Source organism: Sturnira hondurensis, unplaced genomic scaffold (assembly GCF_014824575.4).
Source record: "Sturnira hondurensis isolate 20B ecotype Veracruz unplaced genomic scaffold, ASM1482457v3 Scaffold0002532, whole genome shotgun sequence".
Classification (NCBI taxonomy): Eukaryota; Metazoa; Chordata; class Mammalia; order Chiroptera; family Phyllostomidae; genus Sturnira; species Sturnira hondurensis.
In genome coordinates this window covers 125,658-186,605 of record NW_028075163.1, presented here as the reverse complement: position 1 = coordinate 186,605, position 60,948 = coordinate 125,658, and the positions used below count along the sequence as shown (strand labels likewise).

At 38.4% G+C, this 60,948-nt stretch overlaps 5 protein-coding genes and 1 pseudogene across 5 annotated transcripts; 2 read left to right on the top strand and 4 right to left on the bottom strand.

Annotated features, from left to right (window-relative positions):
• Positions 1-2,301: 2,301 nt before the first annotated feature.
• On the bottom strand, positions 2,302-3,833 carry LOC118982884 (hemoglobin subunit epsilon). The gene is made up of 3 exons (XM_037040037.1): positions 3,700-3,833; positions 3,359-3,581; positions 2,302-2,503 (listed from the first exon to the last, which is right to left on the bottom strand). The coding sequence occupies exons 1-3, from the start codon at positions 3,789-3,791 to the stop codon at positions 2,375-2,377; spliced, it is 444 nt and encodes a 147-aa protein (XP_036895932.1). The 5' UTR covers positions 3,792-3,833; the 3' UTR covers positions 2,302-2,374.
• Positions 3,834-6,242: 2,409 nt separating this feature from the next.
• LOC118982900 (nascent polypeptide-associated complex subunit alpha-like) lies at positions 6,243-7,116 on the top strand (annotated as a pseudogene).
• Positions 7,117-23,147: 16,031 nt separating this feature from the next.
• Positions 23,148-24,086, bottom strand: LOC118982899 (olfactory receptor 51B2). The gene has a single exon (XM_037040049.1). The coding sequence runs from the start codon at positions 24,084-24,086 to the stop codon at positions 23,148-23,150; it is 939 nt and encodes a 312-aa protein (XP_036895944.1).
• Positions 24,087-29,926: 5,840 nt separating this feature from the next.
• On the bottom strand, positions 29,927-31,582 carry LOC118982898 (olfactory receptor 51B2-like). Its single transcript, XM_037040048.1, has one exon. The coding sequence runs from the start codon at positions 31,580-31,582 to the stop codon at positions 30,644-30,646; it is 939 nt and encodes a 312-aa protein (XP_036895943.1). The 3' UTR covers positions 29,927-30,643.
• Positions 31,583-41,879: 10,297 nt separating this feature from the next.
• LOC118982897 (olfactory receptor 51B5-like) lies at positions 41,880-42,828 on the bottom strand. The gene has a single exon (XM_037040047.1). It carries the CDS (start codon positions 42,826-42,828, stop codon positions 41,890-41,892), a length of 939 nt encoding a protein of 312 aa, XP_036895942.1. The 3' UTR covers positions 41,880-41,889.
• Positions 42,829-59,402: 16,574 nt separating this feature from the next.
• On the top strand, positions 59,403-60,341 carry LOC118982896 (olfactory receptor 51B6). Its single transcript, XM_037040046.1, has one exon. It carries the CDS (start codon positions 59,403-59,405, stop codon positions 60,339-60,341), a length of 939 nt encoding a protein of 312 aa, XP_036895941.1.
• Positions 60,342-60,948: the final 607 nt, after the last annotated feature.

Sequence of the window (60,948 nt, the reverse complement as noted above, 5' to 3'; positions counted from 1 at the left end):
TGGAACAGTGAATCCAAAACTCTGAGGAAAGTAAACCTATGGTATGCTAGAGATACAAATAATGGGTAAATATGATTGATGTGTATGTAGTATAGGTGAGAATGGCAGGATATATTGATGCAGAGAAAGCACAGACCTAATAACTTAGAACTTGTCTTCAGTGGTAGAGAGCTATTATGGAATTTTAATCCTGGTAATGATATAATCTGAAAACCTTGTATACTCTTAGATAGATTAATATTCTTAGACTAATATCTGTTCATTGCAAATAATATTTTTCTCAAGTGTCTTTCATTGCTTACCAACAAAAATAATCTTTTCATATATTAAAGATGTGAGTCATCCAGCCCTTCGTGTGTATGTGTGTATGTCAATTACAAAGCTATTTCCAATTAAGTTGTCTTAAACTGACAAAATGAAGATCTAAATCTAGGTCCCTAAGGAATAAAGAATGTATGTTCTGCCCACCATTCACTCCATCATCACCCTGACCCCTTGACATTCAGATTCAATATAAAAGATGAGGGATAAGAAAGAGGAGAAAAGGTTGATTAATTTAAAATGCATGTAGCTTTCATTTGGTGACTGGGTAAAATGGTTCAGTGCTGTAGATATCCTGCTTACTAAGTTTAGAAGCATAATGAGAAGCTGTAGAATTTATGAAGACCAGTGCTGTTGACAACCTACAACTACAATAGTCATTGGTCTCTCATCCTCATTGTAAAGACATAAGGTAAAAGTAGAAAGTGATTCACAGAACAAATTCTGATCACTGTGTAAGGGCAATAAATGCCTAAATGACTTAAAGTTGTCAAGAAATGGCATTCAAACTTGTAAAGCATAAAGATCTTAAACCTTGAAATGAGAGTTTGACTCAAGACCTGAAGATCAAGACTCCCTGAGCAAGCTAGCAATAAGTCCTCTAAAAGAGATTCAGTTAATGCTACTCCTACATGAAGGTCCACAGGTCAGGGCATGCCCTCTTCTTTATAGATTCACCCAGGCTGAAAACTCCATTATCTCCTACCATTTAATTCCTTCTCATCTACCCCAGTCAATCAGATACCATGACCTCCTCACTCTTTCTTTGTTCATTCTTTACGTTTTACAGACCTCACTGCTCTTCTTGGGTTTAGCACAGTGTGTATTTTCCCCTGAATTAGCAGCCATGTCTAGTCTCTGTAATCTTGAATTTGTTTTTGTGTGCATTAGGCTTCCCCCAATCTAATTATTTAGTCATTTAAAGTTCTAAGAATATTTATTGTTTACTCTTGCCAATAATTAGTAAAAAATAGTTTAAAAGAGGTGGGGGAAATGCAGACAACTGTACTTGAAAAACAATAAAATAATTTTAAAGTAACAACTTTTTAATATATATAGGGCTTTGCATAATCTAGTCTTTACTAATACCCTACCTACATTTTATTCCCTCCTCTCCTTCCAGAAAGATGTTTTCATGCAAGTCACCAAGCCCTAGCTTGCTCATTTGCACTGTGAGCCTTTGATAGTATCTTAACTCCTACATGAAGGCCTGGCCCTTCTTTCGCTTTAAAATTCACATGATATCGTAACTTTAACTTAGTTTTTGTGCATGTTACATTCAATCCGAAGATAATGCACAATGGTTTCATGGGCATCAGCCTTGGCTCCCCAGTGAGACAGTGAAACCCTTCTGGAAAGTGCAGGCTGTTGTTGGTTAATAAAGACTGTTTCTGGAAAGGTCCCAGCCATCCTTCAACTCATCCTTTTATCTCCAATTCTGTCTCACATGACAAATGACAAGTGTGGTTCAAAATGTCCATTAGCACATATTGAAATAGTAACTGAAGCTTACTTAGACCTTGGATCCCTACAATTTTATTTTATTTTCTTATTTTTTTTTGTTGTTAAATTTACTGGGTTGATAGGATAATACAGGTTTCAAGTGCGCAGTTCTATGAGTCACCATCTGTATATTGCATTGTGTGCCCACCACCCAAGGTATGAACTCTGACATGTATTACAAATCTACTTTTTTCCCCCTTAGGCACCGCTTATCACCTTCTTTGCCCTCTACAGTAATACTGTCACATTGCAGTGTAAATCCATGCCCACTTAATTAACTCCCAACTATGGAAAACTTCTCCATCATGCTAACCTCTTAGACCCTCTAGAATCTTTCCATAATGCATACATCTCAAAAGAGCTGTTTCTCCCCATGTTTCTCCTCTAACACAAGAGGAAAAGATGAAAAAGATACAGTGCAATTTATGATTACTGGATAGAATGTACTTTATTAAGCAGAAGAGGTGCTGTCAAGACCAAACCCCAGATCCCATTTTCAGAAGGAAAGCAGTGAGGACACAAGTGGCCACTGGTGAACTGGGAAGAGGATTCAGTGGTACTTGTGGGCCAGAGCATTGGCAACTCCAACCACCAGCTTCTGCCAAGCCGCCTGCACATCAGGGGTGAATTCCTTGCCAAAATGAGAAGCCAGGATGATCACCAGCACGTTGCCCAGGAGCTGTTAGGTGAGAGATAAAATGTTGAGTAAAAGCTTCCGAAATAAGCTGTAGGAAATGCTGGCTTAATACCTATATGTCCTGCCAACTCTGTACCTGAAACTGCTTAAGGGTCGTGCTAACCAATGAACTCAGATAAGCTAGTCCCTAACTTTAATATATTTCCTATGATGTCTTCATTTAGCATTCCGCTTACCTATATCTCCATCTTTGTTTTCATTTCACCATTTTTATTTGCCCTTCTCCCTCCATGTCTCCCTCCCTCTCTCATTTGCCAATTGCCTAATTCCTGTAAGCATTAGATTTCAGGGCTGCATGGACTCCCAGTGAGTTCAGCTAGTCTCCAAACATTGCCAGAAAAAAGATCTACTTGGTCTCTATACTGACATATAATTGAACATATTTTAGAGAAGTTGTATTTTTTGAGACATTCTGTCTAAATTTTTTCCCCAAATCTCTTCCTGAATTTTACTCATTGGGCAACTCATAAAATAATGCATTTCTCCTTCCCTGAGATAGAAGTTTATCTACCAAAAGCCAAATTTTATTCCTCCTTAAACAAGTTTGCAATTCTCTGGTATTATTTTCTAGGGTAAACACATCCAGTTTTGACAAGAGTTTTTGAAAAGCTTTAAGCAAACTCAGGTTTCTTGTCACTTGTTAATGTCACCAAGTAACAAGTTACTGTCACCTTGAATGAGGTGATCTTGGTTTTTTCCCCTTGGCAATCTGCCCTCCTAACCCCATAACTCATAAATTCTGAGATCTTTGTTAGTTTTACCAAAAAAGACTCAACTTCCATTATTACCCCAAAGTAAAGAAGCAAAAAAGAGCACATGAACATTTTCTGAACTCACCTTGAAGTTCTCAGGATCCACATGCAGTTTGTCACAATGCAGCTCACTCAGCTTAGCAAAGGTGCCCTTGAGGTTGTCCATGTTCTTAATGGCATCTCCAAAGGAGGTCAGCACCTTCTTGCCATGAGCTTTGACCTTGGGGTTGCCCATTATGGCAGAGGAAGAAGACAGGTTGCCAAAGTTGTCAAAGAACCTCTGTGTCCAGGGGTAGACGGCCAAAAGCCTATAGAATGGAACCATAGCAGGTGAAAATAATCAGATTCTCAAAAAAATTAAGACTTTCCTGATTTTTAATCTTCATACTGACCGCCCTTGCCCATGCATTGAATCCCTGTTCCTACCTGCCCAGTGCCTCGCCTCCAGCCTCCTCCACATTTATTTTGCTCCACACATTAGTGATAGCAGCCTTCTCCTCACTAGTAAAATGCACCATGATGTCAGATCTGAGAGCCTACGGAGATCACAGAAGTGCCAAAAACAGCTATGTCTGCAGCTGGAAAGGGTAGCCTTTTATTCTTTACTGCTCACCTTCTGGCCCCTTGCTCCCCTTAGTACTTGGAAGTCATTGGTCAAGGCTGAGCTGTGTCCTCTAGGGGTGGAGTCAGGTCAGAAAAGGGTCAGCAGTGAAGATTGTACTCTGGTTTGTGATTGTGTGCCTGGTTCCTGAAACATCCTTCCTCTCTTTGCTCCTTCCTCATGGTCAACACAAGTTTTCATTAATTCACCCTCTTGTCTTCCCATGTCATCCTCCAGGATAACATTTACCTCTCCCATTCTCTTTCTCCAAGTAAGACACACAGGGAGGAGCTAAGCCCAAGATAGGGAAAGAGTTCTAGTCAAAACAGCTTAATATTTGTGTTAACTATGCTGACAGGGGCATGAACAGGGTCAAGAAAAAAAATACAATTGACATGGAATCTCAGCCAGTTCTGTCTCTCTTAAGAAGTTGTCCTTATAGCTAAACCTCTGCTTCTCAGTTTTCCAAGAGAAACAAAACACATACGTTGTTATCTCAGAAAGCTGAACAGTGTAGCAAAGGAGTTACAATAGGATTGAGATCCCAATCCCAAATTACAATACCTCAGGGCGATTTACGAATAACAGAGTGAGTTTACATCCCATGCTCCTGAGGAACCCTGTCTGTGTCCCTTTCTCTGTGACTACAGAGGAAACTGACTACTTCAGGGAGATTGCCCTGAGCTGCCTTCCTGATTTTCTGCCCTACTTACATATCTTCACACAAGTGAGACAATTTAGGAGTCTGAAGTGTTTTGAAACCAGGATTTGTAATCAAACTGAAGAATAGATGAATGAATGTTCATTAGGCTAGGAGTTGTAGTATGTTTGATGTTTGCTATAGCCATAGATGTTAAAGGCTTTAAATTTCTTGTGCCTTTATATTTGGATGCCCCTGTTGTCTTTGGGGTTCCCGAGTATTCATCATGAAACAGAGTCTGTACCTGTAACTTTTTCAGTTTGTCACTACTGTTATTACATTTGAGTTTGCTTGATATTGGTAGTGAGGAATAGAGGAGAAGCATTCTATGTGTGTAAATAAATCTCACTATTTTGTGAACCATCTGTGACCTTCACAAGTGTTTCTTAGTGTTTTTCTCCCTTAAGAAAGTCAGGGTTAGACCATATAGGCAAGCATGACAGGATTCTAGGGCGAGAAAGATATTTAATCACTAAAGTGGAAGAACAATGAATAAACAAGACACAGCTGGCTATTCAGTAAAGAATAATCCCTGGGTTAGTAAAAGTTGTTTGTTTGTTTTTTTTAAATCCATGGAGCTAGGGCTCTAGGTTTCCAAAGCAAATTTCTACAGATCCACAATGTGAGGAAACTGGCCTTTCCTTAGACCTTGAGTGTGGAGATCAGGCAGAGCAGAAGCCCAGGAAATAAAAGCTGGGTCTCCAAAGATCCAGATCTTGGAAAACAAGTCTCTGCCTGAAGCAGATCCGGTGAGTGTATTCCATTCTCCTTCTAATTCAGAGGGTAGACACCAGTCTTCTCTTGGACTCAGAGTGCAAGTGTGGGATCAGTCTGCCTCCTCCACCTTCACACCCTTTGCAAGGCTCATGACTCTTCTAGCGAAGGCCTTTGGGACTAGAGCTACTTGCCTCCAAGGGTCTGCCCCACACTTTGTTCTCTTATTGCTAAAGGTTGTAGCAAAAGATTTTAAAGAAAAATTATCAGGTTGAAAGGCAGCATATCTTTAGCTCACTACAAGGCTCATGAATTCTCATTCTGAAGTCAGGTAAGCTGAGTGCAGTCTCATTATTGCTTAAGTACTTGTTGATTAAAGCTAAATTATCTCAGATGCTCATTTTGAATCATTTTATTTATTTCTTTTATGAAATATCATGATTATTTTCTCCCATTCTTGACTGAAAAACCCAAAATTTAGAGAAATAAGTGAAATAGTTATTCGGGATACATTAGAAAAAGTAATGGTCAGAGAAAAATATAAATAGTCAAAATAGTTATTTATTATTTATCAAATTTAAATTAATAAAATAAAAGACATATATAAAAGTACTTAAAAAGACTTTTTTAAGATTATTTATTTGTTTATTTATTTATTTATTTATTTATTTATTTCTAGAGAGAGGGGAAGGAAAGGAGAAAGAGAAGGGGAGAAATGTCAATGTGTGGTTGCCTCTCACATGCCCCCCACTGAGGACCTGGCCTCAACCCAGGCATGTGCCCTAGACTGGGACTTGAAGCAGCAGCCCTTTAGTTCACAGGCCCATGCTCAATCCACTGAGCTATGCCAGCCAGGGCAGTACTTAAAAAGACTTTTAAATAGAAACTCTGGGTGGGTCATGCTGATGCTTGCCTTTTTTCTGCCTCCATCTTGGTTCCACATTCCCACACAAAATGCCCAGTGAAGCCACAGAAACTGTCCTGCTACAATCCAGCCTGAGACAGAGTCAGAAGCAGATTCTGACAGTGATGAATCAGTACCAGAGCTCGAGGAACAACATTCCACACAGGTAGCCACCCAATGAGTCCAGCAGGTAGCAGCAGCTGAGATCAGTGAGCCAGGCAGTAAACAAAACAGAGCCAGAGTGAAAAGAAGGGATAAGAGGCTATGTCCAAACTGGGTCTTCAACTGGCTACAAAGGTTATAGGGTCACTTTCCAGAAATCTAAGAATATCCTCTTTGTCACCACATAACCAGATGTCTACAAGAGCCCTGCTTCAGATACCTACACAGATTTGGGGGAAACCAAGACCAAGGATGTATCTCAGCAAGCACAGCTAGCAGTTTCTGAGAAATTCAAAGTTTGTGGTGAAGCTGGCTGTCTCAAAAGTTCAAGAAAACATGCAGACTCAAAATGTACAAGAGGAGAGTGAAGAGGAAGAGGTTGATGAAACAAGTGTGGAAGCTGAACTGAAATAGAGAGCAGGCTGACAGTGACCAGAGGGGAGAGGGGAGGGAATTTCAGGGGAAATAGGGGAGGGATTTAGAGGAACATATATAAAGGATACATGGACAACAACAGAAAAGGGTGGAAATGGGAGGGGGGAGCATGGGGGTGGGATGGGATGGGAGTAATAGACAGAAAACTGTACTTGAAAATAATTAAATACAAAATTAGGGAAAAATTAAAAAAAAACAAGTGTGGAAGCTAAGAACATAAAACTGATTATGACACAAACAAATGTGTTGAAAAGCTGAAAAACAGTCTGAACCCTGACGAAGAACAGTAATAATACTGTACATTCTATCATGGAATTAAAAATGTAACCATTAAAAACTGAGGAACTATTTTCGGTGTTTCAAAAAAGTAACTGTGGCTTGGTTTATAATTTGTGCTGTTTCTATCATTAATACAGTTTTGGCTTCTTGTGGAATAAAAAAATATTTTGAAATTTGTTCAAGATTAATCCCTACCTTTCAGGGTATCAAGTAGCATTTATACTTTTATAAGTGCTGCACAGAATTTTAATTAATGGAAAATGGCTTTTTTATCAGGGAAAAAGCAAATATTTTCTTAAATTTTGCTAGCTAATTTATGACATGTATACTAATCCTATGAGGCAAGTATTGTGTTATCCCACTTCTGGGATTATACCCTAAGAATCATGAATCACCAATTCAAAAGAACCTATGCACCCCAATGGTCATAGCAGTGATATTCACAATAGTCAAGTGCTGGAAACTGCTTAAGTGCCTATCAGTAAATGAGCACAGCAAAAAACTGTGGTACATTTAAACAATGGAATACTATGCAGCAGAAAGAAAGAAGGAGTTCCTATCTTTTGTGACAGAATGGATAGGAACTGTAGAATATTATGCTAAGTGAAATAAGCCAGGCAGTGAAAGACAAATACCATATGATCTCTACTTATAAGTGGAGCCTAATAAACAAAACAGAACCAAGGACGTGGAAATAAAGAACAAAGTGACAGTGACCAGAGGGCATGAGGGGATAACAGGGGAAAGAAGGGAAAGGGGCAAATAAAGGAACATGAATAGAGGACTCGTGGGCATGGAAAGTGGGGGCAGATTGACTGTGGGAGTGGGGCAGAGAGTGGGGCAGAGGAGAGCAACAGGGAAAAAGGCAGGACCACTGTAACTGAACAACAGAAAACAGTATTGTCTTTAGGTGCTATTAGTGTATAGAATTATGTAAATTACACTGTTGTTAGATAAAATGGGTCTTTAACCCCACTGCATTTTTATACTATTATCTCAGGAAAATACTTCAAACGTTAATCTTCATCACAAATTAATTATTTCATTTTTAATTTTAAAATTGGAAAATTATAGGCAGGGTTTATTAGTCGCTGAAAGTGCAAAAAACTGCTTAGAATTTTTTGTTGGAGAGGAAAGCAGTTCCTTTGTTTCCATTATGCATCTGAATTTATGTTCTTATGATAGAAAAAAGTGAGACCAAAGGTTCTGTCAGGTGTTGCATGAGGCTGAAATAACTTGGATAAAAGTCTTGCAGTTGCCATGCAGGAGGTAATGAACAATTTTTGGTATGATTGCACAGAATGAGAAAATAGACCACAGCCTGGTGTCAAGCAACACTCCTGCTTTCTGCATCCTCTTTAGAAAGCTTGTATGTGACTCTGAACCAGAGCTGGGGCTCATTCTTGGTGACATCTTTTAGTTGGTGGCTTACAACATGGACATTGATGATTTGACTGATCTCTGTCTGTGCTCATGGTGTAACCATGTTACAGACACATGTTAATGAAGCCAGAGGCATCTTCACTGGGCAATGGAAATGGAAAGCTGGAACAGACCAGTTATTGCACTGTTCTATGTGTTGTGCCTCAAAGTTTAAAGCTTGCATCCAGCAAGTGAGAAAGTTATGCATTTTTTATTTTCTCTTGAAATGTAGTTTTACTTTCTTGATTTTCTTGATGCTTTTTGACCTTAGTAAAATTGCCTTAATTTATTTTTATGACTAAAATTCTGAGAAACCTGTGGTGTTTCTATCTTAAATAGTATTGCTAATGTATTCTATGAACTAATAACAACACAGAAAAAAAGTCTCTGGAAGAGTCAGAAGAAATGACACCATTGTTGGAGTCAGTGCTTTCTAATTTTCCTTTCTCTAAGTTTATTGTACAGTCATAGGCCTTTGGTTCATATGTCATGGCTTTTACCCAAGGACTAAGTGGAAATTCATAAACTTTGTTCAGTTATAGTTCCTATAAATTGTACATAAATACAATATTTCAGTTTCCACTTAGGGTTGATTCAGAAGGACTCTTCTAGATATAGGGCTTGGAATTCTATATTTTAAGAATTTCATTTTTTGGAAGGGATAGGAAACGATTAATTCTATGCTAAGATTCTATCTTACTGTGAAAAGATTGGGAAATTCTTGGTGACTTTTGAATTCTAAAATACATTACTGACATTTTTTTAACTTGGGAATGCTATCTTAGTACTTCGGGCATTCAGTATTGAAGCTGTAGCATAACATGTTTCCGGTGGGGGAGGGAACAAAAAAAAACCTATCTCTTTGGCAAAGGATACATTTGAGGTTTGGTAAATAAGTAGGGTGTAAATGGAAGCAACAGTGAGGAATTGTGAGATATCAGAACCTATGGTTTGTATGACCTAGTGGGAGTGATTAATAATTGCTCCTCCCAAAAACCTCTTGTAACCCTTCCTAATTCTAGCCCTAAAATGGTTCTCTCTGAAACCCAAAACCCGCAACCCCTACTTTATTGAGTCTGAGGCATATGAAAGGGAAAGGAGCACCACTTATGTTTCTAGACCAAGCTACTGTAGCTCCCCTCTGTACAGGCATCTCATTCAGGCCCCGATGTCACCAGTCTTTTCCTGCCTCTGTTTTTTATTTGTTTGTTTGGTTGATTATTCATTTTGTGTCTCCCTCGTCTTCTTATTTATTCATTTTTTTCTGAGGTATTGGAGGCATTCATTTTGTTTTATTTTTCAGTAACAGAGGCAGACAGACCAGTGTTTTTCTCCTAGAGACTTGGGCTGGTGAGAGCTGGGTGGAGTCGAAACCTGTGGGCACAGATAAGGGCTCAGGACTGCACAGAGTTGTGGCAAAGGAGGGGACTAACTAAAGACAGCGAGAGCCAGAGTGTTTTCCTTCTTGCTTTCAAAGACCCCATCCATGGTTCCTCCATGGGTAGATAAATGAAAGTGCTTGATGGTCCTGCATGATCAACTCCTCGGAAATGCCTCATAAATATGATCTGTGTAATTGTGTTTATAAATATATGAATATTGTCCAAAATAAAGGCTACAGTGACTAGTTAACATGCAAGATTCAGAAAGCCAGGATAATAAACAACATTCTTCAAATTTAGTTGAAATTAAATATATATTTAGTGACAAAAAAGAGAGAACCAAAGTCTCCTGAAAGAAGCAGATGACTCCCAAATTAGAAACTTTAACTATAATCTTATCTGATGTTCTGCTATATAAAAAGAGGTGTGTAAATCTTTAGAGAGCTGGCCAACAAAAATATATAGGGGAAGAAAAGTCAAGGACAGTATAAAAATAATAACTCACTCTGTTGGCTTAGAGTCTAGATATGCTTTGAGCCTCACATAATGTTTATGTTCAGGCCAAGGTTATCCTTCTCATGCAGATGGATAAATAAGCCATATCTCACCCATTTGGCCAGATGATTACTTAGTATGACTGCACCAGCTACTTGCCTCCACAGTTTATTTTCTGTACTTTTACCTGATTGATACAAGGAAAGAATTTATTGTTCACATAAATTAGTATTATAGTCGTAAATCTCAATGTAAATTAATGAATGAGTACCCTGATTTTCATTCTGGTCTTGTGTGCTTTTCTTTTAGTCCGAATAAGCCTTCAATAGCCAATCACATCCTGTAAAACAAATTGGTCACCTCCTGGAGCTCAATAATCTGATCAAAGGCCTGCATGTTTTAATCTAACTAGCTCTAGTTGGCCTTACCTCTTCGAACAATACTCCACAGATTTCTTTGTATGTATATAGCAGCGAATGTACATATATATGTATTGGTACTTATAGTTGTTTGTGTTTGGCTATGCACGCATTCATTCAACACTGCAAAAGTACTAAGAATACAAAAGTAAAGTAATGATATCCTTTTTTTTTGTTTCAGGTCTTTCTCTTTCACATCATATCTCAATCCACATCTACAAGATTCTGTGCAAAGTGGTTGTTCAGTTGTAGACTCCTGGAAAAGCGAGAGCTAGAAAAATCCTTTAGCCATCCAGCCCTGCCACATCTTCATATATAAGGAGAAACTAAGGTTCTGCTCTGGGTTAAATGGTACATGAGAAAGGGTCAGGGACCTCACTAGCAAAGATCCTATGCTTCAAATTACCCTGATAGCATTAGATTGGTGACTATATATTTTGTGAACTAAAGATCCATACACATGTACTAATAAGAGATTTTGTTTTACTTCTGGGTGTATGAGACAATCTGCAAGATGGGTATCTGAGGAGTAATGACTGATAATTATATGGACTATATTGGGACAACCAGAAATAACCTTTTAAATCAGAAGAGAATATACTTTAAGACATGTCACATTCTGTTTCAGGGGTCCCTTTCTCTTCATGGTGCTGGTTGGGGTGGAGTTATAGTCCTGCAGTCAACTTCTCCTTTCCTTGCCAGCTGTCCTGCAGGCCTCCTGCTGGGGACCCAGATAGCAGTCATCACTCAAGGTGGAAAACATATGGCCACACACCCTGAGTGTCAACATAACTCAGCATGATTCAGCATGGTTGCCTTGGTGCCAGATCCTTGCCTACAATGACATGCAGATAGTGAATACAGGGAGCATGACACTGACTCAGACTGGGGGCCTGGAAGTAATGTCTAGGCTTGGACTGTGGGAAGGCAACAATGGAGGCTTTAGACAAACGTGGAAAATGAAGCTTATTTCGTCAGAGCTGAGGAGACTAGAGAAGATAGAGAGAGCTGGGCTTACAGAAAGTACAGTCATCTAGGAAATGTTCTTAGAGTATCTTCATTGTTCAGACACTAATTTTAATGCTTAAATAATAAATAGGAATAAGATATGTATCTTGCCTTCCAGGAGTCTTGGTCAAAACAATAGTTAACTATAATCCAGTATTATATTATCTTTCACACTTGGTAAATTTATATGGGAGAAAGAAAATATGATTCTCTAGGTTGTGTTTAGGAAGTAAGGAATGGACCAAAAGATTTCACAGAATTAAAGAGGTTTAAGCTGGTCCTGGAGAGATGGAAATGAATTTTTCATGGTGGAGAATCCCTGTTCTCCACCTCCCTTCTTATGAGTTATATGGAACTGCTAAAATACAGTGGAAAAGAGTGATTTGGTCTAAGAGAGAACATCCACTGGTACATAGTCAGAGGAGAAAACTTCATCACTCATCACAGTCCTCCTGTCCTCCTCTCTTCAACACCAGAGATGTCGTTAGTAAGACTTCTGGGGTCAGGAAAGATCACATAAGGGGGGAGGGTGTCAGATAGGGTGTGCAATGAAGACAAGCCCAATCCTAATAAAATAGGAGAATCAATGCTTTAGCCAAATGTTGCCATGAGACATTGAGAGGGGCCAGTGCACCCCAAACTATCTAGTTCCTAATACAAGCTTGAGTAAGTTGCATAATATCTCCATGTCTCTAAAACATTGAATGAAATTATGACTCAGTTCATATGGTTGTTATGAGGAATAATTTTATTTATTGCATAAAGAAGTAGGTACACAGTATACACTATGATACTTATTGTTATATTATAAATATATACCTATAACTATGAGAGTCACATCTTACTTTCAAAAAATGATTGGAAATACAAATACTTTGAGGCATTTCTTTTCTCTTTTATTTTCCTTTATTTTTAAATAAATAGTATAAATGTTTAAAGTGCACCATATGATGGTATGATATACATATACATAATGAAATGATTCCTACAGTAAAGCTAATTAACATATCTTTCCTCAGAGTTATCATTTTGTGTATGAGATGAGAGCACCTGAGACCTAATCTCTTAGTAAACATTTGATACTGTATCACTAACTGTAGTCATCATGGTGTGCATTAGATCTCCAGACTTATCATCCTACATAACTGCAACTTTGCTCCCTGCGACCCACACCTCCCTATTTCCCACCCTTCTACCTTCTTCTTCTATGTTTTTGACTAACTTATATTCTATATACAAGTAAGATTATGCAATTTTTCCTCTTCTTTGTGCCTGGAACTTTTTTAACTTTAAATATTGACACTAGATTCCGTTTATTTTGGAACACTATTCAGTGTTCCCTAAACAATTCTATGAGAGATACTTAGATAATAGGCCATGATGTTGCAGCTTCTGGTCTACCTTCTCTCTCTCTCTCACCCTCACATTTGCCTCTTCCCTTACTCTCTGTCCTTGTCCTAGTCTTTCTTTGACCAGTGAATGTCTCCTGAGGCAGTGTAAGACCTTACAATGTGGTATAGAAGGGAAAATATCCATGGCAGATTTTTGAAAGTGAGTAAGTACGTCAACTCAGCCCAATACAGATGACTAAGAACGTCCATAAAATTGATCCTGAATTTCTTTCTTTTTAAATTAAAAGTTGATGCTGAGTTCCATTTGTTTGCAGATGAAAAAGAGCATGTGAAGTCCACACATTGAGAAGTCTTACACTGGTGACATTTGGGAAGACTCTTGTTCTCAGGCTCTGCAGAGGGGGGGTGCAGGGAACTTGCAGTGCTTTATTTTTTGTATTTCTAACTTATCACACAGCACTGCTCCTAGCATGGGTTAGTGTCCTCAGTGCTCAGCCTTCGTTAGAATGTCACACAGATTTAGATAAATGGATGTGCACCTGTTTGGAGGTCACTGAGTTTCTAAGTTACTGCAGGGTAAACCGAGAAGCACTGGGTTAGGACTGAGTTGTAACAGAAGAATCTAATATATAAGCATTCTCTTCCTTAACCAACTTCGCAGCTTGGCCAAGAGGTCATTTGGACAGGTATAATTCTCCAGTGGTATCAGGGATCTACCTATGTAACCTATAATTTAGCAATCTTTGTCATCAAAGATAGAGCCTCTTTCTATTCTTAATTTGTTTCCAATTGTTTTTTCTTCTTTTTCCTTCAAACTTGCCTAAGGAGATGTAGCCATGTTGAGAAAGTGTGTCTGTAACTGTGGCTTGAACTCTGATGATCTCCAATCTCTAAACTGTGAAAATGAGCAGTGGGGGGCAAGGATACCTGCTTCTGTTTCTTGGGTCCACGGTGGATGTCTGTGCTGGCGTTAGGTTTTGTAAAAAGCACAGTCTCAGCAGCAGCAGCAGCACTAGGCCTCCATCCAAGCCTCGCTGCTTATTAGCTCAGTGAGCTTGAACAGGTTATTCCATCCAGACCACCTGGGTTCAAATCATTAACTGGATACTTATTAGTTATATGACTTCAGGAAATGTTCATACATCTCTGTGCCTCAGTTTCCTCATCAGTAAGAAACATTCCTCCACTTCTGAGTATTAGTATGAGAATAAACTAAGGTAATTCATATAATCCGCTTAAATTATATCTTAATACCTAAATACCTATACTTAATATCTAAATATATCAATAATATAAATTTCACAGAGTTACCGTATTTAACAAGATTATTTAAAAACCCTGGAATGGCACCTGATGTATAGAAAGGTTTCAGTCAGTATTAATTCTCACCCCCTTTCATTTCCCTCTGGCCGAAATCTGTCTGTTTCTTCAAGTGTCTATCCTGTGGTCTCGAGTCCCTTAATTACCCTGTTTTCTGCTTAACTTCTGCTCAGATTCTTAGTGGTCCATTAATGCTTCAGAAGCTTGGGTTGTACATGCTTCCAGTAAAGTGAGGTTTTCTTTAAACTCCAAAATTGCCGTTGGCTGTATTCATCTGTGCCCTGTGGCTTTAGGTGCTTTGGCTCTTAAAGCTAAGCTCTGGACTTCGAGCACAGTACCTGGGAAGATGGTCTTACAAGGGGAGAAGAAGGCTTCTGTTGTATAATATCTTAGGCCATGGCCAAATTAAATATTGGACTTTGAGTTTCTCTCTACATTTAAACAGTGGTTGGTGTTATTTTCTAGAACCTATCTGCTGCTTTGAGACCTCTGGTCCTTAGGACACCTCTAGCTCTGGCCTGAATTGCGGTCACTAGTTAAGACAGTGTGTACCTCTGGATCTTCATAGTAACCCCATGAGATAGATTCAATTTTTACCCTTATTTTGTAGATAATGACTGTGCTCAGAGGAGTTAAGGCACTGACCCTAGTTAATGGGAAGCCTCATGGAAGAGTAGAATGTAAATTGCTGCTGTGCTGTGCCTCTCTACCCTTTCCCACGCTCACCTAGAACCGCCCTATCTATCTCCCCTGAGACTCAAGGGATCCACCCAGAGCTGTCAACTGGACCAGGTCACTTATCTGAGCCTATAGACCTATAAACCTTCTGGGTCCTGATAGCTGGCAGTTAGCCCTGGCCCTGCCCTCCCTGCAACCTCTGATAGACACATCTTACATACCACCTCCCAAAGTCCCTGTGGGGGGCCTTGTGTTTGCTGAGTCACAATGTTTCCTAAGTCCAAGCTCTGGGAGACTCCTGCTCTCAGCTATACTTATTAATGTCTCCATTTCCACTTCCTTCATCCACAGCCCAGTTCCCCTGTTTTCCCAGTTCCATCCATCAAGTACTCCTCAGCAGTGCAGCTAAGGGCTATGAGCAGTAAATTCAGTGTCTGACCTGTGTCCAAACACTAGCAATGCCACTTATATGTCTAACCTTAGGCAAATGCTCTGACTCCTCTGTATCCTTAGGTACAAGGATAGTAATTGTACCTATCTTATGAAGTCAGTGTGAAGATAGAAGGAGATACGACACACTAGAAACCAGTAGTTTAATTGATTGGACTTTAGAATATAAAATTTTATCATCCATTAACCCAGTCCCATTTATTTCCACACATCAGTTGATTATTTGATTAGTCCAATCAAAAAACATGGGGAGAGACTTCTTTTATGTGTTTCTATGTGTGTACATGAGAGGAAAGCAGAGAATAAAATGTAATGGCAAAGGTCTTCACAGAGCTATGTGAGTCTTAGGAATTCATCGAGATCAACCTCACTTATGGTACAATTCCCCTCTGAAACACCCATCATATTCATACGATCATGGGTGAAACTTCTGTGGGGAAGAGTTGGTAGCTTTCCACTGAGCCCTTGTCTTTGTGAGACAGTTTAATTTTCACAAAGTGCTTACAAAAATAAAAGCCCTGTAATCCTGTGTCACATGGCATAACTCAAATCTCTGTTTCAGAAGAAAGCCTTTCACAGGAGAACATTCACACATTTGGGTTTTTTTTGCTTTGTTTTTTTAAAGATTTTATTTATTTATTTTTTGAGGGGAAGGGAAAGAGAGAGGGAGAGAAATATCAATGTATGGTTGCCTCTCATGTGTCCCCTGCTGGGAACTGGCCTGCAACTGAGGTATGTGCCCTGACTGGGAATCGAACCATGATACCTTGGATCATAGGCCCGCGCTCAACCACTGAGCTACACCAGCCAGGGCCATTCACACATTTGTTAAACCCACATTGTGTGCATTGTAACAAACACTGCTGACATGTGAAGCAGAGAGCCACAGTCCTTGAACACACCACGACAACCACGCCCCTTCTTCCTGGCCTTAGAGAAATAAATTAAATGGTATAATTTATGCAAAGTGCCTGGCACATAACTTTGGTTATTTTTATTATTACTGTTACAAATGAACTGATGCAAAGTGCAGAATGAAATAATTTGGGGCTGTAGCAAGAATGATTGCAGTTAAACACAATAAAAACAAATATTTCTTGTGTATTTAGCCTATATGTCACTATTTTTAAACTCTTTGGATCTATTAGCTCATTCAATGTCATAATAATCTTATGAGGATGTTGAAATCCCATTTTATAGATAAAAACAGACATAGAGCTAGTAAGAGGTGCTTAGTTGCCTGCCACTCAGGCAATCTGGCTCCAGAGATTATGCTTTTAACCATTGCTCTTTACTGCCTAAGACTTCCCTGAAGCAAAAGGTTTGAATTTCTGAAGTGAATTAGCAAAGATGGCTATGTAAGGAGGATGTCAAGTTCTTTCCTAATGTGTATAAGGACAAGGGTGAAAGGGACATCTCTTCACACATCTAGCACCCAGTGGGCCTGGCAGAAGAAAATAATTTCATAGCTGAATGAGAGGACCAAGAAACATCTGCTTATTCAGGAATATTGGGGTCAATGACAGTCCCAGTTTAAGAGTTGACAGAGCTGATGAATCTAATCAATAGAAATTCTATGTTGGGAGAAGGTGCATAGAGTCCAGTCTACTGCTTAGAGAAGAGGAAGCTGAAGCCCAGAGAAGGGTGGAGACTTTCTCAGCATGACTGAATTCACCATGGAAATGCCCATGAGAGGACTCAAATTTCCTGACATACTGTTCAGGACACTTGCCTATAGCTGCTCATCTTAGAAGAAGGAACAGATGGCATCTAAAATACTTGAGGTCATTTCCAGGCCACAGCTAAGGCTGAGCAGATTTCAGGTTATTTCTTTAGAGGTAAACATATCATATAAATACATAAATAAGCAAACTCTGCTCAGGGGCTGGAAGGGAGAGGCTGCCCCTCCCAGGTCCTGGCCCTGCAGATAGTGCAATCGGAGCCCTGACAGGGCCCCGTCCCAGTGCTGGGCCTTGGAGTGAGTCAGCCTCACACAGGCCCAGCACAGTCCATATCATTCTGACCTGGATGCCAAGTAGGAGAGAAGAAAAAGGGATCCTGGTTATAATCTCAGGCTATAGATACAATCTCCCTAAAAAAAAAAAAGAACAACACTCAGAGGTCTATGTTATCCTGTAATTCCCTTGGTGTGCATGAGCCCCAAAGTGCTCTCTGTCCTAAAGTGATGGCAAGGTCATTGCACCCTGTGCTACCTCATCCAAACCTCCATTCAGGCAATAGGTGCTTCTTTTGTATACTTGTCAAGGATCATTGAGAAACTTACTCTTTCAATTTTTTCCTATGTTTTTGCTTCAGTGGCTCAGTGGGAAAAATGTATGCTTTTCACACACTGACAATAAATTTAATTTCACAACAACATTGTTGAGTTTGTGCAAATTCAAATTGCTAGTGCCTGGAAAAGTTACATTATGGTGAATAAAAACAAAGCCACCATGAATTCAGAAAATCAAAGCTATCAACTCTGGACTTCACCTTTTTATCAATACTATATTATAAAACTACCCAAATTATTATGATAACACATATACAGCACCTTGGCATATGATGGACACATTGTAGAAAATCAAAGAAAAGCTTAATGACAAATTTCTGACACCACCTGAGGGGTAGTAGACAGTAGACAATATATAGTTAATGTTCCAAAAATGTAACTAGGGTGTGGTTAGGATAGAGCTCAGAATTTAATTTCTTATACCCCAAAAGATTTTAAAACAGAAGCAGTGGGGACTAGAGTCCTATGTTCCCTCTTCAGCTGTCCTCAGACAGAAATCTCTCCAAAGAACTAGTAGTCCCAAAAGGCCACTATCTAAAGGTAAATATTGCCTCCAGAATAGAGATGTCATTTTACAAAAAAACAAAAGGCTTGTCCTTATCTTGTTCCTTGAGAAGTATTGGGTTATGTCCTTTAGGTTGACATACTTTTCTCCTTCATCCACCAACTTCGGTTCCCTTGTCTACCTCCAGCACCCATTGCAGAAGGAGTGGGGCTGAACGTGCTGAGGAGCTGGGAGCTCCGACCAGGAGAAATAGGACATAATAGTGTCCATTCCTTATGAAGAGGCTCCTGAGTCTTCTCAGTCCAATCATTTATGAAGGGTGAATTGTGGATCAGGAATTGTTTTCAAATGTTTTGGCTGACTTTGACATCAGCATCTAACCTAGGCACTGATAAATTAACCAAGGCCAAGTATGCCAGATCTGGGGCAGTCATATTTTAAACAGCATAGGGAGACAATCATGAAATTAAGTATTTATTTATTTATTCATCTGTTTATTAATTCATTCATCATTACTTTCATCCATTTATTCATTCATAAACAAAAGGCTTAGAGGGTAGTATAGTGTGTTAATGCTCAGGGCTCTGTGTATGTGGTCCGGTAAGGAAAGGGGTTGGGACGTTGGAGGTGGAACCCAAGTAGAAGTTCAACTTTGCCGCCCCCTTGTGTTCTGCTCACTACCCTGCAAGTCTCTGTCAACTGCTCAGCCTAATTTTGAAACTTTGGGGGAAGTAGACTCTGCCTGCCTCTCTATGTTTCAAAATCCTCATACTCATCAGAAAATAATTTTTATATATTTTATTGATTATGCCATTACTGTTGTTCTAATTCACCCCTTCATTCCCTTCCACCCTGCACACCCTCTCTCCCACCATTCCCCCCTTTCCTTCATGTCCATGTGTCACAAGTTCTTTAGATTCAGTATTTTTCATACTATTCTTGCCCTCTCCTCTGTCTGTTTTCTACTTACCATCTATGCTACTCATTTGCTGTACCTTCTCCCCCCTTCTCCTCCTCCCACTCCCCTGTTGCTAACCCTCCATGTGATCTCCATTTCTATGGTTCTGCTCCTGATCTAGCGGTCCTTTTAGTTTACTTTTGCTTTAGGTGTGGTTGTTAATAACTGTGAGTTTGCTATCCTTTCACTGTTCATATTTTTCATCTTCTTTTTCTTATATAAGTCCCTTTAACATTTCATAGAATAAGGGCTTGGTGATGATGAACTCCTTGAACTTGACCTTATGACTGAGAAACACTTCATTTGCCCTTCCATTCTAAATGAAAGCTTTGCTGGATAGAGAAATCTTGGCTGTAGGTCTTTGGATTTCATGACTTGGAATATTTTCCAGCCCCTTCTTGCTTGTAAGGTCTCTTTTGAGAAATCAGCTGACAGTCTGATGGGTACTCTTTTGTAGGTGACTGTCCCCTTATCTCTTGCTGCTTCTAGGATTCTCTCCTTCATTTTAGTCTTGGCTAATATAATTATGATGTGCCTTGTTGTGTTCCTTCTTGGGTCCAGCTTCTTTGAGACTCTCTGAGCTTCCTGGATTTCCTGGAAGTCTATTTCCTTTGCCAGACTGGGGAAGTTCTCCTTTATTATTTGTTTAAGTAAGTTTTCCATTCATGGCTGTTTCTTTCCCCCTTCTGGTACCCCTATAATTCGGATGTTGGAACGTTTAAAGATGTCCTGGAGGTTCCTAAGCCTCTCCTCATTTTTTTGAATTCTCATTTCTTCATTCCTTTCTGGTGGGATGTTTTGTTCTTCCTTCTGGTCCACCCCCTTGATTTGAGTCCCCGTTTCCATTCCATCACTATTGGTTTCCTGTGCATTTCCCTTCATTTCAATTAGTTTAGCCTTCATTTGTTTCTCTAATTTGTGACTAAAATTGACCAGTTCTGTGAGCATCCTGATCATCAATATTTTGAACTGTGCATCTGATGGGTTGGCTATTTCTTGGTCGCTTAGAGTTATCGGCTCTCGGGCTTTGAGTTCTTCTTGAGCCATATTTTGGTCTGTTCGCACCTGTTATGCATGAGGAGTGGAGCCCTAGGTGTTCACCAGAGTGGGGCAACCCAATCGCTGGGTTTTGACGCTGTATGTGGGGGTGGGGTCAAAGGGGAGCGATGGTGGTTCCCTCTGCTGCTTCCCTCCGCTGGGGCCTGCTAAATCTGTCTCACTGCTTACTCCTTTGCTGGTTTATCTGTGCACAAATGTGTGACCGTGGTCAGCCTGCCGCCTTACGCCCTCACTGGGTCTGCCTGATGCTACCCTGCACCTGGGGTCCGCCCATGGCTACCTGAGTGCCTGGGTTGGGGGATCTTTCCTGCCCGACCCTGCTCCGCTGCTAGCTCCGCCCCTCTTACGGATCCGGTTGAACTGTTCATTGTTGTCAGACTTCCATATATTTCAATTTTCTGTGTTTTGGCTGCTGAAACTTTTTTGACTTTAAACTTGGTTGTGAGAGGAGGCACAGTGTTTCCACCTATGCCTCCATCTTGGCCAGAAAATAATTTTTAAAGTAGAAGAATATTGTCACGTGTATAAGGCAGATATATAAAGTTAAACAAACTGCAATTTGAATGCTGTCTATACAGGACATTAGGCAATTTAATTAACTTAAATGAATCTGAGGTTCTTCAGTGTGGAATTTGCATAATGTTTTTTCTTTCTGCTGTTTAAATTAGACCTTAATTATCTAGTGCATCAGTGATATTAGTTTAGTGCCCAGCATAAAGTAATAACCCTATAAATGTACAATACAAGAATCTATTGTCAAATCACTGCATAAAGAAGCATTATTTATTGTGCTTATTATGATTAAAACCTACATTGTCAAAAGATTAATAGACACCAAAGTATTTGGCTGATTGTAGTCTCTCTTACTTCAAACCATATTTTATTTCAGATCAAATAATTGAGACTTTGAATATGTTTTCTCATTATTATTTCATAATAGAAAAGAGTCTGGGTTGAATTTTCCTTTCTGCTATTTTCAAACTATTTAATCTTGGAACATTACTTAGTGTTTGGGTGCTTCAGTCTGTGAATCTGTACAAAGAGGGTAAAAATAGTACCTGACTCACAGAGTTATTGTGGATGTCAAATGAGTTTCTGTATGAGTAGTGCCTTGTGCATAGTGTCAGCCATAATAAACTATTAGTAGTAGTGCTATTAATACTATATTTGAATCATTCTGCTTTGTATGTTGAGGGTGTGGGGAGTTGGAGCAAGGACATGACACTCACATATGGGAAGAGGCAGGAATGAAAGAATGAGATTATCTCATTGAGAGTTAAACACTGGCCTTCCTCTGACAAGGTTTGGAGAAATTCAGTCCCTCCCAGAGAGCAGTGTGCAAAGGTAACTTAAAAGAAGTCACTCATTCTACATTCACGTGCCGACCAGCAGTGTGCCAAGGAGATCTCTGGCCCCAATTGTGTGTGAGCCATGTGCCAACAGACAGATTCACCTGTGGGTGTAAAATAAACCTCTCTTTTCCCACATATACTAAAATGAAGTTAATCTAGAAGTGATTAAAAGGCTAGGTTGTAGTTTTCATGGATAAGTGCTCTATGTAATATTCATTTCATATATATATATATATACATGATATATATATCATGAATGTATAATGAATGTTATACATATATAACATTCATTTCATATATACATATATGAAATGGGGGTGAAATACATGAAATATATATATATATATATTCCAAAATAAATTTTCTTTTATAAAAACAAAAATTAATGGAAATTTAAGAGTAGAGAATACATTGTTATTATTTATTTTAGGTATGCTTTGGAAAGGAATGCTACTTTATCAGGTAGATAAAAAACAGGAACTATCCTAAGAAAGGCAACAATCTCAATGTTACAACTGGGAAATCTCCAGTAATGTATGCAATTTTTAAAAATATATTTTATTGATTATGCTATTATGGTTGTCCTATTTCCCCCCTTCATTTCCCTCCACCCTGCACACCCTCTCCTATCCATATTCCCCCCTTTAGTTCATGTCCATGTGTCATAAGTTCTTTAGTTTATGAAGAACTTATGCAAGTTCCTTCAGTCCCTTGAGGACTGATTGGCTTCTTTCCAAATGTTAACCTATTATAAATTGGAATGTGTAAAAAGAAATTATGCAAAATATAATAAAATAAATAATTGAATATGACATAAGTAGAAAGACCTTTATCAAATGGCTCCCAAATCTTAATGAAACAAATATAACTAAAACCATTTATACATAACATTTTAAATTATATATATACACACACAAATACAAAAACTGAAAATATTTATAATATTGAAGGCTTACTAGGATTCATTTATCATAATATAGTAGCACAAATAAATTAGGATAGTATGAGCACCCTACTAGAACAATAAGTAGAGAAGTTTAAAGATAGATATGTAAAAGAATACAGCAAACAAAATTAAAATACAAAAAACATAATATCAGATTGTACTTTATCTTCCATAAGTATTAGAAATACTTTACCCTCTACTTAGAATTTAGGGAGAAAAACACAGCCTAATGACAAACAAATCAACCCACAAAATTAACAAATGGAAAATCAAGGAAGTCAAGAGCAGACCCCTAAAGAGCCTCATAAATCTCATCATATCATTTGAAGAGGTAGAGGCTGCCACAGGAGGTTTTGAGACTTTGTGAAATATCTTTGCTCTCAATTCAGCAAAATCTCTGATCCCCACTTTGTTTCCTGGACAATCATTCACATCAGAGTTTAACTTCTAAATCTACGTTTAGCTAAAAGGCGGAGAATGCCATGCTGGATTTGTTTGGTCTTGATGCTATAAATGATAGGATTCATTAAAGGAGGAAAGAGAAAGTAGACATAGCTCATTATAATGTGGACCACTTTTGACACATTTTTCCCAAACCTGTAAATGAATGACAGACCAATCACAGTTACATAGAAGACGAGGACGCAACTGATGTGAGAAATACAGGTACTGAGGGCTTTGGCTCTCTCTTCACCAGAGGCTATGCTCATGACAGTCTTAAGAATTAAGATATAGGAGAAAAGAATAATCAAACAGTCTAAGAAGAATGTTAAATAAACCAGAACTACAGGGTAAATTCTATTGAAAGTTATGTCAGCACAGGCAAGTTTCATGACGTCTTGGTGAAGACAAAAAGCATGAGAGAGAACATGAGAGTGGCAATATGAATATGAAAAAAGACGCACGATTAAAGGTATAATGGATATAAAACCCCTCATAAAAAACCCTATCCCTAACTTTACCACTTGAGTATTGGTAAGAATGAAAGTGTATCTCAAGGGATTGCGAATGGCAATAAAACGGTCATAGGCCATGGCAAGCAAGATACCCGATTCTACGATGGAAAGAGAGTGAATAAAGTAGGCTTGCAGGAAGCAGCCTCCGTGGCTCACCTCCCAATGATTCACCCATAAGACACCCATTACTGTTGGCATCGTGGTTAATGTCACCATTAGATCTGTTCCGGCCAGCATGGCAAGGAAATAGTACATGGGTTCATGGAGACTGTGGTCCTCCTTGATGAGGTAGAGAAGAGTGCCATTGCCAAGAAGCACAGACAAATAGACAGCAAAGAAGGGGATGGAGATCCAGTGATGAGCGGCCTCCAGGCCTGGGAAGCCAGTCAGCAAAAACGGAGCATCACTAATATTGGGCCACATAGTATATCCACAGGTACAGAGGAAGTTTCTAGAAGTCTTCAATCTAGGAACCCAGATATTTCAGTAGTAAAATATCATGGTAGACTCAGTCACAATCTCCATAGTTGAAAATAATTAATTGCTATGATTACTAGAGATTTTCAGGTATTACTTGAGATGAGGATTGTTTTTCTTTTCCTAACTGGAAAAAATGTTAGTTTGGTGATTAATATTTTTTCAAGGTAAAAGAAATACTTTCATTAACTTTTCTTAAAACATTAGCTCTTACTATTGCATGTATCATATGTTTAAAATTTTTTGCAGCAACAGTAATAACAATAACAAACATAAATAAATACAAATGGATAATTGTACCTAGTTGCTTTCTTGCTCTAATTGTTAACTTTTCAGAAACATTTAATTATGATATTGATTCTCTTTTTTTGCAGTTAAAAATGCATACTCTTTTTAGTTAGACACACTTTTTCTTTGTTTTTGAAATTGAATGTCAGTGTTTTATGGAACACAAGCATCACCATCACTTCTAATTGTTTTGTTGCTCCAACAGTTTACCCTTTTCTAGAGACTGGCTAAAGAAGTATGGGTCACAAACCAGCCCCAACTAACAAGTATGGGGACTTGCTAGACATGCAGCTTTGCCTTCCACTTCCAAACCACTGAATCAAAATTTGCATTTTATCACAATTCCCAGGTGACTTGAGTGCACAGTAATATCAAAGAAGCACTGCTCCAAACATGTCCTATCTAGTCCATATTTGGGGATAAATGCTTTTTTATTCCTGCACCTGTTTGATGTCATTATTCCTTCTAAATATTCTCACACAATTATTTTTATTCCTTCTTTGTCATTCATTGGTTCTCTTTCTTCTTCTTGTCCTTTCCCAAATCATTTGACATAATTGTATGTTCAGATTCTTTCTCTATGTTTTCACTTAGCTCTATCTCCTCTTCCTCCGACACTTCATTCCCAAGGAGCTGTTGCTTATGTGACTTCATATTATAATCTTCCTACAGCCTAAAGATGCCCACTATTTTCATTTTCTTGGTTGCCACAACCCAAAATAAAGGAACTACTACCTTTCGGGCTGCAGTTTTATTTCACCAAACATTCAGAAGCATCAAGGCAGGTCTGCATCTTAAGCAAAAGAATGCTTCCCTCCTCCATAACATGTCCTTAATGTCAGAAGTAGATCAGAACCAGGATAAATCACAAAGAGTCTAACTCTTGCTTTACAAAACTCTCTGAAGTTACATCTGCATGAACATGGTGCTCACTGAGATAGAAATACCAATCCTGGAAGATCTTTAAAATTAAAACACATGTAAGTCATATAAGGGTTTAAATTATAATAATTATGCAAATGTTGTTCTTTCCCTGAAAGTGTTTTTAGGCTTAAAAAGGTAGACCTCAAAATAGTGAATTGTAAATTCATCCTACAATCATAAAGTCCAAATAAACAATTGACCAGAGAAGACAATATAATATCTCTTCCTTCTTGTCTGCTCTTTCATCTCTCCTGAATGGGGTGGAGGAGAGTCCCCCCATAGGGGTCTGGGGATGTATCCTGCTGAGTCTCACTGATAACTACCCATGCCTTTTATAAGTAAACACAGTCTGATGTTGGAATCTAATGAAAACATTATACTTTCATCAAGACCAATGAGTGAGTACATAATGTCACATTTCATTTAAGGCATTCACAGTGATCCTAATGCCAATCTAAGGGTCCAGAATACAAAAGCCAACTCTAGCACGATTTGTTTAATACACTTACTGAAAAGAGAAAAAATCTGGGCTATAGTGTTTCCCATATAAGCTGCGATAGCTCTTCTATAGAGGCCTTTGGAAAACCTTTAAAAGTTGCTTTCCTTGGTTGCATCTGCTCTCAGAAGGGAAAACCATCATTTCATATTTCTGTCCCTCACATCCACCCTCTCAGGTCTTGTTGGAACAGGGTCCCACTGCTGCCCTATTTGTAGACTTAGTCCAGATGATTCCCTTGCATAACCTCCTCAAGAGGCCTCATTAATAAGCTATACATGTAGCAATCACCCCCCTCCCCAGAATTTCAGCTTCATAGCCACTCAGGAGACTCCTTGATTTCGCTACCCTCTCTCGTCTCTCTAGGAGAAGCTGGGCCATTCAATGTCCTAGGACTTTCAAGTGTTTTCTAAATTGTTTTCCATAGTACAAAGAAAACCGGGAATTCAAATGCTGGCAGAGGCAGGAATATCAGGACTTGCTAATGTGACACCTTCCCCACACCCAGAATCCTCAACATTGGGATTTAAGAAATCTATGCATGTCCTTTCCATTGTGTCCTTGAAATGCCAAACATATTTTAGTTCATCCCAGGGGTCACTTGTTCCATTCTTGGTCCTAGAACTTATGAATTCCAATTACATTTTTGTTTTTTTCAGCTTCTTTGGGGTAAAGTAAGTTCTGACATAGGAGAACATCAGTAAATTTCTTAATAGCCATGTGCATGACAGTCAATGTTTGTCTTACAATTACATTATATTTAACTCATTGACCAGTTTGTGTCAGGTTTACAATAAAGAACTTTTTTTTTCACAGAACATAACACAAGAGTGCATGGGTACTAGAAAGAAAATATTTACCCTAAGTTTCCAGAGCCCTGTTATTCCTGTACAGGTGGAAACACGTTAAGGAGAGCACATAAAAATGTTTGGGGTTGGGGCGAACTTCTCAGAGAAAACATGGTTTAACCTGAAACTGGAACAGTGAGAATGGTATGAATATGGTAGAACAGAGAGAAAAAATGTGCACAGGCCAAAAGCAAGAATAAATACGACAAATATAAAAATTTGGTATACCTAAAAAAATCATCTGGGAAGACTTGACACAAAATGAATGTATGGAAGCAGAGTCACATCAGATACAAATTGTGTAAGAAATTGGACTTTATCCTAAGAGCAATGAGTATAAAGTAAGGGGGATGGGGTCACCCTCAATCAGTTACAAATTTGCTGTGGCTACAGTATGAGGAACACATTGGAAAGGCTGAAGAGTGAGTGAGGAGAAGTGTACAATACAATCATAATAATTGGGTGAGAAACTGTGTTGGATATGGATGTGATGAGGTGTTCTTAGCAGGGTTAGATAGAATTGGATGAGATTTCTATGATTCAGAAGAGATGTTTGCAATTTGAGGAGAGGTAAAGTGAAAAATGATATCTGCCTTTGTGATTTACCTGAGTGGAGGGCAGTTCCATTTATCCAAATGGAGATGGCAGAGGAAAAAAGACCCTGTTAAGTAATCAAGGGTTATTTGTTGTCACTTTTGCAGTAAACATTTTGCACTCTTGATTTGGAAACAGAATCAAGAGAACACGTTCAATTTAGGGCATTCTGTGTTTGTGAGTAGTTCAGTAGAAAAGTCTCTAGGCAGTTATGCATGTGTGCCTTGAGTTTAGAAAACAGTACACAGGCAGAAGAGATTTGAGAAAGATCAGTAATTAGATCAAATTTGATTAGATTGGAAACTTTGTTTCAAATTACTACAATTGGCTGTTAAGAGCTTGGGCTCTAGACCCAGTCTACCCAAGTGTGAACTCTAACTCTACTTCTTACAGGCCCAGTGTTTTTAAATACTTATTACTTCCGCTTCCTCATCTCTAAAATTGAGATGACAGAAGTTGTTGAAAGCATTATTGCTAGGATTAAATAAATACTACTAAGAATGATGATAAAGATTATATTAATTAATTTATGCAATTGTTGGCACAATGCCTAGAAAATGTTAAGAGCCTTATCTGGGGTAATTTTGCTGCTTTGTTATGTTTTCTCAGAAAAATATGGAAGAAGGAAATGCCTAAGATAGATTTTAAAACAAGCCAAAAAAAAGGATGTTGACATGATAGTTTCTAAAGAACTGAATACTAATATATTACCATTACTTAGTGGTAAATGAAGACAAGAAGGAATCAGAAATAAAAGCTTCAGTGGGCTAGAGTCCCTGGTGTTGTGGGAGAATTCTGTAGTGGGTGTAACTGAGAGAAAAAGCCAGAAGGAATACAATAATTTTCAAAAGCTATTTAAAATTTCTAGTGGTGTTATTCTTTCTTTATTTTTAAATTACAGATTACATTCAATGGTATTTTGTTTTAGTTTAGGTGTACATCATATTATTATTATTATTATTATTATTATTATCAGCTATCTGTTTCATCATATAAAAGGATCATCATATATTTAATAATTTTCTACTGGCTGAATATTCTTCCCTCCTGATTATTGTGACAGTTCAATTTTTTTGAATATTGTTCTTTGCTGATATTTATGGTCATAATATAATATAATTAATAGAACATATGAGTGCCTGTAGTAATATGTATTTCCTCAACTCCTCAGAGAAAGATTCTTACCACATACAGTTTGTTATTCTGGATTGATAGATGAGATAACTGAGGCTCTGAACTTAAATGACTTGTTCGAGATCACAAAAGTGACAGAAGTGTTTTTTTCAAAGGCCACATTCTTTCTGCCACACGATGCCATTTTGTTTTACAATTTTCTTTATTTCCTAAGTACAATTTTACACAAAGAAATTCCCTCTATCCAAATGTATAAAAATTATTACCATTTTTATCCATTTTAAGTGTAATTGGATGCTTTTTTTATATCTAGTATAAATTGTTTCTTCTACCTAGGGATATTTGGGATAAAAAATATACTTGAAAGAATATAATTTTATACAAAGTAATATAGTAATTAGAATTGATTCCATTTCTCAAACTATCTTTTCACATTTCTTAGATGATTTTGTTTACATATTTCTATAATAATAAAATAAAGATCATGACTGTTACATCTTTTTAAAATAGTTTATAAACGTAGAATAACCTTGTCTATTTCATGGTTTGTTTTTTAATACTTTCCAGATATTACTCAACTAGATACAAGTGTTATGTTAGACTTAATCATGTTGCCTGACAAATTTTTAAGTGTACATTTCCTCTTGCTTTTAGGCTCTTCTATACATTTTTCTTTTAATATTTTTCGAAATGACTGAATTACACATGTCAATTGATCTACTCACTGCTCTCTCTCATCAAATCAGTAGGAAACTTAAAATGAGAAAAACAAGCGTGAATTAAGAATGATATCAGACAACAGTGAAAGAGATCCAAATAAATAGTTTTCAAAAATTTTCTTGTAAATAACTATTTTCAATGGAGAAATAAATTTTTACAAGTAATCTTTTGGTTATACAATATAAAAATCACCCCAGGGATCTCAGTACCATATAGGGACATACATTTTCTTAAAATAAAAAAAAGTTATGAGATTATTTTATTTATTTATTTATTTATTTATTTATTTATATCCCCCAAGACTTGTTTTTAGAGAGAGAAGAAGAGAGGAAGGGAAAAAGAGAAACATCGATGTTTCAATGCAAGACAGAAGTATCAATTGGTTGCCTCCCAAATGTGCCCTAATTACAAATCAAACCTGCAACCTTTTGGTTATTGCATGACACTCCTACCAACTGAGCCACACCAGCCAGACTGGACTGATTGTTCATTGAATATATTGACATTTCATTTGTCAACACATTTTCTATAATTTTGCTTAAAGTGAAAAATTTTCCCTAGCCCTTCTTCCCTCTTTATGAACAAATAAAACAGAACTTTTCTTCATGCATGGCTGATGTACAGATGCTGGTCATGTTGACTTTACAAGGAATAAAATGCATGACAGGCTCTAAGTCACCTTTCCTTAAATACCTTATGTATTTCAAAACTATAAAATTATACTATTTCCTGAAGGCAGTTTATTACCAAACTCTCACTCTAGGGGAAAAAGATAAAATGTTGCCTCTGCAAACATATTATTATAATGCTTTATAACTTGCATCACTTTTTTATTAAGCATATGTACAGGTTATGACTTGCAGAACACAAAACAAAATTTCAGGTGTGCAAGACATGAAACTTTATTATAGGTGATTTGGAGTCTTCATCTCATTAGTTGGAAGGCACTAGATATTATCAACTCAAAGTCTTCTCACTAATCTTTGGGGGGCATCTAATCATGCTGGCATCTCATGGCAGCAAGACCTGGCTTTGTCTGAATACCTTACTCTCTTCTATTTCTGGTCCTCTCTAATGCCATGCAGGACCAGGGGTTGTTGTCTAAACACTTCATCACCTCTGATACACTGAAAAGCACAGAGGAAATATTTACACTGTTTTCCACACAGTGCTAGAAACTCTCTCAAGTTATTTCATTCTCATTTCCTTGTATAGACTGTAATAACTGAAAGTATCACTGGTAACCATTAAGTTAAGTGATTCTGCCAGAGTAGAAAATGACAGAAAGAAACAAATCAATCTATCAATCCTTTGCAAAAGAATTAAGGTCAATGTCGTTGGTGATGTGATGAGGCAAGGGACTAAATCAGAGCAACAGTCCTATGTCTTTTAAATAGTGGGAATGCCAGTTCTTTTGATCCTAAGACACATTGGCACCATATAGGTAATTCTACTAAGAAACTCATCTTTCAATGGGGAGAACCTCCTGAGTAAAGAGATCAAGGTAAAGTTCTATGGAAAGAGAGAAGGCGATTGATACCATTTTGGATCTGCTTGGTCTTAATACTATAGATTATTGGGTTCATGAATGGGGGAAAGAGAAAGTAGACATAGCTCATGATAATATGCACTACATGTGGCACGTATTTTCCAAATCGATGAATGAGGGTTAGCCCAGTCACAGTGACATAAAAAACCAGAACACAGCTAATATGGGAAACACAAGTGTTTAGAGCCTTTGCCTGCTCCTTATGGGATGCAATTCCCAGAACAGTCTTAAGGATTAGGATATAAGAGATAAGGATAAGCATGGAGTCCAAGAAGCCAGTTAATGAGACCAGCGCTATAGGATAGAGTCTGTTGAAGGTAACGTCAGCACAGGCTAGTTTCATCACATCTTGGTGCAAACAGAAGGCATGGGAAAGGACATGGGATCTGCAGTAGGGGAATCTAGAGAGGGTGATGATTATGGGCACAATAAGTGTAAATCCTCTCATTAGAACCCCCAGACCTATCTTCACCACCTTAGCATTGGTGAGAATGGAGGTATATCTTAGGGGGTTGCAGATGGCAATGAAACGATCATAGGCCATGATAAGCAAGACTCCAGACTCCACAATTGATAGTGAATGGATTAGATAGGCCTGGAAGTAGCAGGCTCCGTGGCTGATCTCCCTGTGATCCAGCCACAGAACACCAAGCACAGTGGGCATTGTTGTCAAAGTCACACCAAGGTCTGTGGCTCCCAGTAGAGCCAGAAAGTAGTACATAGGCTCATGAAGAGTGTGGTCTTCTCTGATAAGAAAGAGGAGGGTGCCATTGCCAAGGAGTATGGAGATATAGACCACAAAGAAGGCGATGGAAATCCAAGGATGAAATATCTCCAGACCTGGGAAGCCAGTCAGTAGAAAAGGGCCAGCACTGATATTGGACCACATGGCAGACTCCTGTGTTGAAATAAACAAACAAAAATAAGGTCTTTCTAAATTAGACTTGTCCAGTAGAAATACAATTTAAGTCACACATATCATTTCACATGTTCTAGTACATTTAACAAAGGTAAAAAAGAAAGAGTAACAACTAATTTTAATAATGTGTTTTATTTAATCTGCTAATATCCAAAATATCATTTCAAATGCAATTAGTATAGAATCATGAGTGATATACTTTATATTTCATTGGATTAATGTTTCAAAATCCAGTATTTAGTGGATAGAACACCTCTAGACTATAAAATTATTTTTGCCATATCATTTAAAAAATAAGAAATCCCAGGCTTTGTATAGAATTATGCTCAGCTTGTAACCCTCCATAAATTTCTCATCCAAGTTCTCTAACTCCAATATTTCCTAATCACTCATGACCTGGGTCAGAATCCTCTGCTAATGCTTAACCAATTGTCTGACCAGATCTCAAATGAAATTGAAAGTCCTAGTTTTAGCTCTGTCTTCTAGTTTCTTCTCATCTCTATTGTAAACATGTTTCACGTTATAGGAAAGAATTTGGTAATTTGGTACTTTCATTTTGGATTCACCATTCATATTATGTGTTCACTTATTTAAAATAAATAGAAGTTGGTGGTGCCTACAAAAATGAGCATTAAGGGCACACACTTCATGATCTCTGAGGAACAAAAAATAAGTTTTCCCTGGCTTGTGACATCTTTATTTGAATTGAATTTCACATTATGATACTCTCTGTGGATAAAGTATTATGCAAATACAGAGGACTACCACTCAGAGTCACTTCAAGTATTGTCTGACTTCATGAGATTTTTATATTACTAAACTTAATGGAATTTCCAACTTTCTGTTTCAGGGAAGTATTGCATTTGGCTTCAGACTACAGAATTTGGAAACTTGAAAGTGACTTTTTTCATTTTCTTTCAAAGTTGGATTTATAGTGACATGTATAAAGGGCCATAGATGTGGACAATGGGGTAGGGATTGACTGTGAGAGTTGGGGTGGGGCAAGAGAGAGAAGTTTAGGGGGAATTAGGACAACTGAGACTGAACAACAACTAAAAGGAAAAATGAATTTATTAGGGTGACAATTGTTCACAAAACCACACAGGTTTTAAGTGTACAACTCAACAAAATATCATCTGCACACTGCATCGTGTGTGTATGGCCACAAGTAAAATCTCTTTCCATCCCGATTTTCCCCTCCTTTACCCACCACCCTCATCCACCGATTCCCACTGGCTATTACCACTCTATGTCTTTTCGTAATTCCTTTACCTTCTTTTATCTAGTTCCCCAACCCATCCCCTCTGACAAATGTCAGTCTGCTCCTTGTGTCCATACCTTTGTTTCTGTTTTGCTCATCAGTGTATTTTATTCATTGGATTCCACATACAAGTAAGATCATATGGTCCTTGTCTTTCTCTGACTTTCTTATTTCACTTAGCGTAACACACTCCAGGTCTATCCATGCTGTTGCAAAAAGGAAGAGTTCCATTTTTATGGCCAAGTAGTATTCCACTGTGTAAATGTACCATGGCTTTTTTATGCACTCATTGGCACTTGGGCTGTTTCCAGATCTTGACTATTGTTAATAACACTGTAACAAATGACTCTTACTTTTTTCAGTTAATAAAATTTAACTAAAGACAATCAGATTTGCCTCTATTACTCAGTCATCTGTTATTTTTTTCTTACTAAAATTTCATAGTTTTGTGCTAAATACAGAGCATATACTGGTAAAAAAGCAGACATTGACACACTTATTACAAAGGTAAAAAATCCCATATATTGACAGTACCAAATAGAGGTGAAAATGTGGAGCAACAGGAACTCTCATACATTGCTGGCAGGAACACAAAAGGATACAGTCACTTTGGAAGACAGTTTAGCAGCTTCATACAAAAATAAACATTCTCTTACATACAATGTAACAATTGCATTTCTTGGTATTTATAGAAAGGAGTTGAAAATTTACATCTACATGTGTCAAAACCTGGAAGCAAACAAGATGTCCTTCATTAGATGAGCAGATAAATGAACTCTGGTATGTCAGCCCTGGCCAGTGTGGCTCAGTGGTTGAGTGCTAGCCTGTGAATCAAAGGGTTTCTGCTTTAATTCCTGGTCTAGGGCACATGCCTAGGTTGCAGGCCAAGTCTCCAGCAGGGGGTGCACAAAAAGCAACCACAAATTGATGTTTCTCTCCCCCTCTTTCTCTCTCCCTACCTCGTTCTAAAAAATAAATAAGTAAAATCTTTAAACATACAAAAACAGAGAAGTGTTACCCAGCACTACAAAGAAATAAACTATTAAGCCATGAAAAAGCATGAAGTAAACTGATGTGCACCTTACCAAGTGAAAGAAGCCAATGTGAAAAGACTGCATGTGGTATGATTCTAATTTTATCACATTCTAGAAAAGGCAGGGACCTGAGATTTATTGCTACAAGAAACAGTTCTGCCAACAATATGAGTGACTCAGGAAGTGGATTCTTCTCTAGAGCCTTCATATAAGACCCAAGAACAACCATTGCTTTCATTTGGGGCTTAAACAGAGGGCCTAAAAGAAGTACCCAGTCAAGCTGACTAAACTTCTGACTGACAGAGCTGTGCTAATATAAACAAGTGTTGATTTAAAGAGCACAGCTTTTGGTTATTTATTACAGAGTAAAAGAAAACTATGGCAGTAGGGATTTCTATTATTCATATCTAACTACAAATAATACACTGATACTTAGATAGTTTATGTGAGTTAGTTACTATGTCATTAGCTATTGCCACAAAATTTCCACATGGAAAAACCCAATACAGCTTCAATGGCTACAACAATACAAACTGGTTTTTCTTTCACATCCATGGGCCAGCTAATTTGGGGTGACTTTGGCTGGGTACCTCTGATTATTTCTGCCTCTTTTGATCATGCACCTTAGTTTCAGCTGTATGTCATCTCCATCCTTTCATTCTCCTACTCCCTCCTTTGTACACCCATTACACTTTTACTGGATTTATTACAATCTTCTCCTTCACTTTACCTTTGCCCTCCTTAAGTCCCAGATGTATTTCCTGTATCACTCAGGTTTGAACACAGAACTTCACACAAAATGTTTTGTCTTTCATATTTCTATTACCAGTTTCTCAATGAACTCATTCAAATTGAAACATGCATGTTCTCCCATTCCAGCACTAGCATTGTATATCTTCCCAACTGCTGCACTGAACAGTAATTCTCCTGGAAGAAAGGACAGATTTTGACATACTGACCCTTTATGAAATTAAATTGCATTACTATCAATATGCTGATGCACTGCCTGGCTGGTATGCTGGTGGCTAAAATGTTTTATGTGACAGCATTGACCCTGCAAATAATACTAACTGCAATACACAATTGTCTGATATGTAAGCTGTCTGATCCATACACTGTCTTTTCATACAACATCCAGTTAAGAGTCACCAATGACTCACCAAATACCTATGTATGTGCTACCACCAGGCTCTCTAGACTCCAATTTTCCCCATCTGTGGATGTGATTGTTTTAGGGAACAGCAAGTCTTAAGGATAGGCATTGGGATAAGAACATACAAACACAGTTTTGTCCTGTAACTGAGAATTAGTCAAACCACTAAAGGCAACAGGCACAGAAAAGAGGAAAGAGATAGCAGTAATATCACACAGAAAGATACGAGAGAAAGAATACTGAACACGAAGAACAGAACCTAGAGGAAGGAAAAATGAAATGTAGAGTCTTACAGGCATCATGATAACCCCGCCTGCACACTCATTCTCAACATCAGTCTCTCTCTCCTTCCTGCCTCTTTGGAAAACAACTATGTCATAGGAAAAATATTCTGGTAAGTTGTGGGCTAACCAGAAAGTTTGCTAGCAGCCTGGTTCTCTTGATTTTTCAAGTAACCACTCATGACCAATGTCCCCCACAAAACAAACAAACAAAAAAACCCCACTTATCTCTGAGAATCAGTATTTTCTAGGAAGTCAAACTTTTACATTGCTATCTGTTACACTGGACAAAATCCATAGAGACAAATAGCTTTCTTCAGTTTTCTATCTATCTTCTTGCAACATCAGCATGGAGGCAGAGGAGTCCAAGAAGAGCAGTCATCTTTATCTTCCTTTCTATTATCCACATTCTGTTCTAACATGGCAACCAGAGACTTACCTGGGGCACCAGGAATTAAGGGAAGAAACTGCTGGGTCTTGATGTACAACATGGCAGGAATGTTACTTATGAAGACTGATAACATTAATTGGTGAAGTTACCTGTATAGAAAAATGGTTCTCCAGGGTCCCTATGCCTGTAGATAATTAAGCTTCTGGGATTTCTTTTCCTGGCCTCTTTGGGGGAAGGAGGTGAGCCTGCAGAGCTGTGTCCTGTACCCCCACAGTTTCAATGCAGACAGAAAACAGAATTGTAGCTTTAGCTAAGAGATGAAATTTATGCTGCAAATTATCTTTGTCTTTTTGAATTTCCATCTCAAAAAATAAGATATCATCAAAAGTACATTTGACTTTGTTATTCCTGAATCCTGGAGCAAGTAAACTCAGTAAACTTAGATGAAGCTTGATCATTTCCTGACACCTTGCCTTGGTTTCAAATGAGATCATTTGTTACAGTATTTGACATACATATTCTTGAAGAGATTTCTTTACACAAATGAGTGCAATTGCTAATAAATTCAAACTGTGAGCCTTTCATCTGTCTCTTAGTCATTCTCACCCAGAGGTCATAGTTCTTGCTGCTAGACCAATTCAAGTCAAGTAAAAAATCTTTCACTTTAACTATCTTATAGTAAGGTGAAGTCATGGACATTGATTCTTACCATCCTTGCCTTTCTCTGATAATTTGTAATTGAGCAGAAAGGGTATATACACACTCTGGAAGAGACAGATCTCAGGGACTCTATTGACTTGTCTGGGTTTTGTCTCCTAAATTTATCCTGCAGCCTAATCCAACTGTGAGACTTTAAAATGAGAGTATTTGCAATGTGGTCAACCATATAAGTCACACTTTGGCTTTTGACATTTTAGTTTCTTTTAAATTCCTCCCGAACTCCCCTCTGCTCATACATCTTTCTGAAACTCAGTAGGATTTAGAAAGTCAATATTAAGAGATAAGCTCTGGAAATGATTTGAGTCTAAACGTCCTTGTGTGTCTCTGAAAACCCTTTGTACTTAGTACAAATTTAAGGGTGACGATTTACAAGGGCCATATTTTGAACTCAAAATAAGATGGAAATAATAAGCACCTGAGATAATCTACAAATTTTCCAAGATGTCCTCTCATATATCAGAAGGTAGATTTAGCCTCTCACCTACGTAACTCTCCTATTTCTTATGTACACCATTCTTGGCAACACTACTTTCCCTAGAAAAAATGGAAAGTCATGGGCACAATGCCCCAAGGTTAGAGTAACTTCCTAGTGAGGCAAAGGACAAGTCTCTAGAGAACAGGAAAAGCAACAGCTTTTTAATAACAGTCTTTATCGATCAACACTCAAAGCCACCAGGTTTGGGGTCTTTGGAGGAAGTGGGAGAAGCACCAACAGTGTCTATCTTTTCAGGAAGCAGCCATTTACATATGGCTCTGTCATGAACACTTCTCCCAAAACCATATTCATTTCCTTCATATTTCTGGCTGCACTGCCTGTAAAATATGGAATCACTGCCACATTAGTCCTCAGATTTGGAAGGACCTCCCACCTCATGTAATGGAAGCCTTTGATGTAGTGTTTCCTGAGAAGAGTCATCCAGTCAATGCCTATCTCCTTTAGGGCCACAGAGCTCAATCTTAATGAGACTACATGTTTAAAAGATATTCATGTAGTCACATTATTAAAAATATCTTATTTTTTGAGTTTAAATATTTTCTCCAGGATTTACCAATCCTTGGCTCTGGATCTGGATCTGGTGCCACACAGCTGAAGTCCCATTCCTATTTCTTATTACATATGATGAAGATCAAAGTGACAGTCAAGCATCTAAATATCTTCAGTAATGATTCAGGAAAGTCTTTAGCCTAGAGATATTGCTATTTGTTGAGCAAGCCTGCATTGACATTTAACAGGCTCTCTTTTTCTATGGAGTTTGATTTTAGTATGTCAACCTTCAGCATTTCACACTAGTCTGTGAAGACACCACCATTTAAATTTTGCCTCTGGAGGGTTCACCTCATCTTACCTATTTTTATGGTGCTTCCTCACTGTCCATTGCCACTGCTACCTGTCAGGTTGATGACAAGCCCTACTGTCTCAGGACATAAACTCCTAAATATCCTGTAAAAATAAATTTTTGTGTATAAGCTTATTCATAGCAATGATACTGTCTCAGGATTTAAACCACAAACAAAAATTGATTTACATTCTATAATTGCAGAGAGAGACCCCTGGGCCCTTTATACATTTTATTCACTCTGAGAATCTAATTTAATATTTAGTAACTATCATTAAATACCTCACCATTAATTTGCTCTATAAAAGCCTATACTCCTGAGACAGAACCCAGCAATTATCTGCTAATTAACTGAATGAAACTCATTTGCTTTCCACCTAGAATAAATTAATTTTGTATTTGGAGGAGAAATAACCTGCTGATTTATTTGATCATATCATAGTTTTTCAAAGTATCTCTAATATTTGTCATTATTTTTCTGATCTTTTTAAAGATTTTTCTACTCACAGAAAAGCACACTCAACCTTTCATTTCCTAACTCAAACTCAATATCCTTATGGAAATTATCTTTTCAAGCTCATGCTATATAATTATAACATTCTTTGGAAAAGAGAGACTGATAACTTGTAAAGACTTTTTTCTAGTGTAAATTCTTATATACAATAAATTTCCTATAACTATGCTATTTTTTCATATCAATAGCCCATCAGTGAATTTATTTATCACTTTTTCATGCAAGTTCTTTTTGGTTTTCAGTGATTATAAGCTAAATTACATACTTCACCAGATTGTTCTGTATGAAGGAGATTCACTGATGTGTTGGTATGTTGGTCCAGTGGACCGCTCTGAAATCTACCCTACTTATACATACAAAACATGTCTGTTAGTGGTTCTTGGGAAATGCTATCGCAAATAGGTTGATAATAATACCTAGCATTTAACCACAGAAAGGCCTATATTAGATCTACAGGAAACTAAATTTTCTGATGATAGTAGCATGCACCCAAGGAAATCATGTACTTGTGTTGACTGATGAAATGGATTTTGAAGAGAAATAATTGTCTAGGTGGATTTCAGCTATTTCTAGTTGTTCTGTGTAGATAGAGGTTCTCCTCTAATCTCTCCCCAGTTGTTCTGTTTCTGTTTTAACCCTACAGCCTCTTCTCAATGTATTTGTTTCCTCAACTATTCTCAAATAAAAATGGATTTCTCAAACAAGAGCAAATCACTTCATAAATCATTGACCAAATGGTCAGCCAGACTTGTTTTCCTCCCATGCTTTAGTTTTCATATTCTGTATTTTGGGGAAATGGGCAGCTGACTATCTAATAGCTCTTTGCAGTTTTTAAATATTAGTTAGAGCAGATTCACATATCTATCAACTAAGATGGTATACTTATTAGTGGTACTTTGGCTATAAGTGACTAAAACTCAGCTGAAATACTTTAAACAAAATAACAAGGGAGGATTTTATTAGACTATGAAATCAGAGAAAGTTGAATTTCCCTCCTTGCCATTGAGCTTCCCAAAATCATGGAACCAAGGACTTGATAGTCCTTGGAGATGTTTCATTTTATTATTTATAATTTACTCAACATAATTATTATAGCATGAGATCACTCATCTGATGGAAAACATGATTATTAACAATTCTAAAGATTTCATTTTACTTCTTCTACCACAATGAAAGCATTAACTATTTTCATGATTTCATTTTGAAAAATCCTGAAAAAGATTCTGACTGGTTTTACTTGACAGGCAGTAGGGATTTGGAGATATAATAGAAAATATCAACTCCTATGAAGAACAAGATTTCTTTTTTTAAATTTATTTAATTATTTTTCAAGTACAGTTTTCTGTCTATTACTCCCATCCCATTCCACCCCCCCTGCTCCTTTCTATAATAGAAGAAAGACACATTCTGAAAAGAAGGAAGTAGTTACTGCTTCTATAAGCATAGTGAAGTGCAAGGCAGAAAATATAGTCCATTCAAGATAGACTATTTCAGTAGTGTACAATTTATACTGGCCTTGGAATTAGAAAATTAATTTGAATCATAGCTATGCTGTTTATAAGCTTTATGCCCTTGGAAATACTATTTACTGTTTTGTCTCTAGATTTTTCATGTATGAATCGGTAATAATAATGCCTACCTCATGACATTAACATGAATAAAATAAGTTGTGGGTGGAGTAGAAGTTGAAGGACACATGTTGAATTTTTTAATTAATTTATTTAATTGTTGTTCAAGTACAGTTTTCTGTCTTTTACTCCCATCCCAGACCATCCCTCCAGTGCTCCCCACCTCCCTCCCATTTCCACCCCCCTGAGTTTTTGTCCATGTGTCCTTTAGTTTCTGTAACTAGTTTCTGTAAACCCTTCCCCTTTTTATAGACAGTTGAAATCAGGGTATAACTTACCATCGCACTCATATCCATATTCAATATGTAGTATTCAGACTGTTACTTAGATGTCATAGAAGATAAGAAGATAAGAATGGGTAATAGTTACCCATTTTTAATAATAGTTACTATAATAATATAATAATAATAATAAGAGTAATAATAGTTACTCTCTTTATATAACCATTGACTTTTCACAATGAAATTTATTCATAAAATAGAAAAGAAATGAGAGTTGTAAGGTTCTTTTGTTGGACTCCTTATAAGCAAAGCCTGAGACATGAATTCAGATGTATGTAATTTATTCATGAAAATGGCAAGAAATGAGGAAAAGCAGAAAGACAAAGAGGACAAAAGCAAGGAGACAACCTAATCTGGAGTTGAATTTTAGAAGGCAAGATGGTCAGTGCATGGCTACACCCTTCTTTCTTGGGACCAGGGGCCGCAATCTTCATGAGGCAATTCCAATTGGGTTGAGAAGAAATAATTTAAAGAAAGCTACAAATGTGAGCAATGAGCAGCCAATACTCACAGGCACAAGGGGTAGATGTACAGTTCTTTAAAGTGATCTGGACAAGGCACTGATGACATCAATAACATCTACTATATAGTTTTATCTCTTGGCTTACATGGTTCTTTCCCTGCTCTGATTTATATGTAATAGAGACATAGACTTCACTTTTGGGGGGCATTTTAACTTTAGTCACAAGTTCCTTCCTAATTGATGATAAAATTTCAACCAAATAAAATAATATTATTTTATTTCTTGGGACATTCACATTTTATAAAATGAAGTCAGAATACAAATAGAAAGTGACTATTTTTGCCCAAAATATATGAAAGCCTATTTCATCAGTCCCTTAGGCCTCATTCATAGCAGAAGAAAGAAAAGGAGGCTACCTATTCCACTCAGACAGACTAGATAGCTTCTGGTAGATGCTCTGGAGATGGTACCAATCAGAGCTAAAGACTGACATGGTAGGATAGTGAGGAGGACAAAGATGGAAGAAGGTACTGACCGTATCTATTTCTTCTCATTAATTCACAGTTTTGCTAATCACATTTTTTCATCAGTAGGTTTTGCCTTGGGATATAAACAAGCTCATAAGTCTTAAAACAAAGTCATGATTAATTTGATGGAGGGAGAAGGTATCAATGAGAATGTTGAGATGACAAGTACTTACAATGTCATTTAAGGAAGAATTTATTCTTTTTTTCAAGGAAATTTCTGGCCTTCAGTTACCAAACATAGGTCCCCACAGTTTCTATGAATATCTGTGGGGGAATTTGTGGGAGTTAGACATTGCAGTGGGTATGTATATATACCAAACTTTATTTCACCCAAACCAACTCATAACTTTATATAACTCTATTCTTACCTATCACTTTGTTAACTCCAAAGAAATACTCATTAGTTACATTACAGACACACTTATTAACACCTAAAGTATTATTATCTCAAGAATTGAGTGACAGACAGGGAGAGATATTCAGTATACAGAATTTTTTTGTTGTTGTACAAACTACATTAGTTCAAAGACCTAGGCTCAAACAGCTACTTTAGAATAACTTTTAGCTCTACTTTGACAATTATTTTAGCAGAAATATGACCATGGGTGGTTGATATGAAACTTCCTTACTCCCCTCCCACAAACCAGAGTTCTCACATTTTGTGTGAGGGGCTATGATGGTCAGAGTTCAGGCTCTAACTCTATGGGTAGTAAAAAGGCGAAGAATTCCACTCTGAATCTGTTTGGTCTTGGCACTATAGATTATGGGATTCATTAGTGGAGGAAAGAGAAAATACATATAGCTCATAATGAGGTGCACAATGTGTGGAACCCCTTTCCCAAATCGATGAATTAGAGACAATCCAATCACTGTGACATAGAAGACCAAGACACAACAGATGTGGGAGACACAGGTGTTGAGGGCCTTGGCCTGCTCCTCTTTGGAAGCAATGCTCAGGACATTTTTGAGTATCCACACATAGGAGATGAGGATAATCAGAGAATCCAGCACAAATATAAGGACCACAAGCACAACAGGATAAAGTCGATTGAAGCTGATGTCAGCACAGGCCAGTTTGATGACATCCTGATGAAGGCAGAATGCATGGGAAAGGACATGGGAATGGCAATATGGAAAAAAATAGAGAATTGATATTGGGGGGACAACAGATACAAATCCCCTCATCAGAACCCCAAGCCCAATTTTTACCACTCGAGGATTAGTGAGTATAGAGTTATATCTAAGAGGGTTGCAAATGGCAATAAAACGATCATAGGACATAGCAAGCAAAACACCAGACTCTACAAAGGAAAGTGAATGTATAAAGTAGGCTTGAGAAAAACAGGCTGCATTTCCAATTTCCCTGTGGTCCAACAAAAGGACTTCCAGTACCGTGGGCATTGTGGTTAAAGTCAGCCCTAGGTCTGTGGCGGCCAACATGGCCAGGAAATAGTACATAGGCTCATGAAGACTGTGGTCTGCCTTAATGAGAAGGAGGAGAGTGCCATTGCCCAAAATGACACAGATGTAGACAAAAACGAAGGGTGTGGAAATCCAGTGGTGAGTTGCCTCCAAGCCTGGAAAACCAGTCAGCAGAAAGAAGCTGGAGCTGCTGTTGGGCCTCATGTTGGGTTGATCCAGAAGAAATGTTCTTTTTTTCTCAGTTACTACCACAGAAATGTAGTTCTATGTTCAAGGTAGCACTCCAACTATATCGTCTCAGAATTCTTACTTAAAGGTAATAATAACATCAATATAAGGCATTATTTCTCAAAACATATTCTTAGGAGTGTCTATTCTATTTTTAAGAACACATTTTTTGTGTTCTTAATTGTATATTCCAGGGACCACCCCTTACCTACTCAAATTTTTGGAGTTTCATATGGTTATCTACATTTTAATAATCTCCACAGTAAAAAATTTACGCATACTATAACTTAGGAACCGTTTCCATCAACTATGCAGATTTCTCAGAAGAATCTATACATGAGGGATTTCAAGGAACCTACTAACACTTACCTGACTCAAATCTACTGCCCAAAGCTGTAATTGACTTCACAGTAGTGATTCCTAACACAAATTATCCTGCATAAGCACGATTTCTCTGGCTTCTCAGCAACAGATTCAGGAGCCTAGCAGGAAAGTGTGGAAAGAGAAGCTGGGTTACTACAACGATTGCTAAGAAGATAAATATTAAAAAAGACACTTTGCTTGTAAGTTGAATAAATTGGTAATGAGAAAACAAAACAAAAAATGTTTCCATTAAGTGTGTATTAGTTTATTCCTGAACATGGCAGGACTACTTAGTACTCACTACTTTAGCCCAGAATAATTGGAATGTAGGTGATCACAGACAATTGGGATAAAATAAATGCTTAGGCAAGGGACATAGCCCATAATAGTTTCTCCTTCAATTTGAAAAATTTATCATCTGTTATTTCTATGGAGTTTCTTTCTCTTTCCTCATTATTTTTGTACGCCCACTACAGTTACTCCCCAGAACCTGATTTCTTCCTTTTGAATTTTGGTTTGTATTAAGCACCTTCTTTTTCATATCCTCCTTTTTATATCCACCCATAAGTTTCTGAATTTGTCCTATGCAATACTAAATGAGAACTCTGTTGCTACTTACACAGAAAGTTATCTGTTAGTAGAGAGAAGAATTTAAGAAGGTTTTAATATCTCTTCTGCTACTAGATTATGGATTTCTTGCATATAGAAACTACAGTTTATTTGACTTGCTCAACACCTAGCAAAGTACTTAACATGTGATACATACACATATATATATATATACACATACTACATTTATACTTCCATTATGCACTTATACATGTATACATTTGTACATGTACATGCATGTCTATACATGCACATACACACGCATATTCATATAGATATATATTTGTACAATTACGCATATATACATTAATTTACCCAATGTAGTAGGCATAACATTTTAGGCCTGGAATTAACTGATAAAAAAAGTCCCTGGTTTTTTCAGCCATCAGATAAGTTAGAAAATCAATAAGAAAAACTTAGGTAAATATAGTGCAATTTTAAAATAAAACAGCACTATTTAATGGAGATTGATTGGGGTCATATTGAATACAGTTTAGTATAGTAATTTGGGTGATCTGGGACTGCATCTCTGAGAAGTTGACATTTGACCTGAAACCTAAATAACAAAGAAGAACTGGCCAGATGAAGACCTAGGAAAATTTTTTTTCTTTGATAGGGGAAAATTAGCATGTTGGGAGCTCAGGGAGCAGATAGTAGGACAATAAATAATGTCAGAGGCCAGGCAGTGGTCTCATAGGTCTAATAAATAACATGAGGAACTTTGTTTTTACTACAGATGTGATGAGAGGACATGGAAGGATTAAAAAATCACCATAGAGGAGATAGTGATGGCATTGTAAAATGCATTTTTGAATCACCACTTGGGCTGCCATGTAAAGAGGGATAATCTAGCATAATAAAAGAGAGGGAAGTAGTTAGGAAGTTATTGTAATGCTCTCAGTGAGGAGTTATGGTTACGTGACTAGGACGGTAGCAGTGGAAATAAAGAAAATTTAAACAGAAATGGGTAGATTATGAAGTAGTACCAAGGCTTGCTGACACATTGGAAATGGGAATGAAGGAAATAATCCATGAGATTGACTTTAAATTTCTGTTTTGGGCAAATGAGAGAATGGTTAAGTCATTTACTCAAAAGGGAAAGTCTGAGGGAAATGTGTATTTACTTGGGAGGAAATCAGGAGTCATCCGTAAATATGGCTGAATTGAAGCAAATGCATGTCTTACTTTTTTCTTATCACAAACTAGAACAGTTTCTTCTAGTTGTTTCCCCCCTTAAATTAAAGGCTTTCAAAACTTAAAATACAATTTTTTGAAGTTATCCTGCTTCAGTACACATGTGATCCAGCTGCAAGTTTTCAACAGTGTGGAAGTGCCAGACATCCAGGCATGAGGCAATAATTCAGCACTTTTAGCCTCACTCTAAGGGATGGAAAATTGACAGAATCACTTCTAGTTCTCTATACTTTGTTCCCAAGTGTGAAAGACATAAACCAAAGTTTAGTGCTTATTGGAAATATGAGTGATGTTTACTCTTCGGTCAGTAGATGCAAAAATAATCTCACATAGCTCTTCTTCTTTTTATGTTCTCTAAGTACTACTTCATTCTCCTTACCTCTCTGACCTGTCAGCAATGGTCATCAACCTAAACTCTAACGCAATTTTGTGAAGAATTTTTTGTTGTAAAAGAATATGCAGTACAAGTAGTAAATCACTACAGAGAACGCTACCCAAAGTAGAACGAATCAATTCTATATTGCCAAAAACCTTCAACTAAGTTTCCTCTTGCCTATTCCCAAGAATTCCGTCCAAATGTACCTGTACTTCATGCTGTGGGAAATCCACATCTTCAAGTAGGAACTTCTCTTGGTTTGTAAGAAGGACCTTTATGGGGGGAAAAAGGTGAAAAAAGACCACAGGAAATGAAAGAGGTTATGAAGCTTGAGGATGGAGCAAAGAGAAAGAATTCATAGTTAACAATTTCAAACAGTTATAGTTATAACCTCTCTCTGCCTCATTTAAATATCTTATAGAATAGGAGGTGCCTCTGTGTTTATTCCTTCATGAGCACAAGAGACATATGGGAGGGTCAACTATATTCATACTGCAGGACACAGCAGGTCTTACATGCTCATGCCAAAATCTCTTTCCAAGTGTTACCAACTTCAGGCTCAGATCTGAGCACTCATTGAGAGCTATGGGATATAGAGATTCTTCATTTTCCCCCCACCTTCTCTCTCTAGAAAGGTGATAGAAACATCTCCTAATGCCCTCTTTCTATATTTCTGGATGTGTCTGCATACTCACATGTACCAAAGCTTGGTTGTTAAGTGTGAGGAACAGAGTTCTTGGGTTCTGCCTGAGGAATCAGATCATATGGCCTATTTTTCAATGTTGGTTAGGTTATTAATGAAGAAAGCATCTTCCCAGAGTTCTTTGTTTTCCAGCAAATTGAAATCTTAAGGAATATTTTTTTCTGTCTGATCCCCTCCTGTGAAGGCACTAGAACACTTCATTGGTCTCTCCAACGTTTTAAATCATCTTCTCCAAACAAAGTCTGTGGCTAACAGAGCCTCAAGTGGCAGCTTTATGTGCTCAGAGAAATCAGAGCACTTATTTTCACAGCCCCAGGAGATGCTGGTATGATCTGTGGGAGACCATTTATCCTCCACATCTACTTCTAAGGTCAAATCTTTTGCTCTCATGAGGAAATTTAAATCAGTTGCTCTCATGAGGAAATTTAAACATCTTTTGCCATAAGTCTTTTGAATTCTGATTATATTCTCTACTTGGTTTATCTCAAAGTCAGTTGAAGAGTAGAAAGTTAAATGGAATAGAGCCACTGTAATAAAAGCCTGTCAGCCTCCCCTATTACCAAACATAAATCCATAATCTGCCACAAACACTCTTTCTTAAGTTCATTTTGACAGAATTTTTAATATAGAAATAGAGTTAACATACTCATAGCACAATAATTCAAGCAATCATACCCCATCCTTTAACCTCAGGGATGATAGCATCTATAGTTTTCCTTCCAACTCTGACAGAAATCACCCTGCCTGTTACCAGTTTTAGGGGAAAATAAACATATTAACAGAAGAACAAACTTCCTTCAACCAATGTATTGAAGAAATACATTGGTTGTTACCACACCTTGTTATAATTAAAGTAATGTTTAATTTAGTTCAGAGATGCTGATGATTTCTGCTAGAATGATCAACAGGTTCTTAGATGTTATATGCTGAATTGCCAACACCTAAAAATTTGTATGTTGAAGTCTTAATCCTCAGTACCTCATAATGTGATTATAATGGAAGATAATGGCCTTTAATAAAGTGATTAAAATGTTAAAAAAGACTGTTACCATAGGCCCAGATACAACCTGACTCATGTTTTTACAGGAAGAGAAAATGTGGGCCCACAAAGAAACACCACTGAGAACAGAAGAGAGACCATGTGAACACACAAGGAGAAGAGGTCTACCTACAAATCAAAGAGAGACGCCTCAGAATAAACCAACCTTGCTTCCACCTTGATCTGAAATTTGACATGCCAAAAATCTGTTAAGAAAAAAGGATAAGCTACAGTCTAAAAGACAATGTTTACAAACACCAGATCTAACAAAAAGAATATTGAGAATATTTTAAGAACTCTCAAAACTCAAAGATAAGAAAACAAACAATAAAATTAGAAAATAGGCAAAATATATGAACAAACATTTCATTGAAGAAAACAAATGGCTTATACAAAACTGAAAACATCTCAACATCATTAGTTAGATGCAAGTTAAAACCACAATCAGATGTCACTATAATATTTCAGTATTTTAGAATGGCTTAATGAAAAATAATGACAGTACTAAATGTGGTATAGAGAGAGAGATCCAAGATAGTGGTGGAGTAAATGAAAGTTACACTTACTTCCTCCAGAGACCAAACAGAAATCACAACTAAAATATACACCAATCAACCTGGAAAAACAACTGAACACTAGCTGAAGAGAAGCCTTATAATCAAGGATTTACAGAAGAAGCCCCATTGAGACTAGTAGGAAGGGTAGAAGACATGAAAATGGCTGGCCTCACTCCACAGGAGATAACTGAGATTCCAGATACCTTATCTGCACCGTTTACCCCCTGACAAATGCAGAATCTCAACCCCATGCCATTCACCCCAGCCCAGAGAGCCAGAGCATGGAAGAAGCACCTGTATAACATCTGCTGTGAAAATCAGTGTGAGTTTTGTCCACTGGGGAAAATAGGAGCCTGCTAGAGACACAGGCACCCTTTTGAAAGACCAATGCACAAGATGTCATTCACAGCCACTCACTATGGGCTCCAGCATAGAAAGAATAGAGTGGACTCAAGTCATAGGACAAAAGACTGTGGTTTGTGGCTCCAGGGAAAGAGATATAGGCTCAGCCACCAGGATCGCTGTGCTGAATAACCCTCATACACCAGAGATAATGTTTTTCTTGGGTGGAACACTCCCCTCCTTAAAGCATAAGTCTGGAGAATGCAATAGCTCCACCCTGCAGAGCTCATTTCCTCCTGAAGAGTCACCTGCTTGGGCCAGGTTGTAGAGGTCTGGGCAAACTCAGGGGTTGTCAGTGACCGAGTTCTGTGGCTCTAGGGACAGGGCTATCCCTCTCCCCAAAAACATTTCTGTGACTTTGGTCAAAACCTCTTCTTCATAACAGATCCACTAGCCCCCACTTCTTAAATCCTTGTGGCCCTACTCTGCTGAGCTTGGGCTCTTTAGGTCTGGGCAGAATCTAGGACAGACTAGAGTTGTGTGACTCTAGGACAGAGAATATTTTTCCCTGGCACACTAATGCAGAGCTCTTCCTTTCATACAAATAAATCTTTGTCTGTTTGGGCCTGAAAAACTCTGCTGGCCTCACTCTGGTAATTCCCCAAGATTTTACCCCACCACAAACATCCGTGGGCACCCAGGAGTAGCAACTAGACTTGATATGCCCTGGAACATTTGATGGGTCATCTCAGACACAGTACTGGCACTGAGTTTGAACTTGTAACAAGTGGTGATACCACTCACCCCTACGTGATGACTCACTGAGCCCATACCTCATGCTACTGGAGTACTGCCATGGGCTATTTCAGTGAAAGGGCCTAACAAGCAACTGGCAGTCAGAGGCAAGGGAGGAAGATTTCTGTGTGTCTTGGGCTTTTTGCTGACCTTCCCTCAGCTCAGTACTAGTGGAAGTCATCCTTGGTGTACAGCTTTGTTCTTTCATGGCACATACAAGCCCAACAGAAGCAGCAACAAACTGTGTATCAATTTATAGCACCAAAATGGTTTCCCAGGGCCAGTCACAGGCAGCATCTGACATTGTTCTGTGCCTGCAAAGAGGCCCTAGAATCAACATACTCAGTGGCTGGCTAAAGACACTGTCAGAGTAGGATCCAATTAGCTTCAAAAGTGGCATATGCAAAGGAAGATCTTGGAAGGCACCAGATCAAGCTGGGATGAATTCTGCTTCAGGTGATTAGCACCCAGCAAATCATACACTGTGGTCTAGATCATTCCTCACAGTCAGCCAGCCTGGGAGTTGAGACCCTCATGAAAATGGGCCAATAGCAATCAAAACTCAGTTACAAGAGGAGGACCCATGTAATCCACACAACAGACAATCTTGAACTCCCAGGTCAGACAAGAAAGCTGTGCCACAGGGTCCTACAGGACACCTACTACATAAGAGCAACCAACCAAGACAGGGAGACATAGAAGGTGTACCTAATACAGAGAAACAAAGACAAAGAGGCAATCAAAATGGGGAGACAAAGAACATGCCCAAATGAAAGAACAGGAGAAATCTCCAGGAAAATAAGTAAAAGAAATGAAGGCAAGCAATTTACCAAATGGAGAGTTCAAGAAAATGATCATAAGGAAGCTCAAGGAATTGAGTGAGACCTTCAACAGCATAAAAAAGCATGGAAACCATAAAGAAAAGCCAGTCAGAAATGAAAAATACACTAACTGAAATAAAACTTTTATACAGAACCATTTGTGGTTCTGTATAAAAGTTTTATTTCAGTTAGTGTATATTTCATTTTGCTTTATTTCACTTAGTGTAGCCTTCATTTTTTTAATCTAATTTGAGACCAAATTCAACCAGTACTGTGAGCATCTTGATTACCAGTGCTTTGAACTGTGTATTTGATAGGCTGGCTATCTGTTCATCACTTAGCTGTATTTTTTCTGGAGCTCTGATCTGTTCTTTTGCTTGGGGCATTTTTTTCTGTCTTGACATGCCTGTTATGTAGTGAGGGGTGGAGCCGTAGGTGTTCACCAGGGCAGGGCAACCCAGTCACTGGGTTGTGACACTGTATGTGGGACAGCGGTCTGAGAGGGAACAATGGCATTTGCTCTGCTCTCTTCCAGATTTCAATCACTTCCCATAAGCAAATTGGGCTCTTCTGGCACTGATTCCTGTGTGGTGGGTTTGTGTACATCCTGGAATCCTGTGGGTCTGCCCAACAAACTCTCCTGTGAGGTTGGGAGTCTCTTCCAGCACATCAACCCCCACAGGTGTTTCCAATTGGTGCTTTGAGGCTTTATTTCCTGGTGCTGGGACCCTGGGTTGCGTCGTCTGTCTCACTCCCCAGTTTCACCTGGTTTATCTGTGTGTGAATGTGGGATTGCCTGGCCCACCAGCCACCTTGCATGCTACTCCCTGCCACAATGTGCTACCTTGCTGGGTCCTCCAGCTGCCACTTTGCAAGCCCATGGTTTGCCAGGCACCTTGCCGAGAGCCCTCTCCATCCCAGCTCCCTGACTTGCCTCTTTTACCAGTCTATATGCCTGTGTCTACTTTAACTCCTTGGTTGTCGGACTTTCATACAGTTCAATTTTCTGTCAGTACTGGTTGTTCTCTTGTTTCTAAATTTTTGTTGTTCTTATTTTGGTTGTGCAAGGAGGCACAGTATGTCCCCCTTCACCTCCGTCTTGGCCAGAAGTCTATGTATGTTTATATATCAGTACCATGCTGTTTTGATTACTGTGACCATATAGTATATTTTGATATCAGGTAGCTTGATTTCTCCAACTTTGTTCTCCTTTCTCAATATTATTGTGGCTATTTGGGGTCATTTGTGGTTCTATATAAACCAGTCTGTATGTACCTTTCACTCTAAGTTGGGTCTCATAGACAGCAGATATATAGGTCTTGATTTTTTATTCATTCAGCTACCCTATGTCTTTTGAATGGAGCACTTCAGACATATACATTTAAAGTGATTATTGATAGACATGTATCTGATACCATTTTATTATTTATAACTATATTTTTCTTTTTATTCTTCTTCCTTCTTCCTTCTCCTTCTCCTTCTTCTTCTTCAAGAAGGCCCTTTAGCATTTCTGTAATACTGGTTTGGTGGTAATGAATTCCTTTAGCTTTTTATTGTCAGGATTATTTATTTCCCCTTCAATTTTAAATGATAACCTTACTGGGCAAAGTCATCTTGGTTTTAGGCCCTTACTTTTCATCATTTGGAATATTTCATGTCAATCACTTTCTGTTGAGAAATCAGCTAATGGCCTTACAGGAGCTTCCTTGCAGGTGACTGACTGTTGCTCTCTTGCTGCTTTTAAGATTCTCCTTTTGGAGGACTTCTGCCAAGATGGAGGCATAGGTGGAAACACTATGCCTTCTCCCACAACCAAGTTTGAATACAACAAAGGTTTGGAGAACAAAGACACAGCCAAAAGACAGAAAATTGAATTATATGGAAGTCCGACAACCACTAACCGTTCAACGGGGATGGTAAGAGGGGCAGAGCCAGCAGCGGAGCAAGGTCGGGCAGGAAAGATCCTCAGACCTAGGCGCGCAAGGGGCCCGGACCCAGTCAGGGTGTGGGGCAGACTGACCTCTGTCGCACATTCACACATAGTGAGACGGACCACACAGGCCCCAGGGGGCGAGGGCTGACGGCAGTGGCACACTCGCATGCAGTGGGACGAAACGTGTGGGCCCGGTGACCGTGGCAGCTGCCTCATCGGTGGGGGCCATGGCAGCAGACGGCAGACCGGACGCCATTGTTCCTCTTTGACCCTGCCCCCACATACAACGTCACAGCCCAGTGACTGAGTGCCCTGCTCTGGTGAACACCTTAGGGCTCTGATCCTGATACGTAACAGGCACGAACAGCCCAAAAGATGAAACAAGAAGAACTCAAAGTCCCAGAGCCGATAACTCTAAGCGACCGAGAAATTGCCAGCTTCTCAGAAGCACAATTCAAGACACTGTTTATCAGAATGCTAACAGAACTGGTTGATTATAGTCACAAATTAGAGGAACATATGAAGGCTAAACTAATTGAAATGAAGGGAGATGTCCAGGAAACCAATAGCGATGGAAAGGAAACTGGGACTCAAATTAATGGAATGGACCAGAAGGAAGAACAAAACATCCCACCAGAAAGGAATGAAGAAATGAGAATTCAAAAAAATGAGGAGAGGCGTAACAACCTCCAGGACATCTTTAAACGTTCCAACATCCGAATTATAGGGGTATCAGAAGGGGGAAAGAAGCAGCCACCAGTGGAAAACGTATTTGAACAAATAATAAAGGAGAACTTCCCCAGTCTGGCAAAGGAAATAGACTTCCAGGAAATCCAGGAAGCTCAGGAAGTCCCAAAGAAGTTGGACCCAAGAAGGAACACACCAAGGCACATCATAATTACATTAGCCAAGACCAAAATGAAGGAGAGAATCCTAGAAGCAGCAAGGGATAAGGGGACAGTCACCTACAAAGGAGTACCCATCAGACTGTCAGCGGATTTCTCAAAAGAGACCTTACAGGCAAGAAGGGGCTGGAAAGAAGTATTCCAAGTCATGAAATCCAAAGACCTACAGCCAAGATTGCTTTATCCAGCAAAACTTTCATTTAGAATGGAAGGACAGATAAAGTGCTTCTCAGATAAGGTCAAGTTCAAGGAGTTCATCATCACCAAGCCCTTATTATATGAAATGCTAAAGGGACTTATATAAGAAAAAGAAGATGAAAAATATGAACAGTGAAAGGACAGCAAACACACAGTTATTAACAACCACACCTAAAACAAAAGCAAACCAAGAGGACAGCTAGATCAGGAGTGGAACCATAGAAATGAAGAACACATGGAGGGTTAGCAACAGGGGAGTGGGAGGAGGAGAAGGGGGGAGAAGGTACAGAAAATAGCATAGACAGTAGGTAGAAAATAGATAGGGGGAGGGCAAGAATAGTAGGGGAAATATAGAATCTAAAGAACTTGAGACACGTGGTTATAAACTAAGGAGGGGAGAGAATGGTGGGGGAGGGAGTGTACAGGTGGAGGGGAATGAAGGGGGGGAATAGAACAACTGTAATGGTATAATCAATAAAATATATTTTAAAAAAAGATTCTCCTTTTATCTGTAACCATTACCATTTTAAACATGATGTGACTAGGCTCACTTGGGTTGACCTTGTTTGGGACTCTGTGCTTCCTGGACTTGTACTTCTATTTTCTTTAACAAGTAATAGAAATTCCACCATTGTTTATTTCATACAGAAATATGAAATCTGTGTGTTTATTTGTATATCCCCTACAAAGATGCCTATGACTAAAATCTAACATAGTAGATTTAAAAATATATTTCACTAAGTAGAATGGTATTCATGAGTTAATGGTTTTAATATGGAAATGAAAATTGCTGTCCACCCATGTGGGGGCAACTTTGCCTACAAAGTCCCCCAGTCCACCATGGAGGAAAGTGAAACTACCAAGACACAATCTATTTGGGGAGGAAAGGTGGCCGATCCCTCAAAAGAGAAGGGCCAAGAGCCCCTTTTTCAAGGGGCTTTTATTGGGTTCGTTTGCACAAGAATACAGGTAAGGATCAAACAATAGAGAGAATTCAAAGAACTATGAGGGTTTATTCTCAGTCAGGGTCAGATAGCTAAAGAGCCATAAAACTTTGAGGAAAAAACTTCTTGCTTGGACCGTTATCATTTAAATGAGAGCATTCTAAACAAAACAGATTTCACAGGATTTTACAATTCTTTCTTAGGCCTGATATTCTGGGAGAACCCACCCTTTCCAGCACAGGGCTGCACAGCCTTCCCCATCATAGGTGTTTAGGCTTAAATGGATTAGAAACAGGAAGTGCTTCTACCAGAGGACGTGGGAACTCAGGCTACGTCAGAATAGCTGGGGGTCGTTTCTGTTTCTGTTTCAGTCCCCTGAGTCCTTCCATGCTGGCCTCCCAAATGATTGTGTCTGGTTTAGGTTGCCCCCCTGTGAGGGGTCTTACCTGTCCCTGACTATCCCACCATGCATTGGGGGCAGGGGACAAGCTTTGTCTCCTTAGTGACTCACATTCCAGAGGTCACTCACTCAGCCTTAGCCATGGGGGGCAGCCACAACTCCTGAAACCAGGCAGAGCGGCTCCCAACACACCCATCAGAGACATATTATTAAATTGCCTGTGAAATCATTTACCTCCAATAGTAGAAATTAAAGACTATTACATTGATTCTATACTTCAATCATTTAGATATCTATATGCCATAAAACTATGAAAGATGGAGTCTATTTCTCAAAAGAGTTGCATTTTCAATGGGGAAAGATAATCTAAAATATAAATAATTAAAATAAACATGACATAATATAATAGAGATAATAACAGCTCACATTGACTGACTGCTTATTATGCCTGCTCTAAGTGCTTTATATAAAATACTGCTCACAAAAGCTTTGTGCAATATTTAGTATATGGATTTTAGAGATAAGGAGCAAAGAAAGAGGTTACGTAAGTTCAGCAAAGTGGCAAAGCGAAAGCCAGAGTCACATTGTTGTTAACCAAGTACTTAAGTTTCAACATTAATGCTCTGAATCACATATATACTGAATTGTTGTTTTTCTCTGAGAAAAGAGAGTAAGACCCTTAGAGTCCGTAGAACTGGCATTATGCATCCTGTCCTCCATATCTTACTGGTAACTTGATTAAAAGTGACTCCCATTCATGAAAAAACTGATGGTTGCCAGGTGGGAGTGGGGTTGCAGGGATGACTCGGAAGGCAAAGAAATTAAGAACTATAAATTGGCAGTTGCAAAATAGTCATGGGGATGTAAAAGTACAGCATAGGGAATATAATCAATAATATTTTAATAACTCTGTATGGTGCTGGTTGGGTAGTAGACTTATCTAGGGGACCACTTTGTAAATTAGATAAACGTCTAACCACTACGTCCTATACCTGAAACTAACATAAATGTTGAACGTCAACTGTAACTGAAAACTATAAATAAATAAATAGATAGATAGATAAAATAGAGAATATGTAAATGGTGGGTCTAGAGAGAGAAATAAGGTGAAAACAGAGACTGGAAAGGGATTCTCTCTTCTCCAGGAGACAGGGCTCTCAGCTCCCATTAGCTGAAGCCAGACATCAAAACTGGGGAAAAGAGGGTGTGGGAGAGGAATTATTTTCTTTCATCAAAACAAATCCCTTGCTCTCCTATAATTTGCAATCATTCCTCATTATAGGGACAGGTGTTGGGAGTTCTCACAGACAGCTGGGGAATACTGTGCCCTCAAGAACTTTTTTCAGTCCAGACCCTTAGCTGGTCTACATTTCCTTCCATGTCCTGAGAGATATAAATAACAATTACTCTCCCAACAACAGGGTTTAAGTTGGGCTAAGACACAAGCAACTTGGAGACCTGGAGACCAACTGCTGTTCAAAGCCCCAGATCTCCAGAGCCAAGGGTGCACATAAGGATGAAAAAGATGGCTAGGAGGCATGAGGAGAGGCAGGACAAGGAGGGAGGGGCAATGAGGAGCTGAAATTAGAAGTGGACCCTGGAGAGGAGCTCCTAATACAAATATTCCTACCAGCCAGTATTTCGTGAACATGATGTAAAGAATGGTGTTATGACTAAATCTCTGATAAAGCTAAAGATTCCAGACTAAAGGCTATGGAGCTGAAGGATAGGAGAGAACCAAAATTCAGGTCAGTGAAGTGTCTAATGAATCTTCTCTCTATTGTCTCAAACATGGCACCAGGTTAGAGAGGGTGGAATTGGGGAGGTGGTTTCTCAGCAAGAGAAAAGTGAAAGTATTGTCAGTCAAGTGTGTGTGGAGAATAGGCACAGATCCTTAAGATTCTCCAATATCTCTCAAAATTGTACTATTTAAGAATTACATACTAAGATGTATAAAATAAGATCACAAATAGATTCTGGAACCCATGAGGCAAAGAAGAGTTGTGGGTTTTACAACCAGAGGATGAATGTAGACTCCATGATAAATTATGTTTCTACTTCTTGTTGTTTTTATGTACGCCAGCGTCTAACCACCCTGGCCCTATTCCTGTGATTTCCCCTAGAAGTCCAGATAAGCCAAGGATAGAATCTCTTCTCTAAGTGTTAGAAGAGGTAGCTCTGTAATGCTCAGAGGTTCAAACATTTTCTGAAGAGAAGTCACTATCATCATCCAAGACTAATACGCCAAGTCAAATTAATCTTGGATGAAGCCTGGGCTGCGTGAGCCTTTAGATCAGGAATGGTAATTGACATAGCTGTGCATCTTCATCAATCGCAAAAGTACACAGAGTGCAATAAACAATATCACCCAAAATGAAAATGGGCTAGAATTTTTCTTTCCATCTACTTGGAACAACCCTCAGGGCATGTCTAGGTGCTGAGGACATGCAGCTATGTATCCAGAGTCAATCCAGCACTAAGTAGGGCATACCAGTAAATCTGCATGCTTTGAAAATTTGAGAACCTGCTCAAAATCAGACCCCTAAGATGATCAAAATCCAGTCTGTATGTGAAGGCAAACCAAGTATTTTCCATGACTGAAAAAAAAAACCACAAATACTCTGCTGGACATTGTAGGAAAAATTAAGTATTGAGAATGCAGCCTTCAAAAGCCCTGCAGGCAGAATAAACAGAAGAAAGAATTACAAATTTGAACCTTATAAAAGGAATGATAAGGGACAATGTCTGGGAAATAAACAAAGGAACAAACCAAGGAGAGAGGGATTAAATATTTAAAATACAAAAGGGAGTGTCAATAAAAAATAAAAAGGGGTGGGGTGGGGGAGCAGGAAAAGCACCCCACAAGGTGAGGGAACATGTAAATGGTACAAGCCTAAGCAGGATGTCTGCGTGGAGCCCACAGTTAACCCTAGGGCAGGGTTTGAGACTGAGGGTTAGCTTCTCCTCAGTGAAAAGGGAAGTCTATTCTAGGACAGGCTCTGGGAGATGATGGCTGGTTGCAGGGAAGAGGAAAGGCCTAGAATTTTTCACCCCTCAAAACTCGCAGATAATCTCATGTGCCACAAAACAACTCTGAGTAAATAGAATTCAAATGAAAACAGAAAAGAGAGACACCAGTGTTGGTTGTGCTTCTAAATACTACAAAGATTTCACCCATTGCCAAAGTCTTTCTAAGCCACAGTGCATAAAATGGACTCTGTGGTTTGCTTAATGTAGCTATCTATCCCCTTAGACTTGTACATAATATATTGTAATTCTATGAAATGGGGGAAATAGGCTCTTGTAAAGTTTCTAAAAAATAAATAAGCCACAATAATGTCCTAGTGGCCAGCCACATAATAGAACTCAACAAGTGTTTGTTTCTTGCATTTGCTTTTTTAATTGCTCCTTGCCTGGAGCCCCCACCTTACCTTTTTTTTTGTTTTGTTATTGTAGTTGTTGCTGTTTTCTGTTTTAACCCTGAGTATGCAGAGTATTTTCTTAGCCTTTCACTTGTGGGTGAGAGTCAGCTATTCCTCCTCTCCTTCTAACCCCTTCGAGCACAGAGTTGCTTTTCCCTAGACTTACTCTAGGGCCAGTGCTCCAGGCCTGATGTCATCAGTAGGTACCATCAGAAACTCCTGCACTCACTCACCACTCTCCTTCTCCCTCTCCCTTTCTGCTCAGACATATCACCTTTTTTGCACTGGTTACATGGTTTCTGATTTCATATTTTTAGTTACAATTAAATTTAGACTCGTCAAAATCCCATCATCTTATGTCTGTTCCCCAGGGTTCTTTAATAAATTTGACACATCCTGGGATCAGTGACTTATTCTACTGAATACCCACTAGATAGAGAGCAGGGAGACTATCCTCAGTCATAACAACAAAACATCAAAAGTGAAGAATAACTTCCTCTTTGCAAAGCACTTCCCCTTTTGCGATTCCATTCCATTCTCACACTCCATGTCAAAAGAGTGATTGGGCAGACATGATAGTGCAATTTGAAGTTAATAAAACCAAAGCCCAAGATTAAGTGACTTTCTCAACATCATCATTGTTACACAATAGCTTTGGTTGAGGAGCTGAAACTTCAACCAAATACTCCAGAAGGTAAAAGCCAGATAATCTTGCAGACAATTTTCTGTGGGCAAAAAAAGGTCTGGGAGCTGTGCCTTAAATTTAAAACAAGATGTTTCTTTAAAGCATGTGAAATGTACAGTCCATACCAATAGAAGGCAGCCCCATTTTCTCTGGCTGATGCCCAAGACACCCACTCATGCTTATTTTACTCCCAGAGACCAGCTGCCTGCACCAGGGGATACCTGACAATTTGAATGTCACAGAGCATTTGCACTTTTGTTAAATAGTGCAAAAATTTAAATTGCAAAAAAAAATGTTAAATTTCATCAGATTCTGTGGCATTGAAGAATATTTTCCTTGAATGTGCTTAAATATTTCATTTCTATCTTTGTATCTCCAAATAGGTGAAATGCCCATAGTAATTTGTTTTTTACCATTAAAAAATAGTGCCCTCAAATACTTATCATTAAAATCTACCTTGTATTGCTTGTTTTTGTATCTATATTCTGAAATTTTGAATTCTTTGAGACACAGCACAATTATAGCTGAAGTATTACACTGCTAGGCAACATGGGTTTTAGATGTCTACATATTTTGAAAATAAACACAAATAATTAACTCACATCATTTTCACAGGCTCCCAAAAGTCTCTTGAACCTTATCGATCTAATTTTTCCCTCATATATATAGCATTAGTCATTCCCTCAAGCCTACTAAGTCTATCTTACTTACTTGTTGATTTATTTGTTGTTTGTTTGTTTGTTTTTCCCTAGGATGTTTGTACTTGTTCTTCTAAAACTGCTCAGGACCAATTTTCTACTGATCTGCTAGGTTTCACACATTCTGGAAAACCTTTGCATCCTCCTTGATAGCATTGGCCAGATAAGGGACACCATAAAAACACCCTGTAAGTCAAAATGTTATTATAGCACTATTCAAATGCAGTTATTCCCTCTTTCATTTTGTCTTTATTTTTTTAGGTTAAGTAATTTCTAAGGATATCAACCAGGTTGATTCTGCATATATTGTTGTATCCTCAGTATATGGTTCAATAACCCTGCATATGGGCAATCCTCAATAATTTGTAAAGCTGTTCTTTATACATTTTATTTTACAATACCCAAGAATCTCTTGGGAGTGATCAAATTACTATCCTTGCCATCCCTGGAAGTCAAGACTAATAAATGTCTTATGAATAAGAAGTACATTCACAGGGATGCTTCTAAGAACAAGAGCTTCTGCAGCATCATCTAAGGAAAATATTTTCCTTTTTGCAAGGCCAGCAATGTGGCTCAACACCACCGCTTCCCCTTTTCTGCTTACTGGCTTCCCAGGCATGGAGAAGGCACATCACTGGATCTCCATCCCATTATTAGTGGTCTACATCTCCATACTCCTTGGTAATGGCACCCTTCTCTTTCTCATCAGGGATGATCAAAACCTCCATGAGCCCATGTACTATTTTTTAGCTATGTTGGCAGCTACAGATCTTGGAGTGACATTGACCACAATGCCCACAGTTCTGAGAGTCCTGTGGTTGAATTACAGAGAGATTGGCCATGGGATCTGCTTCTCTCAGGCCTACTTTATCCATACTCTTTCTATCGTGGAGTCTGGTGTTTTGCTTGCCATGGCCTATGACCGTTTCATTGCCATCTGCAACCCCTTGAGATATACCTCCATCCTTACCAATACCAAGGTAATGAAGATTGGGATGGGGGTATTAACAAGGGCTGCTCTGTCAATTATGCCAATAATTATTCGTCTGCACTGGTTTCCCTATTGTCGATCCCATGTCCTCTCCCATGCTTTCTGTCTACACCAAGATGTCATCAAGTTAGCCTGTGCTGACATCACCTTCAATCGTCTCTACCCAGTAGTCGTTGTATTTGCAATGGTCTTGTTGGACTTTTTCATCATCTGTTTTTCCTACATTTTGATCCTCAAGACTGTCATGGGCATTGCCTCTGGAGAAGAGAGGGCCAAGGCCCTCAACACATGTGTGTCCCACATCTGCTGCCTCCTGGTCTTCTATGTCACTGTAGTTGGTCTGACATTTATCCATAGGTTTGGAAGACATGCTCCTCATGTGGTCCACATCACAATGAGCTACATTTACTTCCTTTTCCCCCCTTTTATGAACCCTATCATTTATAGTATTAAGACCAAGCAGATACGGAGTGGAATAATTCGCTTATTCTCTCTGCCTCATACCAGAGCATAAATTTGGAAAAGCTGACAGTTAGTTGGTAGGAGCAATTAGGGAAGGTCATGTCAATAGAAAACAACCTCTCTACTATTTAGAACATCATCTTACCCTGTTTATTGGCTACTGAGTTGTATATGATATACCTGTATTTACCATGTGTGATGCTCAATTTTTTGCCCAAATTTTTTAAGAAAAATTAAATATTAACACTACACATGGGTATAATGATTATATACCATGGGTATATAATGTGGATGCACATTATACATGGTAAAATATGGTAACATATTTACAACACTAAGCGTACATTTCAAGTTTCCAACTAATTTACTGTTTCTCAGGTAATTCATCTTGTTTGGTGAATCTATGGCACTTGAAATATTATTCTTAGTCTATGGTACTCACCACCAGAGTTTGAGTCAAATTCCTTTGCTTCCTTTATGTTCTAAATGTATTGGCTCTGATGAACTTAGTGATTACATCCTTCATCTCAGACAGTTTTTTTATCTTATCTAGTTTTTTTTTCATTTTCATAGAGTTAGTTGTTATCTAGAGAATTGCACTAAGTAAAGCAATGAGCCTTACTTTGTCCTCAGTTCAGTACGCCAACTCTAGGAAAAGT

Bases quoted from the DNA above. Each gene is read 5' to 3' on its own strand.
- LOC118982884 (XM_037040037.1), bottom strand. From the start codon at position 3,791: ATGGTGCATTTTACTAGTGAGGAGAAGGCTGCTATCACTAATGTGTGG. The intron at 3,582-3,699 runs GTAGGAACAGGG...TCCATTCTATAG, and splicing joins GGAGGCGAGGCACTGGGCAG to GCTTTTGGCCGTCTACCCCT. The intron at 2,504-3,358 runs GTGAGTTCAGAA...CTCACCTAACAG, and splicing joins TGGATCCTGAGAACTTCAAG to CTCCTGGGCAACGTGCTGGT.
- LOC118982899 (XM_037040049.1), bottom strand. From the start codon at position 24,086: ATGTGGCCCAATATTAGTGATGCTCCGTTTTTGCTGACTGGCTTCCCA.
- LOC118982898 (XM_037040048.1), bottom strand. From the start codon at position 31,582: ATGTGGTCCAATATCAGTGCTGGCCCTTTTCTACTGACTGGCTTCCCA.
- LOC118982897 (XM_037040047.1), bottom strand. From the start codon at position 42,828: ATGAGGCCCAACAGCAGCTCCAGCTTCTTTCTGCTGACTGGTTTTCCA.
- LOC118982896 (XM_037040046.1), top strand. From the start codon at position 59,403: ATGTGGCTCAACACCACCGCTTCCCCTTTTCTGCTTACTGGCTTCCCA.